Consider the following 72,089-nt stretch of genomic DNA (forward strand, 5'->3'; position numbering starts at 1 on the left):
TCCGGATCGACGACAGAAAAAAAAGGAAAAAAAAAAAAAAAAAAAAGCGCGCGCCCAGCCACCGCGGTCCTCACTGCCCGGCTCTTCCCCAAGCCCTTTCCCGCTCCGAAAGGGGAGCGACAACTTCACGCGGCCCGGCTCGAAGTTTTGCGCGGAAGCCGGGAGCGGCAGAGCGTGAGCCTCGCCGCGGGCAGCCTCGCACTTGCGCGCGGGGCGGGGGCGGGGGACGCCGGCGCCCGCGGCCACTGGAGGCCGCCGGGGGGGCCCCCCCCGGGGCAGGCAGCGGGGGGCGGCGGCGCGCGGGGAAGCGACTCCTTTTTATTCGACCTGGAGCGATTGCCTGTTGTCATCGTTTGCGGTCTCTCGTGGGGACCGCTCGGGGCCCTGGGCGTCCCCAGTGGCGCCGCGGTGATCTCTGCGCCCTCCGCGCCGCCCCCACCCCGCCCCCACTGGCCTGGCGCCGGCCGCTGCCACCTCCCGGCGGAGGGGAGGGACCCGCGGCCGCACTCCCCTCCCCGGACCGGGGAACGGCTCAGTCCCCACCTGCTTCGGCCCGGCAGCCCCCGAGCTGTCCGTAATTCGGTCGCTACCCGATCCCTGGGTGTCGGCCACTGCGGGCTCCCTGCGAGACTCCTTTCCACTTACCCCAAGGGAGGAGAGAGGAGGAACTTCTCCTACTTGCAACAACGTAAAGTAAAATCCACCCCACGTCGGACTGGGGAGCTTTCTCTGAAGGGAGGAAATACCCTTTTCGGTGAAGATGTATGCGAGGCACGAGTAAGCAGTCTGGGGATAGGCTGTGCTCGAGGGGCCTGGGCCCCTTCCAACGCTGGACGCAGGTATAGGCATCCCTCCCAGACGCCCAAAGGTCGGGCTGCGACGACCGACTTCCAAGGCAGCGTCAGAGCTTCCCCAGGCACATTGCTGAAGGGACATTTCATGCGTAAGCCTTCTGCGCATGCAGTATGCACCCACATAGGATCTAATATTCTACATGCACGCACGTGGATATCACAATCAGAGATGTGAGCAAAGTTGGCAATAAACAATACATACATTTTGTATCCATTTAATCACCTCTTCGCAAAACCTATTATCAATGTTAGGAATATCTTTTTTAATTGTCGTTGATTATAAGTGTTTTAATTTATTGAGAATTTACTGAGTGTCAGTCATTACAGTGGTTACTTGCGGTACATGTGAGTTCATGTAATTTTCACAACTCTATGGTGGTTATTTAATCCTGTACAAGAGATAAGGAAACTGAGGCCCAAAGAAACCTAAGGGATGTTCCCCAAGATAAACTCAGTGGTCCCAAAACACAAAGCTTATGTTTCAACAAGCAGCCACTTATACTGCCTTAGATGTGGCCTGAGAGATTACAAGTTAACTAGTAGAAATTACTCCCAAAGAAAATTTAGTTCTAATATATTATCAACTGAATTATATTCTGTACAAAATTTAGAAAAAAATTTCACCCTCTGCTTTACCTTAGTCTTAAGCAATGGAACACCAACACTGTCAAGTTTAAACACAAAAACAAGTATTGAATACTTGTAGCTTCCACTTATTTTTTGATTAGTGGGGCATTATCTACAATTATTAATAGGCAACGGGAAAGGTGAGGTTGTAAATTTAAACTGATAAATGTGCTCATTGTTCTCATCACTCACTGGGTGTTCTTTCCTGCAGATTTATTTTGGAGGGCTTAGGCACTGTCAGGCATGTTTCCTCTTCTGACGCTCAAGGTAGAAAGGGTTCTGGCAGTGGGTTTGGCACAAAGGGGATTTGGACCATGATCTAAAGCCACATTCCGGCCTGAGAGGATGCCAGTTATTATACACTTAAGAGGGAAATATCAATGGGCAGATTTAATTAACTTTGCAGGTCTTATTTTCCCCATTTTACAGGTGAGAAAACTAAGGGCTCAGAATTTTTAGCAACTTGCTAATAAATGGCAGACCTAAGATTCAAACAACTGCTAGCCACTGTCATGCTATTATTATTAGTGGTAGTAGTGAGAAAAATAGTAATTATTTTAGTACAGTTTATATGTTACAGGCAAAGTATGCAATGTAAATGTTTTGTCAATCATTCACTAGGAATGCTCAGTGGCTATAGTAATTATCATGTGAAAATTAAGTACAATGCTGAATGTAATACTCTCCTCATAAGGCCACAGATTTTTTTTTTAATGTATTTATTTATTTATTTATTTAGGGCTGTGTTGGGTCTTCGTTTCTGTGCGAGGGCTTTCTCTAGTTGTGGCAAGCGGGGGCCACTCTTGATTGCATTGCGCGGGCCTCTCACTATCGCGGCCTCTCCCGCTGCGGAGCACAGGCTCCAGACGCGCAGGCTCAGCAGTTGTGGCCCACGGGCCCAGCCCCTCCACGGCATGTGGGATCTTCCCAGACCAGGGCTTGAACCCGTGTCCCCTGCATTAGCAGGCAGACTCCCAACCACTGAGCCACCAGGGAAGCCCCAAGGCCACAGATTTTTAAATTTCGTTTTGGTATGAAACATTATGTGTTAGTTTGACCTCTAATTAAAAGTGAGAAGATGCATACTTTGGATAAAATAAAAATTCATACTTTAGTGCAGCATATTGTTCACAGAGATGTAGTCTTTTAGCATGTTTCTTTACTCCCTTCTAAAATCATATTTTCAGCAATACTGATCTTGCTTTCAAATTACTTTTTTCCCACATAATTTTTTATAATCTACATAAGAATATGTTTACAGAAGTTATCTCCCCCCCAAAAAAAGAGAATCACATCACAATATTAGTTAACTTCTTATTACTACTTTCAAATCCATTTACATAGCCTTAAATAAACATATATTACATAGACGCCACTAGGACTGATATAAAATCTCACATTTTCAGTCCACCTTTGAAATAAGTTGAGCCCAAGAAATTTAAGAATTTTAAGGTTGTATAGGTAAAAATGTTTTGCATATTTAGACAAGGCATTATTTCCAGCATTTCTACTGAATACTGCTTTTATAATTATTGCCATATCACCTTTAATATTCTTGACTCAATATTATTCTTTAAACAAGCTATTTTATTATATAATTTTATATGATAAAGGAAACTTTTTATCATCATCATAAATGGAAAACCAATATAATTTGCCACAAATAGAGCATGACCTTGCAAATAAATCTTTATTATAGAAATAAAAATTATCTTGTACCACCTAAAATTATCTGACACACCAGTTTGAGAAACACTTGCTTAAAGAATTACACTCCTTATGTCCCCTCGGCTTTCCAAAACAAAATTTCCAGCCTTCCATTTCCATTACTGTAGAGAAATGTTGAGTCCAAAATTCTTTTAGGTGTGGCATTTAAAATTATGGTACTAGTCAATTGTTGATTTCCATGCCTAAACTATACTTGAAGTATCTGAAACTGAAGTGTCTTCTTAAAATGAATTTCACTGTTTTGAATTTTATTTTATTTACTTTTTTTACACAGCAGGTTCTTATTAGTTATCTATTGTATCCATATTAGTGTATATATGTCAATCCCAATCTCCCAATTCATCCCACCACCACCACCCATCCCCGCTTACCCCCCTTGGTGTCCATACATTTGTTATCTACATGTGTCTCTATTTCTGCCTTGCAAACTGGTTCATCTGTATCATTTTTCTAAACTTAATTTAATTTTTATTATTTTTCTTACTAGTAAAATTCAAACAATTCATAAGCCCACAATTAAAAAGCAAGTTACTCTCATGGGAGATCAGAGCAGCTACTCATTGCCTTCTGCATTGTTTCTCAACAAGCACTTAGGACTTAGCCACTGAAAAAGAAACAAACTGGTAACAGCAAGAAGTGGCAGCATCTATTGGCGCAGTCTGGTACTGCAACAAAGTTCTACAAGGCAATGAGAAGGAATGGAGAAAGTAGATCAATGAAGAGGAGCTAAAAGAGCCTGAAAGGATATGTAGGGAGGAAAATTCTGAAGTCAGAAATCTGCTGGAAAATTCTGGAAGTGATTCAGAAACACTAGCAGGTCCGATATGACATGAATCAGACCATCAGAATATCCATGAACGTTCAACTTCATCTAAGAAAGGACATTGGTTGCTGGGGGGAGAAAAAAAATGTGACTTTATAGTGAAAATCAGTGGAAATAAAGGACTCATGTATTAGCAATTCCTTTAGCCAACCCCTCCTGCAGTTATCATCTACTATTTGTTTATTTTGAAAGTGTGCATGGCACCTTTTTGGCATTGGTTAGTGTGTAAGTCAAATTAAACAAACAAAACCCTCTAAGAGCTCACAATCCAAAACTTTATTTTTATTTTCATTTTATTTTAAAGTAACCTTAAGGGAAAACCTTTCCATCACTTCAGTAAGAGCAAACTTTAGGCTAAAAAATGTAATAAGCCTATGGCTGAACACGAGTTCATGTGCCCGACGCCAAACTAACCAAAACATCAGAGTTTGGAGTAGAGAAAGGATTATTCCAGGGCCAAGCAAGGAGAAGGCGTGCTTTGGAACTCAGGAAACGTTTTAGGAGACTGAATGAAGCCTGATTCCTACAAACAAGAAGCGGGGGACACGGAAAGGATGCATACCCGGGAGTGCACCACAGGGTCCTGCTCGGTCCTCAATCCTACATTCACCAAAAAAGAAGCCAGAAGACTGGATACTTGTAGAAATAATCCTCAAATAGATCTCTTAAATTACTCGTTTTTGGTACCTTTAAAGTCCAGCTGGAAGTATACACAATTCTTAAAAAATAAAGTCATTTGGTTGTCTCCCAATACATTCTAAGTCCAACCCTTTGAGTTTTTGGAGAGTGGACTTTTAGAGGCCAGTATCAATATGAACTAGGTTTAACACTGTTTTCTCTACTACTCTGCCAATGACAGAACAAATGAAGATAAAATATGATTGCCCAGGAATCTAAAGTGCTGTGCTGTTGGTTTTCTAAAATCTATAAACAAACACACTTTCTGAGTAATTTTTGTGCAAACAGATCAAGCTTAAAAAGGTTTTCTACTGGTTAGTGAAAGTGAAGAAATCAGATCTGCAGGGGACCTGTTGGGTCATTCTCTTCTGCCCAGCTCTCTGCTAAACTTCCTCATTCTTGGCTGAGTCTCTAAAGAAAAGGAAATGCATACTCTCTGGGAGACAGCTTCATTGTATTTACTTTTCAATTCTCTCTTGAAATTTTTTCTCAAGTCAAATCCTTTTAGTGCCATATTAGGCGATCCTACTCTATCTTTCGTGTTTACACCCAACCTTCAGATATTTATAAACAGATATCATGCCCACTTTTAGTCATCTGTTAGCCACGTTAAACAAATGTAAGGCCTTTTAAACTGGTTTCAGTTCAGTCTCTCCAAGCCCTTAATCATTCGTATTGCTTGTCTCTGAACTATTTCCAGTTTCCTAGATGTTCATTTTAGTTAGGGGTACCCCACATTGAATGCATTATTACAGGTGTGGTCTCATTAACATAGTAGAACAAATCCTACATTTTTTTTCTTCTGTGGCACTATGTTATGGCTTCCCTGCAAATTCCCGCCAACTCATGCTACTTTCATATTCTGACAAACTTAGTGTAATTTTTTTCTCTATTTTCACCTCACAGGGTGTTTCTTTTAGCATACTATAACAATCCTGATTTCCCTTCCAGTGCTTCAAAAGCACAGTTTTAAATGATAGCAGTAGTCAAAATATGAACAAGATCACTTTGTTTTCCTTCTGGTTTCATTGGTCTGTAACTATCTACATTTCAAAAGAGGTAATATCCAATTAATCTCTTTTTTATACAACTCTTTATCATATGTATGTATGATATGTATCTGCTTGTGAAAAATGTCCACGGATTATAATTTGAAAGTCCCCAAATACACAATTCAATGAGGAAGTTTACTTTATGGATGGCAAATAAATTGACTTGACAATTCTAAAGTAATGCATATTATAATATCACTGAAAATTATAATGAAAGCTTTGTAATGTCCATTCTTTCCACTATATTTTATAGCACATTTAGAAACTATTTATACAATGTTTTTTAATTTGAGGCATATATTCTCAGTACCAACTCCAACACCCATTAAAATGACTGTTCTGTTCATCTGGTTTCTTTATTCTTCCACCAGCCCTCTCAAAAATAGTGGTCAGGACTAAGTACATCTACTTGCAGACCTAGTAAATCCTAGAAATCTGACTTCCACTTCCATCCCTTTACTAACCTCCTTCTCAGAAGGCTGGGAAGCCTCACCTGCAGGTCCTGTTGGCATCCCAAGCTGAACATACTCCAAGCTGAAGGTGCCAGCCCAGCCTCTCCCAACAGCTTCTCCCACCATCTCCTCTTGAATGAATTTTGTCTTTGACTTTGAATTCATTCTTCACCTCTCTTTCTTACCTTTCATAGGCAATAAGTCAAGAGGACAGGTATATTTTGCATTGGCAGTGTCTCCTCCTCTATCCTTCCCTTTCTTTATCACGGCTACCTCCCCAGGCCCAGTTCCACATTTACCTCTTCTGTCACCATCAGCCTCCCCCTCCTGTAGGCTCTTTTCTGCCAATCCATTAGACAGAGATGAGTTTTTCTTTCTCTAAAGTACGGCTCTTCTCTCAGTTAAAAATCTCCAAGAGGCTCCAAACATCTATGTAATAAAGTACAAACGTCTTAATCCAGCTGTGACAACTGTCCAGAGCAGATGTGGCAGAGCAGAACCTTGCATCTTCCTTTCCTTTCCATGCACAGTACCTTGTATCTAGCACTTGATTGACAGTTACAAAAAAAATAAAATTAGATGCTTAAATGAAGGATGAACAAATACTCCAGTTGATAACCTGATTGCACTAGAGCAGAGGACATCCAGTGTGATGGGGACCCTCCTCCCGTGTGTTTAATTTGTGTGTTTCAATCTAACTCTTGTAGGATCCCCTTTGGGCCATTTGATATACCCTCTAAGCCCAAACCTATTCCCTGTTTTGTATTCTACATTTTACTATTCTACATTAACAGGGATAAAGTGTTCTGTGCGTATCCAGTAGTTCAGGATCTGTGATGAAGCATTCCAGCTTCATGATGGAATTTCCAAATTAGCTTATGGGTTCAAAAAACAGAGATTGGGTCAAGATTTCAAGATGAAATGAGCTAGTGCACATGTGAGACTCTTTAGGGAAGCCTTTGCACTGGTGCTTCTCAATTCTGCCTCGTCTGAATATTTGAGTGCTGAAAACGCTGTAGCCTTCTTCTCAATACCCTTTCAGTAAGAGGCACTGTAAGAATTGACCCTTTGTCCCCATGGGAGCCAGTGAAGAAGCTATTTTAATTTTGAATGAAAATAAAACCCATAAACACTTAATTTTTTTTTTCTCAAACTGGCCTTATTGCCAAAAGAATTCTTCATAACTACCAGGACTAAAGCCACCCAGAACATCAATCCAGAGAAACTCAAGGGCCCTGTGGCATTGCTTAGTGTTCATCCTGGGTTTCAGGATCTCAAATTTCTCAAACGCTCTTCTTTCATTGTCAAATCCTTCTCTCAGTCTTCCTATTCGAGGACCTGTTGTTTGGTGAATGGCCCCACTGACATGCTCCTCGTTGGAACTTTCTTCTCCTTTGGCTTCTGTGGGTCTGCTCTGGCCTCAGTCACCTCCACCCCTCTCATCACTCCTTCTTTATCCTTTCCTTGAATCCCCTCTGGCCACTTAAATGTGAATGTTCCTCGGCACCTGCTCTCAGCCTTCACGTACGCTCACTCAATGTAGGGAGGGACCGAGATGAACCAGGCACAGTCCCTGTCCTGCAGGAAATTTCAGTCTAGAGCAGAAAATAGCACATTTAAAAATAGTTATTACATGAGAGAGAAAATGTCAAGCTCCTTAAAAGAAACATTGACAAACAGGCTATTTTAGTTCAGAGCAGAGAGTTTGTTTCCAGCTAAGGGAACGAGCAAGGTAGTATTTGGACCTGGCCTTAGATCATGCAGACTGTTTATGCCTAGGAATGTGTATAATTCAATACAACTCAAACAGAAGCTGTTGTGTCTCCCGTTCAGCCTCGCCCCCCAAACAAGACACTCCTCTCCCTGTGTACCCTTACCTATTACCAGCACCAGTGCCCTCCCAGCCATCTAGAGGTAGAAATGAGTCCTTTTACTCCTTAGCCCTGTTCATCCACTTATTCAGTCCCATAGCTTCCACTTCTGAGATAAGTTTGGCTTTCTCCCCTCCTCTGTCGTTTTTTTTTAAATTCTAACTTAACCTGAGCCTCATTTACTCTATGCAGACTATCTATATAGCCATGTAATTGGTTTTCCCATTTCTAATGCCTCTCCCCACTTCTCCTATCACATTGTTCACTTTACAACATGGTTTTCTTCACATTACTCCTTTAATTTTTGGAAGGGAAAAAAAATCTTGAAAGAACTTTTAAAAGTGTTCACACTATTTTGCATGACTATGTAACAAAAAATAGGACAAAGATCATCCAAGTATATCCAGGGTTAGAGTTTTAGGAGTCTTGCATTTTTTAAATATATCATTCATTTTTATGTAATTCCTTCCACTGTTTCTCTAACTTGCTTACTCCACCCTTGTCAGAAACCCACCAAAGAACTTCAGATAAAAAAGTTATTTTCGGGCTTCCCTGGTGGCACAGTGGTTGAGAGTCCGCCTGCCGATGCAGGGGACGCGGGTTCGTGCCCCGGTCTGGGAAGATCCCACATGCCGCGGAGCGGCTGGGCCTGTGAGCCATGGCCGCTGAGCCTGCGCGTCCGGAGCCTGTGCTCCGCAACGGGAGAGGCCACAACAGTGAGAGACCCGCGTACCACAAAAATATATATATATTTTTTCTCTTTTCAATAACAGTAAGATAAACATTGTCATAGAATAACTGATTTTTAAGTCTATAAATAGGTTTGATTGTAATCTGGCCTAAATTTCTCATTCTGTAGCTACAAAATGCTAGTTGCAGAGGGTTTAAGAGATTTGCTCATTAATTGTTGGGGAAAGGGAAGTGGGATACAGGTCTCAACTCTTCTCACACTGGTTGAATTTTCTGAGCACATAACATTGTGTGCGTTGTTGTGACTGTGGATAACACATTTTTAACAGGAACTCTAAATATAATTTTTTTAATAAAAATATGCAACTAATTAAGGAGTAACACAAATGCCAAGACTCACCCTGATTATGCCCCCCTTTTATTCTAACTGCTTTTCAGATTTATTCTTTGTAGCACCTTATATTTGCTGGCTAAAACTGCAAACCTATAAAACAATTCTTTAGTATGGGTTTCCTGTTGCATAGAATTCAGAATATTATTACAAAGACAGAATGAATGAGATCCACTTACCATGGTTATCAAATTTCAGGAGTCAAGAGCACATGACCTACCCCCTTTAGTAATACTCCCTATAGAAGCTGGATGTCAATTCAAAGGCAAGTTATAACTGGCAATAAGAATAAACCATAAGTGCCGTGTGTGTATGTAACACTGTTTTTTAATTTAAATTTGATATTACTGTTAGAGTAAAGCAAGTCTTGTATTTACAGTTTTCTTTTTAGTATCAAAACAAAATTCAAAGATATTTATGTTTGAAAAGGTGAGTACTCTATCAATATTATGTTACATTCTCAAAACAATGCTAATGCATTTTGGAACACAACACTGTGATGCTTAACTTCAAAAGACTATCAAACTAAGAATGAAGCATAATGCACGTACAACACACCAGGACTGCTCACGTAAGCTAAGGACACAATCAAGCACGAATTTAGGTACCCATTGCCAACAACTAAAAGTATTTCATTTGTATTTTAATATCAGAGCATTTAAAAATATGTTTGTTGCGGGCCTCCCTGGTGGCGCAGTGGTTGAGAGTCCGCCTGCCGGTGCAGGGGATGCGGGTTCGTGCCCCGGTCTGGGAGGATCCCGTGTGCCGCGGAGCGGCTGGGCCCGTGAGCCATGGCCGCTGGGCCTGCGCATCCGGAGCCTGTGCTCCGCAACGGGAGAGGCCACAACAGTGAGAGGCCCGCATACCGCAAAAAGAAAAAAAAAAAAAAAAAAATTAAAAATATGTTTGTTGGATATTTTGCCATAAAACTTCATACCCAATGACATATAACTTTTAAGTCAATTACTTTTACACTATCATTTAAATTCCTGCTGAGAAAAATCTCAAACTTTAAGCTAATTTGGGGAGTCCACATATTTTTTGTCAATCTTCAGATGAATATGAAAAATTAGCAGCAGTTTTCTATTTCTAAATAGCAAAGATCACAGCTCATCAAGGCTTACACTCATTTCACAAATTAAACCCACAATGGCATTGTTTATGTTTTAGTTCAATATGCAAACAATGCCTCATTGAGGGTTGTATTTCAAAACAAATAAAAACTTGCTTTAGTTCCTTTTTCATTTCATTGTAACTTTGAAGTGTGTACTTATATGAAACAGTCAGCTTCTCATGGCCACCAATGGTCTCTATACCATGAGTAACTAGCTAGATTAACTCCTAGTTTAACTTTACTGCTTGTTATGGAGTCTACAAATTGTGCCTTGGTGCCATTCTTGATCAAACATAAGCAAAAATGTTTTGTCTCTTCATTTTTTTCAATCTGCATTTCACTTAGATTCCTCAAATCATTAAACAAAAAATCTGTTATTTTAATGCCATTAGCATTTCTGTTAAAGTAGTAATGATGAATATTTTTTCACATTAAAACTAATATAGGATTATTCAACTCAGTACTTATGGAATTTTGTACTTTCATAGACTGTACACCAGTTTGAAAATTAGTGTCTGCAGCTTTCTTCTTGTTTTAAAAATTTATATGTAACCTGATATTTGAGATGGCCTAACAAATAAAATTTGACCCCAAAATTCCAATTTTTCTTGACAACCCAGTATTATATATGAGTTCATCTACACTTAAAAGAAAAACCTTTCTTGCAAAGATTTTTCCCTTGTTTAATATTCCTAAATTCTTCTTCATAACTTCATGACTTGATGGACCTCTACAAAAAGGCTTCTAGAATTTTCTTGTGAGGAAACTGAAGAGTTACAATTTTGTTATAAAATGAAGAAATGAATAGGCACAAACCTCGACTGCAATTTGCTTTTTTTTTTATGGAATATAGTCACCAAAACCATAATCTCATTCCAGGTGCAGATGAATCATAATCCTGAGCAAAGGTAGAACCAACATTTCTCTTACATTTCTAGTTAATTTCTAAAGAATGTCAAAAAGGTAACAAAATATTTTGTAATAGTCTCACCAGAACTTGGAACAATTTCTTCAGAAAAAAATCTAATGATAATAGTTATCCCTCAGGCATTGTAACCTATAACTTAGAAGTCATCATCTCAAGGTATAGTTTGTGGTACGTTTTGCTAAAGTCAATTGCATTGCAATCCACATCCTGAAATTTGCCTTTCAAAAGCTGTTCATGCAGCCATCTGTAAAACATGAATGTTTACTTGACATTTTACAAATTGGAATGGCTTAATGTCATCTAAAAGATTAGACAGTTAACTGAACATTTCTCCCTCTACATCATCTTCAAAAATATTAATTGTCTATTCTCTATTTAGTATCCTGGTTGATACTAAAACTCATAAGTGCCTTTTTATCCTATTCTGTTTTCCAGCTGAAAGTCAGCTATTGTCTATGTCAAAACAAGACCTATTATTTAAAATACATTTTTGCCACTATCTTACACCATACACAAAAATTAACTCAAAATGGAATAAAACTTGAATATAAGATTTGAAACCATAAAATTCCTAGAAGAAAACATAGATGGTAACTTCACTGACACTGGTTTTAACAATGTTTTTGTGGCTCTGATGCCAAAGGCAAGGAAAATAAAAGCAAAAATAAATAAATATGACTACATCAAACTGAAAAGCTTCTGTACAGTGAAGGAAACCATCATCATTTGAACCATGCCTTTCAAAACAAAAAGGCAACCTACTGAACAGGAGAAGATATTTGCAAATCATATATCCAATAAGGGGTTAAGATCCAAAATATATAAAGAACTTATACAAGTCAACAACATCAAAAAAAAAACAACCCAATTAAAAAATGGGCAGAGGATCTGAATAGACGTTTTTCCAAATAAGACATACAGATGACCAAAGGCACATGAAATGTTTTCAACATCACTAAATATCATGGAAATGCACATCAAAACCACAGTGAGATACCACCTCACACCTGTTAGAATGGTTGCTATCAAAAAGAACAGAAATAACAAGTCCTGACGAAGATATGGAGAAAAGGGAACACTTGTGAACTCTTGGTGGGAATGTAAATTTGTGTAGTCACTATGGAAAACAGTACGGAGATTCCTCAAAAAGAGAACTACCATATGACCCACCTATTCCACTTCTGGTTGTTTATCCAAAGAACATGAAAACACTAATTTGAAAAGATATATGCACCCCTGTGTTCATTGCAGTATTTTTTACAATAGCCAAGACATAGAAACAACCTAAGCATCCACTGATGGATGAATAATAAAGATGATGTGATATATGTATACATATATATAGATAGATAGATAGATAATGGAATATTACTCAGCCATAAAAAAGAATGAAATTGTGATATTTATGACAACATGGTTGGACTTTGAGGGCATTACACTAAGCAAGATGTCAGACAGAGAAAGACAAATACCATATGATCTTACACACGTGTAGAATCTAAAAATCAAAAACAAAACCAACTAACAAACAAAATAAAACAAAAACAAACTCATAGATACAGAGAACAGATTAGTAGTTATCAGAGGGGAAGGGAGTTGGAGGGTGGGTGAAATGGGTTAAGGGAGTCAACTGTATGGTGATGGATGGTTGATTTGTGGTGGTGACCACTCTGTAGTGTACACAGATGTTGAACTATAATGTTGTACACCTGAAACTTATATAATAAAATTATATATATATATATATATATATATATATATAATTTTTATAAAGGGTTTAATTCCTAAAATAAATAAAAAGCAAAAGCAGTAGCAAAAAAAGAGTATGCTTTTTGCAAAATAGTTTGTATTTCAACATTTATTCAACATTCAAGACATTAATCTCACAGCAATTTTATATGCTATTTATATGTTATTTTTGCTCATGTAATATGGAATTGAGATTTATCAGTCTACTACAGGTTAGAGTGTCCTCTCTGAAAACTTTTGAGAAATTGAGAGTCCTATTGAAAATCTACCAGATATCAGGTGCCTTAATTTGAATTTATAAATCATGCATTGTGTCCAACAGTTGCACAGTTTCCTTTAAGTTCCTTTAAATCTTTCTAATCAATTCTATGTGGTCTTGGTAATTCATTCTTATGGGTAAATATCAAGGGAAAGAAGAGAAAAGGAGTTGGAGGAAAGGCTTCCTTTATACTTTGTAGGAAGTATAAAGGGAAGAATATAGAGTTAGATAAAGGAGTTACATGTTGATTTTAGTTGCAGTCATAAGGATGTCACTTTCCACTCTCATCAAGAACCCTTTGAGTCATCCACAACCCATAGTCTTAAGCACTATCTCAGGATTGGCACATAGTAGATATACAATAAATGTTTGTTACATAAATAAATTAATTCAATTTGAAATTAAGAGCTTGATACTAATGATATTTCCTTATGTTTCCCTAAAACCACCTTTCCTGAGTTTTGGAGCAGTCATGGCTGCAAGAGTTTTGAGACTTCTGCATCACAAAATCAAGAAAATTGCTGTTATACCTCATTCTGAAAGGTAGTGTATCCTGGGGGGTTCTCTCTCTTTCTCTCTCTCTCTCTCTTTGGGATGTGTGTGTGTGTGTGTGTGTGTGTGTGTGTGTGTGTGTTGGGAATGGTTATGTTCTTTAAGGCAAGTTTTAAGTTTAAGTAATATCTCTTAATTGATGTCACATAGATAATGAGAGAAAAGGCCAGAATAATTACAGAATTCATACAGAATAGTCAAAGTTTTAATGATACTTTCAGTTTCTCATTAAAACATCCTATCTTGAATGTCTGATTTGGCAAAGAATGACCTTTTGGCTCTGAAAATTATTTTTCCTGTAATGCTAAATTAGTGTCAAGAAATTAATCCTCCCAGCACACTTATAGAAGCAATAATAGTATGAGTTGGTTAAGAGCTGCTTTGACAGGGTACTGTAAAGCCCCTAAGTCTTTAAAGAGCCCTGGCATTAGGTAACTTTAATTGTTGGTTTCAGATGTCAGTCTCCATCAGGAGCACAGCTGGAGACTGATAGGTGTCGCATGGGAATAAGCATTTTGTATTACTTTGAAGTCAATTGGACTGAACATGAAAATTTTATAGTTAGTGGCAGATTTCTTTTTAAGATATTTAAGTAAAGTATCCCTTAAACCAATTACATTAAAAACTATCCAGAATAAGAAACCTCAAAAGAAAATTCCCCTCAGTGGCAAAGTGTTAATCAAATAAACCAAGAAAACAGTTTTCCCAAACCCATAATTTCCATGCTTGGGGGTGTCCTCATTTGGATGCAGCCCTTTTTAACTCTTTCCATTTCGTTTCTGAGCATCTTCTGTTTTGAGTAGTTATTTTAAAAAGTTGCAGAAAAGATAGCATGCACAGGACAAGGGCAAATGTTATGATGGTCAGGTACGGCAGGGAGCACTTTGGGAATTTCATCTGTGCCCGCCTGTGACTGATCCCTCATGCTTTCTTTGGAAAATGTGAGCCTCTCTGTCCTCGGAGTTGTCTCCTTCATATAGAGAGGCACTTCGGACTGACTCACTTCCCCTATGATGTGTGCAAGCGGACAACAGGAGTATTTTCCCTCAATGATTCGAATGTTTCAATTTTGTTTCCTACTAGGAGGATTATATATATATCAGTTTTTAATTAATTCATGATTTATATACTTTTCATGAATCAAAATGAAAAGTAACCTAATATTAAAGTCCATGGATTCCAAATTAGCAGATGGGCGTCTACACGTGCTAAACCAAGTGCTGTTCTGACATGAAACAATGAGTTGTTATTCGACAAAAAAAAAAAAAAGCAGAAAAAAGAAAACAAAAGAATAAATAATATGTATTATATAAATTGGTTGACTTTAATGTTTTATCCAAATTTATTCCCACCATGCTCTCAAGTTTTCCAGCTCTTGTTTGACTCCGACTTCAGTACCAATAACCGAGTATTAACACCAGACTAATCACTTCACACTTTGTTCCCTCAGTTTTCTGACTCTTGGTATTACCTATCATACCATTAGACAGCTTCTTTTATTCTTTGCTTGAATCACCAGAGAAACTTTTGCTCTGGACACTTCACGTATTGTATTTACTGGTTTACACAAAGAACAGAGTGATTCTGGGGCTGATGACTCTGTTATAGGAATATCTACCACCACAGAACGTTTGGGTTTTCCTCATAGTCCAGTTGTTGAACCAGCTGCAAAGAAATGCATTTTCATTTCTTTAGATTTAAAGACACAGTGATTAAGTATATAAGTGACCACGATGAAGAGTGGTCCCCGCTTGCCACAACTAGAGAAAGCCGTCGCACAGAAACGAAGACCCAACACAGCTATAAATAAATTAATTAATTTTTAAAAAAAAGTATATAAGTGAAAACTCCGTAAGAGTGGAAGCTATCATAAACATTATGTAGTCACGGGGTGGAGAGGGTAAAATGTATTTTAAGGAGTATAACAATCAGTGGGATAGGCAGTTCTTTCTAACAGTTGGTGATAACACTTTACAACATCAGCATCACACTGCGTTTTATGCCCCTAAGTTTTCCCCTTTGACACGCAGACCAGAGATCATAGTGCAGGGAGCACTACATGAGAAACCCAGAGCCTGGGTACTAGGTCCATTTGTGCCAACATATGTTGTCACGACACCTGTGTTCATTTTTCTCACCTGCAGTAAAAGGGGATCCAGTGCTTAGTGATTTATCTCTAAGGCCCACTCTAGCGTTAATATCGATTCTGCCACCTCCCTTTTTTATAGTTGATTGTTTTCCAGCCAATGAATAAGCATTTAATTGTTGCCTAATATGTACCTAGGTTGTCTGAATCTCTTAGTAACTAAATAAATCTGTTTTCCAACTGAGGGCAGGTGTATAAATGGTAAGTAAATTAAACCAATAGCATAAGGGCTGCTCTACCCAAATTTCTGCAGGTTTTCTGTGAAGAGTAACTGAGGGTCAGGGAGCAACTGCATGCATGGGTCTGGCTGCTACGTTAGCATCAGAGGACTTGTGCTAATCCAGGATAATTACTTTCCAGGTCCAGCTTATCATAGGTGTGTGAATATAGCTGTTATTCAGATGGTGTCCCGTAACAGCTTTCAAGTGATGGGAGGAGGGCAAGTTGTGAGGTATATTAGTAGACATATTTACATGTAGTAAAAAAAGTATTGGGAAGGTTCAATTAAACCTACACAAATATACATATACGTAAGTAGATGTGTTTAATCAAGGCTAGAATTGTCCACAAGTCTGTATAGTCATTGAAAGGTTGACTGACTTATCTATTAAGAAAATTAACTTTCTTCCAAGATGTCTCACCCACAGCTCTGTAGAGGATTTACAACATTCCACCATTAAGAAATAATTCTTTTGAGTTAAACCAAGATTGCCTGTTCCCATGGACATTTCTTTGGCTAGGTGGTCCCATAATGTTTTTAAACTACCTTAGTGGGACTTTTCTTTTTCCAATGCCATAGCAAACTGGGTCACACTTAAAGAATGTATCACATAATGAAGATGTCTTGATATGGGCTAGGGAGATACAGTGTTTGAGTGGCCTGGGAAGCATAGGTCTGGGAGAAGAGTTACAGTGGAGATAAATGGGAACCAGAAGGTTTCAGGAGGAGACCTCTTACCCCAGGAAAAGAAAGTGAACAAAAAGGGAAGATAGGGAAATAATAAAAGATATACTTAGTCAACTTCCTGCTCTATGAGAGCCTGTTGCTTGCTTATGTTTACATTTTGGGTATTTTTTTAATTGAAGTACAGTTGACTTACAATATTATATTAGTTTCAGGTGTACAATAGAGTGATTTGATACTTTTATAGATTACGCACCATACAAAGTGATTATAAAATACTAACTATAATCCTTGATCTGTTTCTTACATTCCTATGCCTTATTTATTTTATAACTAGTAGTGGGTATTTTTGATAAAATATTGCTTCTGAGTCTTTTATCTGAGTACTTAAAGCATTTTATTTATATTTATACCACTTGGGAACTTGTGTAAGGCAAAGTTTTCTTGTTAATTCTGTTCACTTACCAATTAGGATAACCATGGGCAAATTGATTGATTTCTCTAAATCTAACATAGCAATAAAAAGTGACTTTTCCTAATTTCGGATTTTAGAAAGCTCACTGGGTAAAGGGCAGGTAGGTAGAGAAGAATCACTACCAAAATAGTAGCAAAGTTAAAAATACTACAGATGATTGTCATGTTAATGATATATGTAGTATTCTTTATGTAGTAAGGTATGTAGTAACATTAGCCAACTTTACCCAATGCATTATGCAGATAATCTCCTTTAATCCTGACAACTCTAAAAGGTAGGTAACATTTTTAGCCCATTTTACAGATAAGAAAATGAAGACTTACGTCAAGTCACTTAGTCAAGCTCACTTTGCTAAGCAGGAAACACAGCAGAGATTCAAATCCAGGTTAATGAGATTCTGGAAATGAATTGTCCAACAATTTTGGGAGCTAGCTCACTATGGTCGTTGGGTATTGGTTGGTTCATAGTGAACATTAGGGAAAAGAAAACAAACAGACAAAAACCAAAACAAAAGGTAATTATTTGCTGCGGCATTTATGGGATAATGCAAAAATACATAGGTTTACGGATGTAGAACCTGAGATTAGATAAAGTCAGGCTGAGCTGAAATTGTCACTAACCAGCATTCCTGCAGCACCCTTGCAAGCAGACTGGTGGGCTCTCCCTCATACAAATTGAATTAGAGGTAATTGCCAAACCTAGGAACTTATAGCAGACCTGTGACTAAGTAAGAACTTTCGGTAAAAAAATGGAAAAGCATAGCGGACAGAATTAGTAATTTGGCATTATTGTTATTCTCTGCATTGCTGCTTGAATTCTTTTACAAGGAGCACTGATGGAAACATTCCTCAAGCTGGCTCAAATGCTGTGGGCTAATTAATTCCGGGTGCATTTCAGTGAAGCTGTGCTTTATGGCTATGGTGACCACACATGTAGGATCACATTACCTTAGTGGCATCACGTCTGAGGGACACAACAGCTAAGGCTAGAATGTTTATTCCATCCCACTCCAACTTGTTCTAGTGTTCTGAAATTTTTCCCCCAATGGGGTTTTGATATTTGATATCAACTCAGCAGAATCTTGATCTCAAACTGGATTTTTCTCAGCCCCAATTTAAGATGAAAAAATAACATGAATATGTAACTTGGATGGTAAATGTCATCCATTTTCTAAGGTAGGCTATTAGTTCAAATAGTCTATATGACTAAAGATAGGAGCTGTGTTCCTATGTTACCTAGAAGCACACTCAAGGGCCAAGACAAGTGGAAATGATGCTATGTCTAGACATCTTTCCCAGGCCTTCTATACCTTGCTTACCTCCACGTTCCTGTGATTAGAGTACAAATAACATAACTTAAGTAAAGTACAAAATGGACAAAATTTATGCCTTTGGAAGTTAGAATAGAGCAGACTCTTGGGGATGTAACACTTGGTAAAGGGTTTCTGGGCTGTTGGTAATGTTCTATCTCTTGATCTGGGTGCTGATTACATGTGTGATCACCTTCATGTGTTATACACTTATGACTAATGCATTTTATCTGAATTTATGTTACTCTTTCACTAAAATCATTTTTTAAAAAGGAGTGAGGGAAGAATTCTTTCATAATACATTGATCTGAGTATCACATGAGTTGTGTTTATTAAATCACTCAGCAATCTTTTTGAAAAACAGGCAGTAGAGTCTTGACAGGATGGCACTCAGGTCAAGAAAGTTTTGATTTGGATGAGAAGAAGAAGAACATCTGAAAGAGTTCTGAGGACAGGGCAGCTCACATTAGGCCCAGATGGAGGGCTATTGTGGGTACTGTTGGATCTAAGAGGCAGCTTGTGGATACCTTAAAGGGTCTGGATCAGGAGAGGTGCAAGCGTGCAATGGAAGAGAGAAAAAGATGCTGGGATAGAACATGGAAAGCTGAAGGGTAGGACCTAAAAACAAACTTCTCTTACTTCATAATTTGCCCAGGGCCAGACCTAGTTGAAAATAATGTTGATGTTATTCCAAGTGACATAGAGTTTAATTAAACTTTCCCTAATAATTAGAACAGTATACCTTTTTCCTTGCAAGCCTTGGTGTATTTTTTTCTTAGTTCTTCATTAGCAATTCACTAGGAGAGGAGCTGAAAATGGGGGAAAGAAGCTGGATTAAGTCCATACAGAATAGTCATTCTGCAGAAATTCCAGGTAGTGAAGGTTTACCAACAAGACTATGTGACTTCATACTATGTGATTTTATACATGATTTTGCAACTCAAGGTAATTCCAATACTAAATACAAGGGCTTCAATTAATAATGTTATTCAGAAGATAATTTTATTTAAGGAAAATAATTCTCTACATGTATTCATTCACTTATTTCATAAATACTTGATGAATTACTGTCATCTGCTGCTATTCAGTATTTCCTTTTAAGCCTATAAGAATATGAACTATAGAAACAGTCCCAAGCATGAGTGCCTCAAAGAATTTGAAATTATGACTAAAATACAAATTATACATTTTTGAATAAAAGAGATGGCATGCACCCAAATTAGAATGTTCTTTATAAATCCTTCTGATGAGTTAAATAATATGGCAGAGACTTGAGGAATAAATAAAATAGTATAAAATATCCTTCACTTTAAATTCTATATGTTTCTAATACCAGTTAAAAATGTTTACGTTTCCCTGTATGTTTAACAGTATTACCATATGGGTGTTGCACTCTTGAAATGTTTATTTTTATCTATGTTTTTGAAGGGGCACTCTTTCTATAGAGAGAAGCTGCAGTAGAGTAGTCACTTGTTTTCACTCATTTTTCTGGGACCTGTTACCCTCTTGGGTTGCAACCAAAACCACAGTTTCCATAGCAGTTTTCAATCCAGTGGATTCCTTTCTTTCTTTCAATCAAGGATAGCAAAGATGGTCTCAAACCAAGATCTGCAGAGTCAAGTTAAAGAGATTTTCAACTTCTTTCCTCTCTGATTGACCAATTCCTCTTAGCACTGATGACTTTGCTTTTCTCTTTCAACAAAAAGGCTGCTTAATCTCCATAGGGTTTCAATTCTATGATTCCTTTCTCCTTCCTACAGCCAACTTCCCCATTTTTTAAAAGAAGATACCTGGCTCCTCATAGTTTGAAATAGAAAATTATATTCTGAAATCAATAGGCTCTTTTGAACTTGGGAAGTAATCAATTGAAATTCGTTTGAGAATTTCATATTTCTTGGGAAAGTGTTGGCTCTCCTTCCCTAGGGCAGTGTGGCCCTGAGTCCTAGAGCATTCGTCTGGGACTCCCTCCACACATAGGAAACACTATAGGTGTCTGCAATTGCAATTAACAGAGCCCTGGGACAGAATTCTAAATGAGATATAAAATTATGCTTTGAAAGTTGTGTGGTCTTTTTTGGTTCTGTTTTTCATTGGCCATCAAGTCATTTTCCTTTTGAACTTGTCATAATCCTCCTCCTTAGGTAAACCTCATCTTCTCCATCACAAATCACAGAAGGCTTACAGATAATGAATAATTTCAGTGTTAACTGAATACTGTAATTCTCTCTAATGACACCTTGTGTGATATGTCACACGAATACTATGGGGGAATAATGCTGTTTAAATCTAGACTCATAAAGAATACTTAATTTCATTCATGTCTATAGCCAGTGGTTTGAGAATTTATTTAATCTTCATGTTTTCTTTCTCAATAAAATTAAAATAATTCTTCATTATGTCATTTGGGCAGTGATTTACATTTTTAGAGTAATATAAAAATTATTGAATATTAATATTTTCCATGAATTTTCTGTTTTCCTGATATTTAATAAAAACGAAGTTGTGTTTTCATAAAAGAAAATTACAGCGTTATTAAGGCCCTTAAAATTCTCCTAATTTACAGATGGAGAAAACATATTTTGAGGAAATCTGCCACTTTCCAGTCACCAGGAACTCAGATACCTAATAATCATTGTTTCCCCAAAGGAGTTATTCTTCACATCTTCTAGAATGAGGGACAATTCAAGGCTTCTAAAATGGAACAGATGGAGCACAGGAACTTTAAACATGCAAAAGGTTAGACTGGATCAAAGTTATTATAAATTACAACTTCTTTTTATTAAAGAACAAAATGAAAACCAAAAAATATATTAAAGACTGTACTTATGAATTCAAATACAATAGAATACAACAAAGTAATTTATCATTCAAGAAATATTTTTAATAACTCAGGCTCTGAATTCAGTCTACCAGGAAAAAAAATCTGAGCCTCATGGGGAGAACTGTTAATATCCCTAAAGCTCAGTTATCTCATCTGAAAAATGGGGTCAGGATAGTACCTACCTCATGAATTAAATAAAATAATGGGAGTTTTTTTTTTTTTTTTTTTTTTTTGGTCATACTGTGTGGCTTGTGAGATCTTAGTTCCCTGACCAAGAATTGAACCTGAGCCGACAATGGCAGTGAAAGCTCCAAGTCCTAACAACTGGACACCCAGGGAATTCCAAATAATGGGAAATAACAAGTTAATGTCTGTAAATTATTTAGCACAGTGTTTGGAACACTGTTGACTCTCAGTAAATTTTAGCTATTTTTATATTATCATTATTACCATTTTACATAGAGGATTCTTGTTATTCACAGTAGTAATGTTCAAAAAACTCCCTTCAAAAACTAGATTAGCAAATATTGAATCATTGTCCCGAGGATAAATTTAGTGTTAGGCTCTTGAAAGCATCTAGTCACAATATTTTCATCTAGTGAACAATATATAACCTTGTTTTATGTGTGTTTCTGTTTAAAGATGCTTTACTAATATACACTGTTGGTTCATTAACATTGAACTTGGCCAACAGCACTATAACTCATGCCTAAATAAAGCTTATCTATCATACACATCTTCTCCATAAAGCACATCACAGCCTTCTTGCACATAGGAATATTAGACAGTACTTGAAGGCCATTCTAAATAGCAAAGTCACCAAGAAAAAGCAAAAACTGTGAAAAGTGTCACATAAAAAGGACAAGCCCTGTGAGGTTTTACAAATAAAACCTACAAATTGGTTTTAGGGTTACAAATAAATGTTAGCCAGTCGGTGAACATGCAAATAAAGAATCTGCAAATCAGAAGGATCAACTGTATTGAGATTTTGAAAAACTGAAATCAGTTGAGTTTGCCTACATAAGAGTGTTCAAGAGAGAAGCAGCAGGAAAAGAAGCTGGAGGTTTACACTCATGCTAGGAAAGGTAGGATCTGGTAAGCCCTGTTAAGAAGTTAGTCCTTTTTCTAATAATAATGAGGCACCATCACCACACAGTTTTAAATGGAAGACTGTCATAGTTAGATTAGTGTTTTATAAAGACCACTGTCACCTCGAATAGAAGTGACTCTTAAAACAGCACCTTGTACATTGTGTATGCTCAATGTTTACTGAATAAATTCTGTATTTACTGAATGATTGAGCGCAGTGTAGAGATTAGTTTTGTTGGGGTCAGAGACAGGGCTGGAGGAAGGGAGACTTTAAGATGTTACTGCTATTCAGTGTTGTACTGGATGTTCTTGCCAGGGCAATTAGGCAAGAAATGAAATAAAACCTACAAACAATGAATGCTGGGGAGGGTGTGGAGAAAAGGGAACACTCTTGCAGTCTTGGTTGGAATGTAAATTGATACAGCCACTATGGAGAGTAGTATGGAGGTTCCTTAAAAAACTACAAATAGAACTACCATATGACCCAGCAATCCCACTACTGGGCATATACCCTGAGAAAACCATGATTCAAAAAGAGTCATGTACTACAATGTTCATTGCAGCCCTATTTACAATAGCCAGGCCATGGAAGCAACCTAAGTGCCATCGACAGATGAATGGATAAAGAAGATGTGGCACATATATACAATGGAATATTACTCAGCCATAAAAAGAAACGAAATTGAGTTATTTGTAGTGAGGTGGATGGATCTAGAGACTGTCATACCAAATGAAGTAAGTCAGAAAGAAAAAAAAAACAAATACCGTATGCTAACACACATATATGGAATCTAAAAAAAAAAAAAAAAAAAAAGGTTCTGAAGAACCTAGGGGCAGGACAGGAATAAAGATGCAGACGTAGAGAATGGATTTAAGGACACGGGGAGGAGGAAGGGTAAGCTGGAATGAAGTGAGAGAGTGGCATGGACATGTATACACTACCAAATGTAAAATAGATAGCTAGTGGGAAGCAGCTGCATAGAACAGGGAGATCAGCTCGGTGTTGTGTGACCACCTAGAGGGGTGGGATAGGGAGAGTGAGAGGGAGACGCAAGAGGGAGGAGATATGGGGATATATGTATATGTATACTGATTCACTTTGTTATAAAGCAGAAACTAACACACCATTGTAAAGCAAGTGTACTCCAATAAAGATATTTAAAAAAGAAAAAAAAAGGTATTTAGATTGGAAAAGAGGAAGTAAAACTATCTTTATTTGAAGATGACATGATCTTACATATAGAAATTCCTAAAGAGTCTACTAAAAATGATTAGAACCAATAATCAATTTCAGAAAGGTTTCAGGATACAAGATCAATACATAAAATCCAATTATATTTCTATACTGTAGGAATGAGCAAATCAAAAATGAAATTAAGAAAATAATTCTATTTACAATAGAATAAAATACATAAGTATAAATTTAGCAAAAGAACACAAAACTTCTAACTCTGAGAAATAGAAAGTATTGTGGAAAGTAATTAAAGACTTAAATAAATGGAAAGACATCCACATTCATAGATTAAAAGGTTTAGTAGTGTTAAGATTACAATAGTCCCCAAATTGATCTACAGATTCAATATAATCCCTATGAAAATTACAGCTGTTTTTGCTGTTGTTGTAGTTCTGCAGACACTGACAAACTGACGTTAAAATTTATATGTAAGGCGACTGAACCAAAACAGCCAAAACAATGTTAAAACAGAATAAAGCTGGAAGACTCACACTTCCTCATCTGAAAACTTACTATGATGCTACAGTAATTGTGACAGGGTGGCGTTAGCATAAATACAGATTTCAAGACTAATAAAATAGAATTGAGAGTCCAGAAATAGACCCTCTAAATGATAAGTTGATTTTCAATCAACCTAAATTTTCAGTTTAGGTTGATTTTCAATTTCAAAAGGGGAAGAATAGCCTTTTCAACAAATGGAGCTGGGATAACTAGAAACCTCATACAAAAGAATGAAGTTGTACCCCTAACTCACAACATATACAAAAATTAACTGAAAATTGATGAAAGGTCCAAATGTAAGAGCTAAAACTATAAAACTCTTACAAGAAAACAAAGGTACAAATCTCTGTGGACACGAATTTGTCAGTTGTTTCTTACATATGATACCGAAACCCCAAGCAACAGCAGTGGGACAACAAAAGGTAAATTGGAAATCATCAAAATTAAAAACTTTTGAACTTCAGAAGACACCACCAAGAAAGTGAAAAAACTACACACAGAATGGGAGAAAATTTGCAAATCATATATCTAATAAGGGACTTGTATCGAGAACATGTAAATACAGCTCAGTAATTTTTTAAAAAGCCAATTAAAAATAGACAAAGAATATGAATAGACTGTTATCCAAAGAAGATACACAAATAGCCAATAAGCACAGGAAAAGATACTCAACATCATTAGCCATCAGAAAAATGCAAATCAAAGCCACAGTGAGATACCACTTCACACCTACTAGGATGGCTGTAATCAAAAAGGCAGAAAATAACAAGCATTGGCCAGGAGGTGGAGAAATTGGAACCCTTACACTGTGGTGGGCATGGGAAATGGTGTAGCTTCATTGGAAAACAACCTGGTAGTTTCTCAAAAAGTTAAACATAACATTATTATTTGACCAAGCAATGCAACTCCTAGATTGATACCCAAGAGAAATGAAAACATGTGTCTACACAAAACTTTTACATGAATGTTGATAGCAGCATTATTCACAATAGTAAAAAAGTGGAAACATCCCAAATGACCATCACCCGATGAATAGATAAATAATGTGATATATCCACACAATGGAATACTAGCAATATAAGGTAATGAAGTATCCATAAATGCTGCGACACAGATGAACCTTGACAACATTACACTAAATAGAAGCAGCCAGTCACAAGAACGGCATATTGTATTGTTCCATTTATATGAAATGTCTTGAATAGACAAATCTGTAGAGACAAAAAAGGATTATATTATTGGTTTCCAGGGGCTAAGGGGACAAAATGATGGGCAGTGACTGCTAACGTTTATGGGGTTTCTTTTTTTGGTGCTGAAAAATGCTTTAGAATTAGACAGTGGTAATGGTTGCATAACTTTATGAATATACTAAAATCCACGGAATTATACAGTTTAAAAGAGTGGATTTTATGACGTGTGACATATCTAAAAAAACTTTTTAAAAGAATTCTATAAGATTTCTTATTCTGATCACAATACAGTAATTGCTAAGAGAATTATTGTCCCACTGTTAATCACTATAAAAATGGATAAAATTTGTGATAGAGACTTCTGAAGCATTGGGCAACAAGTGGTAAAGAACTGTCATTTTTGAGCGAATGGAAAAGTATGAGATGAGATTCATCTCTTCTCGAGCATATGAAGATGGAGTTGTAATGGAACATAGTAATTCTGTGTAGCAGAGGAGGCAGTTATCTGACTTCTGAGGTGTAGAAGGAGGTGAAATTTGAGAGGCAGGTTCCCAATACTGAGGGAGCTACTCAGATGGGTGGGGATAAGTGTGCATGGGGCTTCTATTGCTTCCTTGGCCATGGTTCGGACTCTGCATGCAGAGGGTAAGACTTCACGAGGACCAACAGAGAATAGCTCCTATGAGGCAGAGCAGTGAAGAAGGTTTCAGAGTTTGTTCTGTGTTAGGAGGGTGGAAAGGAGGAGGACGAGAAGGTGGAAAAATGAGATGAAGAACAGAAGACACAATTTGGATATATTGCCTAGCAACAATGACCATAACCATGGCAAGCTTTAATTTTTCAAGTGATCAAACAAAACCAAAAATGTGATGTATTAAATAATCATTAATGATCATTAAGATCATTAATAATCATTAATAATTATAATCATTGACAATGACAATCTATAAAAAATTAAGAAAAATCAAAATGGAGAGACTCATTAATTGTGAAGAGCATCACTATAGAATGAGACTAATGAGAAAGGTAAAGTTTAAGCATTTGGTGGAATTTATTTAGTTTCACTGCTTTTTTTAATCTCTTTTTTTAACATCTTTATTGGAGTATAATTGCTTTACAATGTTATGTTAGTTTCTGCTGTGTAACAAAGTGAATCAGTTATATGTATACATATATCCTCATATCTCCTCCCTCTTGCATCTCCCTCCCACCCTCCCTATCCCACCCCTCTAGGTGGTCACAAAACCCGGAGCTGATCTCCCTGTGCGATGCAGCTGCTTCCCACTAGCTATCTATTTTACATTTGGTAGTTTATATATGTCAGTGCTACTCTCTCACTTCATCCCAGCTTACCCTTCCCCCTCTCTTCACTGCTTGTTTTTTTTGTGGGGTGATGTGTTGAGAGAGGAAGAGTTATAGGGAGTTACAGGGAGAAGGAAGAGGAATTCTAAGATAATGTATACCTAATAAGTTATTCTTTAGAACAGAATTCTTCCAGAAATATGTTTTCCAACAAGATCAATTTCATTAGCCCATTCATGTAGATGGAATCCTTGGTTTAGAGTCAAACTAGGGTAAGTTATACTAAAAGCACTACTCAATTTTAAAATAGGGGATTTATGTCCATGAAGGTGTGAATCACTCTTTTCCAGTTAATATCTCACACTCCTGCCCTTTCTATTTCAGTAAAGAATACATCTGTCAATTGCAAACATTTATTCACCTATTGGCTGAACAAAAAAGCCAACTGAAAATGAGCTTAGGAAAAACATGAGCCTGGTCTTATCACATTAACAAGTGATTTAAAAAATTGTTTTAACCTCATAGTACGTGGTTAGTCATCGCCATGTGCACCACTAACTCAAACTAGATACTTGTTCTTTTGCCAAATAATGTCACTTTAAATGTGTGCAAATATCAATATCACAGTGAAATTTAGGACCTAAATTCTGACAAGGTGTGACCACATGCATGGTAATGAAATTTCATCTGTTCCCTTAAAATTTCTCCTCTAAAGATGCTTTATTTTAGGAGAAATGGAACCCATTTAAGTTTGAAATATCCATTCAAGACAGCTATGAAAAAATAAACTCTACCAAAAAAAAATGCTAGCTCTAAGTATATATGGATTTGTTATTCACCGTAATTTCACTGGCAATGTTTTCTAAGGGACTAAAATTTTTAATGCATTATGTATGAGAAAGCAAAGTTTCACTGTGTTGTATATTAAGTTAAACCCTTTAAAATAAATACTAGACAGTGAAATTCATCACAGTATGCCTCCATTTAACATTTTCCTGCAGCTAGCGTTCATTTTTTAAAGAGCTGGCTAAGGACCCAAAGAGGATCATGTAACACTGAAAAAACCCCAGATCCCTGGAAAACATTATAGAGACATTCCAGTGTACTTAATTTTAAAAACGTATATTTGTCAAATTGTTAGCCATCTATTAGACTGTGCACTCTGTGAATATACCACCATTTTAAAGTGTTGATAATACATCTTATTGGCCTTCCCACTAGTCAAGAGTTCCCAGTAAAATATTTTCCTACCACATAAGCCACTAGTCATCAACCATGTCAAACAACATTTTCAATTTGGATAATGAAATTCTAAGTTGACTGTACTCAATAAATAACCAAAAAATATATAATGTTAACCATATAATATTTTAGGTATATTTAAATCAAGCTATATAACATACAAGAATTTAAGGCAAAACATTTATATTGATTTCTCATATGTAAGTCTAGTACCTACTATGTTTTACAAATATATACTTTTTAACCCAGCCTTATCCAGAATGGATTTTAATTGCACTCATGTATTTAAAGACTAGGAATAGAAATCAGCCTTAAAATTATCAAATAAATTAACTTACGCTCTACTTATGCTCTGTTCTCTTTGATAGATAAAGTATACATAATATAAAATTTACCATTTTAATCATTTTAAGTGTATACCTTTCAGTGACATTAAGTACATTTACACTGTTGTGCAACCATCACCACCGTCCATCTCCAAAACCATTTTTATCTTCCTAAACTGAAACTCTGGACCCATTAAAAAATGGCTGCTCATTATCCACTCCTGCCGGTACCAGAAAGTACATTCTACTTTCTGTCTCAATAAATTTGACTAATCTAGATACCTCATATAAGTGGAATCACACAAAATTTGTCCTTTTGTAGCTGGTTTATTTCACTGAGCATGATATCTTCAGGGTTCATTCATGTTGTAGCTTGTGCCAGAATTTTCTTCCTTTTTAAAGAGGAATAATGTCCCACTGTATGCATATACACATTTGCTTATTCATTTATCCATCAATGGACACTTGAGTGGCCTCTACCTTTTGGCTATTGTAAATAACGCTGCTATGAACATGGGTGTACAAATATCTATTAAAGCTCCTGCTTTCAATTCTTTTGGATATATACTTGGAACTGAAATTTCTGGGTTCTTTACAATATATTTTTAATAAGTTCTCAAATCTACCCATGGGCTTATTTCATATTTTAAAGATGGTTGTTGCTGTTTTGAGGGATGCAGTATCACCATATCCTCCCCCTAGAGTCTTCAGGGTCAACACATTTCCTTTTCATGTCTCCTTGCCCTGGAAGAGTTGATAAGATTTCTTACAAAACAATGAAAAGAAATTTCTTAAGATAGTTGACAATTCTTGACCTATTTATAAATTCTGAACATTCATTTTGCTTAAGGTGACTTAAGATTTTGTTTTTGAAGAATTAAAGCTGGAAGAAATTTGAAAAAAATCCAAAACGTGTTCACTCCTAGCTTTGGTGTAAAGTCTCATCCTGATTCAATGGAACTCTCTTCTACTGCAGATCTCTGAAGACCAAATTTTAAAGCCTTCCTCATCAGTCTCTTCTGTTCAAGTTGTTCTCAAGAGTAGATTCTACATACCTAAATGGCATCTAAATTTGCTGTCACTCTTCCTACTCTGCTCCTTCCCCAGCCCCTTTATTCACTCCTTTCTATCCTGAACTCCACATCCCTCCCAAAATACACACACTGATACTTGGAAATTTGGCATCATGTTGTCTCTTGTTGGAAGTCCTTCCTGAGCTGCCAGGATAATTACAATTTCTTTGTCTGAAAAATGAAGGGAAATATTTCCTTCTTCCATTGGTTCATTATGAGAACTCAATATAAAAACATATGCTTATGCGCCACTGAAGGCACATGGTAAGTTCTCTATAAATACTGGTTGTTGTTACCAATGAAAACAAACTAATAGGGGATGAAAAACAGTTGCTTTAAATCTTTATATTAAAGTTCCCTATGTGTAAAATAAATTATTATTTTACCATTTAGGCAAACCTTATTTTCAATTTTCTTTTCTAATAAATTTACTTTCTTAGTTTTTACTCATCCTAAGCTCTCTTCCTTAAATCGTCACAGAATTATCCTCATCTACTTCAGCCGTACAGCCTTAAGGTCAGATATGATTTCCAAGTCTGAAAATGAAAAATGTTAAATATAATTAATTGGAAATGGGAAAGGAGAGATGTTAATTTGTATTAATTAATTCTTTTCCATTTTTATGGTGCTTGTTGTCTGGTAACCTGGTGATACTGTCCTTCTTAGCCTTTTTTGAGGGCACAGACCCCCTTGCAAATATGATGAAGTTTGGATTGTCTCTCACCTCCCAAAAAATGCACACTCACAGTTTTACATTAAAATTTGGGAGATGTATGGATTCCCTTGAATGTTCCAGGAGAGTCCATAGATCCCAGATTAACACTGAGTACTGTGTAATATGAACATAGTAAATCTCGGATTGTTCTATTTTCCTCTGAAATACACTTCAGGTTTTTGGCCCCAGTATTTTATCTCATTCTACTACTACCTGTATTCACTTCCTTACTGTTTTCCAATGGTTAGACCAAAGCTGATTTAACCAAATGCTCTAGACACTGCAGAGAAATGGAGGGAACAGGTAAGGGATTATATGCCTGTGTATAGGACAAGTCATTATCTCTCTTTCCTCACGCTTGTACAACCAGCGTTGGGAAACTCCTCATTAGGCACAAAGAGAGTACATTAAAAAAAATGTTAAATTCCTTAGTGTATCTGAAAATTCTAAAACATAGGAAAATTAAAGTTTCCAAATTCACATAATAGCTTAGAAAATTAACTTCAATCCAGTTTCCTTCTCAAAAAAAAGTTTAAACTGCAGAAAACTTTGAGCTAACCTTTTGTGAGGTATTAAAATACATATATTGGGTAACAATCTAATTAAGGTAGGCAAATTTGATTTATCCAAGGACTTTTACACCAGTGAATGAGAAACCTTTCTAGTCTGTATTATTCATATATATACATACATATATATGTTTGTAGGTAATCTGCTTCATTTGAAATAAAAAACTAATACCATTGAGAAGAGAGGAAACATACAAGATACTTCCCCCACAAGATGAGCAAGGCAATTTAATTCAGAATCAAATACATTGGTTACAAAAAAGCCCTAACAATTTCATCCTAAGGTGCTTTAATTTTAACCTTGTTCTATATTAATTGCAACTTTAACTTTGATTTTACCATAATTGACCTTATATCATTACATTTGATTGGCTGTGCCTTATTCTCTGATACTCAGGAAGTCCTCAATGAAGTGCTTGCAAATGGTCAAGCATCCGTATTTTTCTACTTGTGTAGATTCAGTAGTTGCAAGTCTGCTGTGCTGTGTATCAGTAACAGCCAGTCAGATGCACCAATACCCCTGAGTAATAGACATTTAGAGTTGTTGGGGACTCAAGGTATCACTGAGTAGGATCTTGACAATAAGAATGAGAATGTAAGGAGATTGCTTCCAGTCAAGTTGTGGAATAACTGATGAACAGAGGGGAAGAAAGAAAGAGAGTAACTGAACTGCAAATGGTGAGAGATCATCTAATTTCACCAGCTTATTCTATAAATGAAAACATGAAGTAACTGATTACTCTTAGATTAGGACTGGGGACATGGTTTACAGGGAAAATTAGTCATTTGAGACTCAAGAAACCTGAATTCCAGACTTAATGCCATTAATATTGGGCAAGATAGTTTTTCTGTGTCTCAGTTGCCACAAATGTTAAATGAGAGGATTGGGTTAGAATTCCATGATGCTAATCTTTAATGAGGCTGTTTTAATTCCCAGGCTAATACTATTTCTTCTGAACATTGAATTCCAAATATGAGCATAGTAAATGGTGGTCTTTACCATCAGGTTAACCTCAGGACATCCTGGTTACAGTAATAATTATAATTAGTACTCAATTCATGTTAACTATCATGGGACAGGTAATGTGATGTGTCCTTTAAAATATAATAGATAAGTTATACTTTTTAAAGTTATTAAGCAAATTCAATTTTTTCATTTTTAACAATAGACACAATTATTTATTTTTAGAAATATATTAAGCACTTACTGAGTATCACCCACATTTCCTGGTCCTGAAGTACAGCAGTAAACAATATAAAAGAGGACCCTCTCCTCAAGGATAGACAATTGAGAATGTTTAAATAAAAAAATAAAGATAATCTCAGAGTGTGATAATTTCTTTTAAAGAAATAAACGGTGATTTTTATAGAGAATATTGGCTGATGTGACTGTGGGTTGCGAAGATGTTGCTGCAGATTGGACGGTCACTTACAAAAGGGAGAAACCTGGGCTAAAGCATGCATCATGAGAACAAATCAGTTATGCTGAGAGGCACAGAGATGGGAAGATGCAAAAGTCATACAGAAGGAATGAGCTTGCCCTTCAAGGAACAGAAGGAAGGTCAGTGTGTCTAGATATGGGACAGGCAAGGGTCAGCTTGGAGAACAAGTTAAGAGTTTCCACTGAAATATTATACATCTATAGCAAGTAAGAGCTTTTAAACATTGATATAAATGTATTCAAGTGGAATTTTTGCTTAAAATCCAAACTGACTCTAGATACTCCTGCTTTCTACAGGGTGTGAGTGTGGGCTGAGTGGCGTGCACTTGTGTTGTGAGTGTGTGTGTGTGTGTGTGTGTGTGTTGGGGGAATGAATATTTCTTAAGGGTGGAGTAAAAGTTTTCTGTACTCCTCACTTCCCCTTGTAGAGATTGGTGAAGGATAGAGAAAGGGTAATACCTAGAGTCGATGTTTAGAAGAAGACTTAGTGAGTCTTTACATGTGCCCTGGAAACTCAGAGCTGAGTTGGAGGGTGGTTAGAGAAAAGAGGAATTATCCTACCAAGGAGAAGAGGGTGTTCAGTCCATGTGATATATGACTTGGGTCAACATACTTTTAAGTAGAGAAATCACCAATATGAAGAATTGTGTGTGTTAACTGCCTTAGTCTTGCCAAGCTTTCAGTAAAGTCAGCTACACTGAAAGATAACTTTTTGTGAGCAGATTTGCATTTTTTTTTAAGGAATGAAGGAAAAGGACTGAGTTCCATGTTTGAATTGATGCAGAGCAGAAAGGATGGAACTTATATGGAGTGAGACTCAAAATCCTGTGAAATCTGGAACTTGAGGCCAGAAGAGACCATGAAAATATATGTCCCCCAGGAATGCACAGAAATCTTAGGAAGACAATTGGGGTGGGCTGGAGCTGGCATGTAAGTTATAATTACTTATTTGTGCATTCATTTTCAGTATCACATCACTGTGAGAAAAAAATAATTGGAGGAGGGAGAGAGAGACTGACTTCTTTCTTAGAAACTATAAGTATTCACGATGCCAAAACATCCAATTAGTGAGAAAAAAGAAGTCAAGTTAGTGTTTAATAAGAAGTCAAAATAGTTGGCTGATTGGAAAAGTTTTTCACTTTCCAACCCCTTGCTATGGCATAACATAGACACAGTTCAAAAATAAACATTTAAGAGTAGACCTACATTTACTTTATTACAAATTCTGAGAAATGCATAAGCATGTTCTTAGTTTTATCAGCAAGAATCCATGTGAATGGCTTGTCCCATTTGCTCTGGGATTCTGGATTCTTAAGTGGGCCAAAGTTTTGAAGTGTTGAAAGATATTATAAAGGACTTACAAGTATTCAGCTGGTCAGACTGCTCAATTAACTGAACATTTATAAACCTCAAAATTTTGACAGAGCATGATTCATGTAGGAATGACCCTTAGACAACAGAAGGCTTTATTGTAGGTAAGCTTGAGAGAAAGCATACAAGGCAATGTGATTTGAAGGAAATACAAATGGAACGTAGAGAGAAAGTAAAATTGAATTTAGAAGCATGGACTGCACTCTTAAAAAGGAAATTGTTGAAAAATTTAGCTGATATATTTTTAATAATAGGATGTTTAAAAAACATGTTTACTTAAGAATATTCAAGACATTCATTTATGGGACATACATACCATAAAAATACAACATAACAAATATCTAGTTAAAATCTAGGCAACACACACTAACTAATATTACAAATCTAAATTAAGTATTTGTAAAACAAAGTAACAGTGTTGGGGGAGTAAGAAGTAAAATGTCAGCTAAAAATCCTAAATCCATAGCATTTTAGCTTCTTTTTTCCATATAACCTATGGGCTGCTTATATTCTGAAGAATATTTTGAAGAAGTATTAATTCAAAGGTATAACTTAGAATAATATTTTTACCACTAAAATATATCAAATTTTAATTAAGAGGGTTTTATTAGCTTTCTAAAGGAGAAACAAAAGATGACGCCTTCATCTAAATAAAAATATTACTTTCGGGTGTGTGCAGTTTTTTTAAAAACTTGAAGTTAATACTACATAGAAATTCACTTTGGAGAAAGAAACATTAGATTCTAAAGTATGCTTAATACAAGTCGATAGAACAAATGCAAAGTTTTCTTCTCATTTAGAGCCTATTATGTACATATTATACTGGTGCAACTTTTTTTTTCTTTTCTTTTCTTTCCTTTTCTGTCTTTCCTTTTCTTCCTTTCTCCCTTCCTTCCTCTCTTCCTCCCCCTCCCTTCCTTTCTCTCTCTCTCCCTCCCTCTCTCTTTCTTCCTGGAAGGACAAATCTGCTCATATTACCAGGAAAAAAAAAATCATGGAACAAGAGGCAAGTAAACAATTTCTCCCAGAGGAAAAAGAAAACAGCAACAACAATTTTTTTAAAAAAACTTATGTTATAATTATTTCTCTCCAAGGAGGATCAGCACATGCACACACACGATACCAAGGATCATGTCAGCCTCACGACATCCTGCGTGGTATAAAGAACAGGTACTGGTACCCTTACACCTTGAAATGTTTCCAGGAGAGTGGCTATCCCATGCCTGAGAGGAGGGCTGCCAGGGAGTAACTTTCCTCTTCTCCCAATCCCGCAGCCCTGAGAAAGTGAACCTGAACCACCAGGCATGCGGGGGTCAGCTCTCAGTGTGTCCAGTGCCCAGTGTGAGACGTGGCACTTGACCCGCCATTGGGGCACCCAGCTCCTTTGGGACTTTGATCAGGGAGGGGAGTAGGGTGCTCCCTGGCACACCTGCATCCTCCTGGCCGCTTAGACGAGCTTCCCATCTGTGGTTCAGGAGCCCCAGGAGTAGTATAGGTGGGTGATTAGATTTTCCACACTTACTGCTCCCATTTTATAGGTGGACAACCAGAATGAGGACACAGCACAAGGACCTCTGACTATACAAAGTTAGCAACAGGTGAAAACAGGACACAGTCCTTTAAATTCAGAACTCATTATTTCCTCACAACTGCTGCTTACTTGTTAAAGGCATAGTAAAGTAGTATTCCTGCTTATCAACTTTTCTAAAATAAATATGAAAAAATTAGCAATGAAAAACCAGTAAGGAAACAAAAAGGAAGTAGTTTAGACTTTTTTCCCCTCTTTACTTATTTAGTCATTTCCCCCTGAACACTATTAAGCAAGAAGCAATTTTTTATAGACTAGAATACTAATTCTTGATGAACTGTTTATACAAACTATGAATGTACACTTTAATATTCTTGTGCCTATTTGGTCCTCATTACAACTCTGTAATGAGATTGTTATTATTAATTATCCTCATTTTATAGATAACATGAAGTTCAAAGAAAATAATTGATCAAAAATCAAACTGCTGAACAGACTACAGTTAATATTTAAATACAGAACTTCTGGCTCTAAATTACATTGCATTTCCTTTAGTCATGCACCTATAACTCTAAGAAGCTATATAAGTGTTTTTCTAAAACATAATTCACTGTAAAACCTGTTATTGACTAAATAGGGACACATACTAAACATACAATTCTTGAGTAATTTTCAGATACCTTATAAAAATGTATCAGTGCACTGAAGACCATTGTTTACACATACAAAATACTATTTTTCAATGTTCGTAATTTGAGTGACCCAATAAATCAGAAAAAGATCATACTTCAAGATTTTAGACATTCACTATTAATTTCTTAACCCTTTTCTTTATACATTTTTTTTCTTTTTATTGTTTGAAGAATGAGAACACCTGTCAAGAAATTTATCCATTATAAGAAACACTGAATCAAAAGAAGAAAAGAAATCAGGAGCAAAAGAGAAAGAGAAATCTAACAATAGTACTAGGTTGTGTTTTTTTTTTAATCATGTTGATTTAGTAGCGGAAAATAATGAAATACTGTGCTCTATGGGTGCAAATATCATTCGTATGATATATGTCACTTTTAAATATTATTTGTACAAGAATGAGCTAAAATTGGCATTGGCTAAAAATGTTTAGATTAAAAACAAAAACAAACGCAACATACATTATTACTGATTGAAGATATAATTAAAGTGCAGAACACAGTTAATTGGCAAACACGAAATATTTCACAAATTACTTACAAGGACAAGTTAAGCCCTGTGGAGGCTTCTGCTGTCTGCTTCTCTGTGAGATATTCGTTGGCACTGTATAGATTTTTTGGCCCTTCTGCTAAATGCTCCATGACTTTCTTAGTAAGACTGAATGTAAGTTATTCTTATCAAATATCAGAACTGTCATAATTATCATTTTTAGGATCATTCAAATTAATTACAACTTCAAGCAGTGACACAGACTAAAATAGCAAGAGCTGCTGGTGATCTAAAACTGCTCACAGTGTGTCCCAGCCAGTACCTGGCCAGGAGCACATGTCACTTAAAAAAAGCACATAACCCTTTAGACCCAACAGTCAATTAAGGCCTTAGTAGAAATGTCAACCATAAGAATGAAAAGGCCTTTCAATTATTTACATACAATTTTCCTCTAATTAGTGGGACTTGATTTTAATTTTTTCCCCTTCTTTTCTCAAACAGGACCATATGGGATCAAGTTTAGAGGGCATCTGCTTTGTTAAAGAAAGAGAGAAAATGAGAAAATCAGAGCAAGTGAGAAAGAGAAAGAGAGACACAGACAGGAAGTTTTTCTTGTCAGTCATACCCTAGGATTCTTACAGAGATGGGGTGAGTAAATGCCTGTCAGCTTAGCAGTCTTTAAAAGTTTGTAAAGAACTTTGCTAGGGGCTGTGTTGATGGTGTAAAACAATAAGACACTTTCAGGAGGGTCTGGCAAACAAAGTATAAGCATAATCAGAGTCTGGTGTTGCAAGCTACTGATGCCTGGGTGGAATAAGAAGTGAGGTCCTCTATCTACCTTTATTTGATTGTTGTGTTGCTTGCCAGCTAACTATAATAGGAATTTTAAAAATGTTGATTTAAGTATACCATAGTCAAAAGAATATCTTTAACTTACATTGTAAAGCAATTTCAAAAGGATTTTGAAATATTTGAATAGAATTGACTGTGGAAAAAGATAAGTACTATCTAATCTCTAATATCAGTCTGTAGTTGGAGTATCTTTGGGACATGGTTTGGGAAAACTTTCATAAGAATGAATGCATTTCATTTTTTATTCCATTAAAAATGACAATAATAATAAAATTTCATTTTGCTGAAATTCTAGTTTTACTTCTAGATTTGAGAATATCAGCCTCTCGAGGAAAGCACATTAAGTGTCTTTCTAACTGCATTAACTCCCTAATATAACTTATAAAAGTGTTTTAGGTCATTAAGTTATGAAAAGAGGCTTGGACTCATTTATACATTTAAAAGTTTAATTAAAAACTACATTAACTTTTAGAGCTTGATTTACTTGTATTTATTTATTTAAAAATGTTAACTTGGAGGGACCCGGAGGAAGATGGTGGAAGAGTAAGACGCGGAGATCACCTTCCTCCCCACAGATACATCAGAAATTCATCTACACGTGGAACAACTCCTACAGAACACCTACTGAACGCTGACAGAAGACCTCAGACCCCACAAAAGGCAAGAAACTCCCCACATACCTGGGTAGGACAAAAGAAAAAAGAATAAACAGAGACAAAAGGATAGGGACGGGACCTGCACGAGTGGGAGGGAGCCGTGAAGGAGGAAAGGTTTCCACACACTACAAGCCCCTTCGCGGGCGGAGACTGCAGGTGGCGGAGGGGGAAAGCTTCGGAGTAGCGGAGGAGAGCACAGCAACAGGGGTGTGGAGGGCAAAGCGGAGAGATTCCCGCCCAGAGGATCGGTGTCCTCAGGCACACACCAGCCCGAGAGGCTTGTCTGCTCGGCGCCAGGGCGGGCGGGGCTGGGAGCTGAGGCTCGGGTATCGGCTTTCAGTCGGAGCGCAGGGAGAGGACTGGGGCTGGCAGCAGGAAGAGAGCCTGAAGGGGTTAGTGCACCACGGCTAGCCCGGAGGGAGTCCGGGGAAAAAGTCTGGAGCTGCCGAAGAGGCAAGAGACTTTTTCTTCCCTTTTGTTTCCTGGTGCGCGAGGAGAGGGCATTAAGAGAGCTGCTTAAAGAAGCACCAGAAATGGGCGCGAGCCGCGGCTAAAGGCGCGGACCCCGGAGACGGGCGTGGGACGCTGGGGCTGCTGCTGCCGCCGCCACAAGGCCTGTGTGCGAGCGCAGGTCACTGTCCACCCGCCTTCCGGGGAGCCTGTGCAGCCCGCCACTGCCGGGGTCCCGGGACCCAGGGACGGCTTTCCTGGGAAAGTGCATGGAGCGCCTCGGGCTGGTGCAACGTCACGCCGGCCTCTGCCGCCGCAGGCCCGCCCCACACTGCGCACCCCTCCCTCCCCTCTGCCTGAGTGAGCCAGAGCCCCCGAATCAGCGGCTCCTTTAAACCCGTCCTGTCTGAGCGAAGAACGGACGCCCTCCGGCGACCTACGCGCAGAGGCGGGGCCGGTCCAAGGCTGAGACCCGGGAGATGTGAGAGCAGAGAAGAGACAGGGAAATCACTCTGTGCAGCCTCGGAGGCAGCGGATTAAAGCTCCATGGTCCACTTGATGTGCTCTGTGTCTGTGGAGTGCATGAATGGACAGCGAATCATCCCAAATTGAGGAGGTGGACTTTGAGGACAAGATTTAAGACTTTTCCCCCTTTTCCTCTTTTTACAACGAATTATCCCAAATTAAGGAGGTGGACTTTGAAAGCAAGATTTCAGACTTTTCCCCCTTTTCCTCTTTTTACAATGAATTATCCCAAATTGAGGAGTTGGACTTTGAGAGCAAGATTTTCGATTTTCCCCCTGCTCTCTTTTTGAGAATGTGTATGTGTATGCTTCTGTGTGAGATTTTCTCTGTATAGCTTTGCTTCCAGCATATGTCCCAGGGTTCTATCTGTCCGTTTTTTTTTCAATAATTACTTTTTAATTTTAATAACGCTACTATATTTTATACTTTATTCTATTTTACTTTACCTGCTCTTTCTTTTTTTTCCTACCTTCCCCTCCTCCCTCCTTCCCTCCGCCCCTCCTTTCCTTCTTTCGCTCTTTCTTTCCTTCCTCCCTCTCTCCCTCCCTTCTTCCTTTCACTCTTTCTTTTTATTTCCTTCCTCCCTCCCTCCCTCCTGTCTTTCTTTCTTTCTTTCTTTCTTTCCTTCCTCCTTCCTCCCTCCCTTCTTCCATTCACTCTTTCTTTTTCTTTCCTTCCTCCCTCCCTCGCTCCTTTCTTTCTTTCTTTCTTTCTTTCTTTCTGTCCTTCCTCCTTTCTTCCTTCCTTCCTTTCTTTCCTTCTTCCTTTCTTTCTCTCTCTCTTTCTTTCTTCTACTAACTCTTTCTTTCTACTTTTTCTCCCTTTTATTCTGAGCCGGGTAGATGAAAGGCTATTCGTGCTGCAGCCAGGAGTCAGTGCTGTGCCTCTGAAGTGGGAGAGCCAACTTCAGGACACGGGTCCACAAGAGACCTCCCAGCTCCACATAATATCAAGCGGCGAAAATCTCCCAGAGATCTCCATCTCAACACCAGCACCCAGCTTCACTCAACGACCAGCAAGCTACAGTGCTGGTCACCCTATGCCAAGCAACTAGCAAGACAAGAACACAACCCCACCCATTAGCAGAGAGGCGGCCGAAAAACATAATAAGGCCACAGGCACCCCAAAACACACCACCAGACGTGGACCTGTCCACCAGAAAGACAAGATCGAGCCTCAACCACCAGAACACAGGCACTAGTCCCCCCCACCAGGAAGCCTACAAAACCTACTGAAACAACCTTAGCCACTGGGGACAGACACCAAAAACAATGGGAACTACGAATCTGCAGCCTGCAAAAAGGAGACCCCAAACACAGTAAGATAAGCAAAATGAGAAGACAGAAAAACACACAGCAGGTGAAGGAGCAAGATAAAAACCTACCAGACATAACAAATGAGGAAGTAATAGGCAGTCTACCTGAAAAGAATTCAGAATAATGTTAGTAAAGATGATCCAAGATTCTATTTCCAAGATCCAAAATCTTGGAAATAGAAGAGACAAAGTGCAAGAAACAGTTAACAAGGACCTAGAAGAACTAAAGATGAATCAAGCATCGATTAAAAACACAGTAAATGAAATGAAAAATACTCTAGATGGGATCAATAGCAGAATAACTGAAGCAGAAGAACAGATAAATGAGGTGGAAGATAAAATAGTGGAAATAACTGATGCAGAGCAAAATAAAGAAAAAAGAATGAAAAGAACAGAGGACAGTCTCAGAGACCTCTGGGACAACATTAAATGCACCAACATTTGAATTATAGGGGTTCCAGAAGAAGAAGAGAAAAAGAAAGGGACTGAGAAAATATTTGAAGACATTATAGTTGCAAACTTCCCTAATATGGGAAAGGAAATAGTTAATCAAGTCCAGGAGGCACAGAGAGTCCCATACAGAATAAATCCAAGGAGAAATACACCAAGACACATATTAATCAAACTGTCAAAAATTAAACACAAATAAATCATATTAAAAGCAGCAAGGGAAGAAAAACAAATAACACACAAGGGAATCCGCATCAGGTTAACAGCTGAACTCTCAGCAGAAACTCTACAAGCCAGAAGGGAGTGGCAGGACATAATTAAAGTGATGAAGGAGAGAAACCTGCAACCAAGATTACTCTACCCAGCAAGGATCTCATTCAGATTTGATGGAGAAATTAAAACGTTTACAGACAAGCAAAAGCTGAGAGAGTTCAACACCACCAAACCAGCTTTACAACAAATGCTAAAGGAACTTCTCTAGGCAAGAAACACAACAGAAGGAATATACCTACAATAATGAACCCAAAGCAATTAAGGAAATGGGAATAGGAACATACATATCAATAATTACCTTAAATGTAAATGGACTAAATGCTCCCACCAAAAGACACAGATTGGCTGAATGGATACAAAAACAAGACCCATATATATGCTGTCTACAAGAGACCAACTTCAGACCTAGAGACACATACAGATTGAAAGTAAGGGGATGGAAAAAGATATTTCATGCAAATGGAAATCAAAAGAAAGCTGGAGTAGCAATTCTTATATCAGACAAAATAAACTTTAAAATAAAGACTATTAGGAGAAACAAAGAAGGGCACTACATAATGATAAAGGGATCGATCCAAGAAGAAGATATAACAATTGTAAATATTTATGCACCCAACATAGGAGCACCTCAATACATAAGGCAACTGCTAACAGCCATAAAAGGGGAAATCGACAGTAACACACTCATAGTAGGGGACTTTAACACACCACTTTCACCAATGGACAGATCATCAAAACTGAAAATAAGTAAGGAAACACAAGCTTTAAATGATACATTAAAAAAAGATGGACTTAATTGATATTTATAGGACATTCCATCCAAAAACAACAGAATACACATTTTTCTCAAGTGCTCATGGAACATTCTCCAGGATAGATCATATCTTGGGTCACAAATCAAGCCTTGGTAAATTTAAGAAAATTGAAATTGTATCAAGTATCTTTTCCAACCACAGTGCTATGAGACTAGACATCAATTACAGGAAAAGATCTCTAAAAATTACAAACACATGGAGGTTAAACACTACACTACTCAATAATGAAGTGATCACTGAAGAAATCAAAGAGGAAATAAAAAAATACCTAGAAACAAATGACAATGGAGACACGACGACCCAAAACCTATGGGCCGCAGCAAAAGCAGTTCTAAGGGGGAAGTTTATAGCAATACAATCCCACCTTAAGAAACAGGAAACATCTCGGATAAACAACATGACCCTGCACCTAAAGCAATTAGAGAAAGGAGAACAAAAAACCGCCAAAGTTAGCAGAAGGAAAGAAATCATAAAGATCAGATCAGAAATAAGTAAAAAAGAAATGAAGGAAATGATAGGAAAGATCAATAAAACTAAAAGCTGGTTCTTTGAGAAGATAAACAAAATTGACAAACCATTAGCCAGACTCATCAAGAAAAAAAGGGAGAAGACTCAAATCAATAGAATTAGAAATGAAAAAGGAGAAGTAACAACTGACACTGCAGAAATACAAAAGATCACGAGAGATTACTGCAAGAAACTCTATGCCAATAAAATGGACAACCTGGAAGAAATGGACAAATTCTTAGAAATGCACAACCTGCCAAGACTGCATCAGGAAGAAATAGAAAATACGAATAGACCAATCACAAGCACTGAAATTGAAACTGTGATTAAAAATCTTCCATCAAACAAAAGCCCAGGACCAGATGGCTTCACAGGCGAATTCTATCAAACATTTAGAGAAGAGCTAACACCCATCCTTCTCAAACTCTTCCAAACAATTTCAGAGGAAGGAACACTCCCAAACTCATTCTACGAGGCCACCATCACCTTGATACCAAAACCAGGCAAGGATATCACAAAGAAAGAAAACTACAGGCCAATATCATTGATGAACATAGATGCAAAAATCCTCAACAAAATACTAACGAACAGAATCCAACAGCACATTAAAAGGATCATACACCATGATCAAGTGGGGTTTATTCCAGGAATGCAAGGATTCTTCAATATACGCAAATCAATCAATGTGATACACCATATTAACAAATTGAAGGAGAAAAACCATATGATCATCTCAATAGATGCAGAGAAAGCTTTTGACAAAATTCAACACCCATTTTTGATAAAAACCCTGCAGAAAGTAGGCATAGAGGGAACTTTCCTCAACATAATAAAGGCCATATATGACAAACCCACAGCCAACAGTGTCCTCAATGGTGAAAAACTGAAAGCATTTCCACTAAGATCATGAACAAGACAAGGCTGCCCACTCTCACCACTCTTATTCAACCTAGTTTTGGAAGTTTTAGCCACAGCAATCAGAGAAGAAAAGGAAATAAAAGGAATCCAAATTGGAAAAGAAGAAGTAAAGCTGTCACTGTTTGCAGATGATATGATACTATACATAGAGAATCCTAAAGATGCTACCAGAAAACTACTAGAGCTAATCAATGAATTTGGTAAAGTAGCAGGATACAAAATTAATGCACAGGAATCTCTGGCATTCCTGTACACTAATGATGAAAAATCTGAAAATGAAATCAAGGAAACACTCCCATTTACCATTGCAACAAAAAGAATAAAATATCTAGGAATAAACTTACCTAAAGAGACAAAAGACCTGTATGCAGAAAATTATAAGACACTGATGAAAGAAATTAATGATGATACAAATAGATGCAGAGATATACCATGCTCCTGGATTGGAAGAATCAACATTGTGAAAATGACTCTACTACCCAAAGCAATCTACAGATTCAATGCAATCCCTATCAAACTACCACTGGCATTTTTCACAGAACTAGAACAAAAAAATTCAAAATTTGTTTTTAAATACAAAAGACCCCGAATAGCCAAAGCAATCTTGAGAAAGAAAAACGGAGCTGGAGGAATCAGGCTCCCTGACTTCAGACTATACTACAAAGCTACAGTAATCAAGACAGTGTGGTACTGGCACAAAAACAGAAATATAGATCAATGGAACAGGACAGAAAGCCCAGAGGTAAACCCACGCACATATGGTCAACTTATCTTTGATAAAGGCGGCAGGAATGTACAGTGGAGAAAGGACAGCCTCTTCAATAAGTGGTGCTGGGAAAACTGGACAGGGACATGTAAAAGTATGAGATTAGATCATTCCCTAACACCATACACAAAAATAAGCTCAAAATGGATTAAAGACCTAAATGTAAGTCCAGAAACTATCAAACGCTTAGAGGAAAACATAGGCAGAACACTCTATGACATAAATCACAGCAAGATCCTTTTGGACCCACCTCCTAGAGAAATGGAAATAAAAACAAAGATAAACAAATGGGACCTAATGAAACTTCAAAGCTTTTGCACAGCAAAGGAAACCATAAACAAGACCAAAAGACAACCCTCAGAATGGGAGAAAATATTTGCAAATGAAGCAACTGACAAAGGATTAATCTCCAAAATTTATAAACAGCTCATGCAGCTCAATAGCAAAAAACAAACAACCCAATCCAAAAATGGGCAGAAGACTTAAATAGGCATTTCTCCAAAGAAGATATACAGACTGCCAACAAACACATGAAAGAATGCTCAACATCATTAATCATTAGAGAAATGCAAATCAAAACTACAATGAGATATCATCTCACACCAGTCAGAATGGCCATCATCAAGAAATCTAGAAACAATAAATGCTGGAGAGGGTGTGGAGAAAAGGGAACACTCTTGCACTGCTGGTGGGAATGTGAATTGGTACAGCCACTATGGAGAACAGTATGGAGGTTCCTTAAAAAACTACAAATAGAACTACCATATGACCCAGCAATCCCACTACTAGGCATATACCCTGAGAAAACCATAATTCAAAAAGAGACATGTACCAAAATGTTCATTGAAGCTCTATTCACAATAGCCCGGAGCTGGAAACAACCTAAGTGTCCATCATCGGATGAATGGGTAAAGAAGATGTGGCACATATATACAATGGAATATTACTCAGCCATAAAATGAAACGAAACTGAGCTATTTGTAGTGAGGTGGATAGACCTAGAGTCTGTCATACAGAGTGAGGTAAGTCAGAAAGAGAAAGACAAATACCGTATGCTAACACATATATATGGAATTTAAGGAAAAAAATGTCATGAAGAACCTAGGGGTAAAACGGGAATAAAGACACAGACCTACTAGAGAATGGACTTGAGGATATGGGGAGGGGGAAGGGTAAGCTGTGACAAAGCGAAAGAGAGGCATGGACATATATACACTACCAAACGTAAGGTAGATAGATAGTGGGAAGCAGCCGCAGAGCACAGGGAGATCAGCTCGGTGCTTTGTGACCACCTGGAGGGGTGGGATGGGGAGGGTGGGAGGGAGGGAGATGCATGAGGGAAGGGATGTGGGAACAGATGTATATGTATGACTGATTCACTTTGTTATAAAGCAGAAACTAATTAAAAAAAATAAAAAAATAAAAATGTTAACTTGGAATCTGCACATGGGGATTTCCAAATAAGGTAGCAAGCATATGATATTTCTTCAGCAGTTTTTACACCACACTAACAATAAGAAAGAGTTGTCACTCTAAAAGAAAACATTAAGAATTCTAAAGAAAACACTAAGCATTCACAGTTTTGTTTCCATTTATCCTCTCATTATTATATAAAACAAGCTATCTAAACTTTCTTAAAATCCAAATGTGTGATAACAAGAGCCCAACAGTGCCTTCAGTCTTCCACATGTGGCTCTAATTCAAATAAGAAGCAACTTCACAAGCCAAATACAGGTAACTATCCCAAGAAATCCCCCTGAATTTCCTGTATCATGATATGAAGATAGACCCAGACCAAATCAGAAAGCCCAAACCCAAGACCAAAATACCCAGGTAAAGTCAGAACTTACATGGAACAGCTTCTGCTAAGATTCTTTCTGTTTTCATGGGATAGAACAAAGAATTCCATTAATTCAGTTGTCTGGGCGGGAAAGCAGACTCTCAAGAACCAAGTATGTTCATAGTTTGTAAGGAATGGTAATGACTTTCTCTTCCTACTTTCTCATATCCTTAGGTTGAGCTAATATGAAGAAGTGTAAAAATACTGTAGAAGAAACAACTCAATCTGAAAGTGGGCAGAGAGGGTCTTTAACTTGAGAATTTATATCCCAGGAGATTCACAGTGTTTTTCAATACAATAGGCTCCAGTGCCACCCCCAACCTTATGTAACCTCACAAGGGGCCACAGCTTCCAATAGACTGTGAAGAACAGGTCTACCAGTTCAGACAGCCTCTTCTCTCAAGTTCCAAGAAGAGTTGTGCACATGCTTTCTGTTTCCTTTCTTCCATCAGCCACTTCTAGGTGAAAGAGATTTTTCCCCAGTCCTAAAGCTGTCAACTAAATGATTCTCAACTCCTCTATTCCTACCATATAAGTGAAATCAAGTGGTCACAGTGTTATTCAACACTAGAGTCTTGGGCAACTGTCATTTTACAAGGGTTATAGAATGGTTTCCTTTTAACTAGCCTCTATGATTTATTACATATTCCTCCAATTTAAGTCCATGCTATATACCAGAAAGACTTTGCTAAAATGAAACATTTCCTATTTTTAATTTCCTTTTTCTATTTTAAATCTTCTTGGTTCTTCGTTACCTATATCAGTGATTCCAAATACAGTATACACTCCAAAAAATCATAAAATACCCTTTTCCTCAACATACTATACTTGCTTTTTCTAAAACACCTCCTGAAGAAAGTCTACTAGAGTGGGGATCTTTCTCCCAAACCACTTCAACCCATTTTTGCAAGAAAAGATGGAGCTGAAAATTTGCCAACCTATATGAGAAGAGCTAGATTTGGAGGAGAAGGACAAAAGGGATAAAAGAAAGGAAGAACCATGGAAATGGAGAAGAAGGGAGAAGGAAAGATTTCTCTTCCAATTCCAAGGAGATGGTCTTGCAGATGCCCAATACCCATGAGTGAAAGGGATAAGGCAGAATGGTCCTTTACAGGGCTGGCTTCCTGGGCATGTAGTCTGTGCAGCTGCACAGGGCCCCATACTCAGAAGAGCCTCATACTTGGTTTAATATTCTGCTGTCACCATCTTGAAATTCTTCATTATTTTATTTTTGAACTTGTGTTTTACAAGTGAAATCTAATGAGACAATTGAGCACTCGAGAGCAGAGAGATGCTCAGTATGTGTGTCCACTGTTCCTTGCCACCCTGAGAGCACAGAATTTGTGTGGACTCACAATGTGTGGGAGTTCATTGAGACTCAAGTGAGTACAAGCTAACCGTGTTATGTCTAGACCTTAGTGGGTAGGGGTGCTGACAGCCCCAAGAAGCCATGCTTTCCCTTAGAACAAGAACATGCTTTTAACGCAGAAAGAAAGCAATGTTGTTCTAAGAAACTCAATGACCAGAGAACCCTCTCATATCTTTTCTTATTAATGTTACTTTCCTGAATAAGCCAACCACTTTTGCTAGAAATGATGACATAGAAGCAAAGGGAAAAATGGGGCAACCCATAGGTCTTTTTCCTTTTAGTCTTTCCTTAAGCCAAAGGTCAAGACCATTGGTAAGCCTAAATGTCCATTGACAGATGACTGGACAAAGAAGATGCGGTGTATATATACAATGGAATATTACTCAGCCATAAAAAAGAATGAAATAATCCCATTCATAGCAACATGAATGAACCTAGAGATTACACTAAGTGAACTAAGTCAAACAGAGAAAGATAAATATCATATGATATCACTTACTGTGGAATCTAAAAAAATATGGATACAAATGAACTTATTTACAAAACAGAAATAGACTCACAGTCATAGAAAACAAGCTTATGGTTACCAAAGTGGAAAGCGGGGGGAGGGATACATCTGGAATTTCAGATTAACAGACACAGCCTACTATATGTCAAATAGATAAACAACAAGGATGTACTGTATAGCACAGGGAACCATATTCAATATTTTGTAATAACCTATAATGGAAAAGGATATGAAAAAGAATATATATATATATATATATATATATATATATATATATATATATATATAACTGAGTCACTTTGCTGTACACCTGAAATATTATAAATCAACTATACGTCAATAAAAAAATAAAAATTAAAAGAAAGAATGTGTGCATCTTTGGACAAATAAAATAAAAACAGTTGTGTTTTGTGTAGTGCTTTCACATGCATTCTTACCAAAAATGCATGTATGAGCTATGAAATATGAATTGTGTAATTTTGGTGATTACATGTACGAGTCAAATGCTCTTGTATTTGTGTCTAAAAATGGCACTATGGGCTTCCCTGGTGGCGCAGTGGTTGAGAGTCCGCATGCCGATGCAGGGGACACAGGTTCGTGCGCCAGTCCGGGAAGATCCCACATGCCGCAGAGCGGCTGGGCCCGTGAGCCATGGCCGCTGACCCTGTGCGTCCGGAGCCTGTGCTCCACAACGGGAGAGGCCACAACAGTGAGAGGCCCGCACACTGCAAAATAAATAAATAAATAAATAAATAAATAAATTATAATTTTAAAAATGGCACTGTACCATACAAAGATGAATGGCAAACGTCATATTAATAATTAAAATTATTAATTTTTCTTTACTTAAAACATTACTTAAAGCAAATTTTAAAAAACACCATAGCAAGTTGAAGAAACAAAAAAGGCTTTCTGTTTTAAGACACACATATTTAGCACATTTTCTTGCTTTTTGAACAAGCACCCACCCCATTTTCATTTTGCACTGGGCCCGACAAATTCTGTATCTGGCCCTGCCACTTTGTTGCCTCCAGTTCCCATTTTGGATTCCATAGTTGCAATGAGTTTATTACTCAGACTTTAAGTAAAGGCTACTTGATAGATCCTTCTTTACCTTGTGGCTTGAACAATTAGTTCTAGGACAAGTTGAGGTACGAACTACATACTCCCTTTCTTCCACAACTGTGATATAGTCAGAATCATGGCTGGTGGGGAGCCAAAAGAGTGGTTCAACCCCTGAGAAAAATTCTCCTAAGTTGTCATCTTTTCAACAATTTTTAAAGGTAATATATTCTCATAACAGCTGTTAGGACCCTGGGGAAAATTCGCCTGAGGACCCCCTGTGAAACACTCAATTGAAATATCAAAGTTCAGAATATGAGGTATACAGAAGCCGGGCTGGGCTTCCTTTCTGTATAGGCAGTTTCTTGAGTACAGAGATGCCAGCACTCACCTCAGTGGCCAGCACAGAGTAGACTCACTGAAGCCCACTTGAGAAAGAAATGTTGAGGCTTCCTTCCCTCGGTCCCATAATTTGCAGCAGATGTAACTGAAAATCCTGCCCTCCTTACTTAGCTATCTTTTACTTTTTTTCCTGATAGCAAAAATAGAGGAAAAGTAGGTAAAACAACAGAGTTATGCAGGTATAATAACAAGAGGGAAAAAACTATTCTCTCCTTTTAAATTTGGGGCCTTTTGCCTCACTAAGAACCAGGAGTGATTGGCAGGCAGGGGTTTGAGCAGAATTGCTCTGCCAGCTTAAAGAGAAGGGAGAGGAAGGGAAAGGAGAGGAGAGGAGAGGGAAGGAGAGAGGAAGAGAGGAGAGGGGAAGGAGACTGACCTGCAGCCATAGGGAAGGGGAAAGGTGTCACCTTCCCAGCAGTTCAATAGACAGAGACATTGCAGAAATGTCTAAAGGAGATATTTCAAACGGTGGTTGCTGGTTTTATGATGAAATTCTCTCTTAGCTTCACCTGAGCATGAGATCTACTTTCTTGCTAAATTTTTGATGGAAGTGGACTTGCATATGTGAGGAAGGCTGGGGTAAAGACTGCAATTGGGGGAGGGGGCTTTGGATGGAAACTCCTAGAAGAGAATTAGGGAACAGCTGACACCAGTTTGAGTTATACAGATTTTAAAAGATTGTCTTTAGCATTTAAGAGGTTAGGAAAATTAGCTAATTTTCCATTTGATATTCTCTGTCTTCCTGATAACTTTTGGCTCTTCAACTTGACTTCTTTCTGGGCACAGAATCCATTTCCCTCATTCCTTGGTCCCTCTCCAAAGGAAAGAACTAACTCTAGTGTCTCCAGTTTTACCATCTAGCATTTTGTCCAGCAAGTGGACTCCTTGGAAAGATGATAAAAGAGAAATGTCAGTGGGGATATGTGGCCAAGGCAGAGAACATTTTTGTTATAAGGGGAAAGCCTGTTTCCCAGGCTACCCTCGATGACCTATTTGCTCAGCTCTAAGTATAGAACCCCAGGGCTTTCCTCACACCTGACCCTGACACTGCCAGCTCTGGGAGACTAAGCCTCTACTCTAACCTAACCTAAACTCTACGTGTAATAAACAGTATGCCTCAGCCATTCTTTCAACATATTAGCATTTTTCTTAAAACATGATGCTAATGCTATATTGTTAGTGTAAAATATTTGCTGCTCCCTGTAAGTTACTAGGTTTAAACTTCAATTTCCATTATGATTCATAAGTGGGGGAAAATATTTTCTGGGGCTGCCTCTGTGTTTTGGACCGTGGCATAGAGTATCTCAGCTCTGAGAAACTTATTTTCTGGACTGAGCAGCCAGAAGTGGTCACTTGCCTCGTGGAGATGAATCACTTTTGGCTCCAAATGGAAAGCATAGCTAATCACTCACAATCCTAGTCTTATGTTGATTCATGGTACAGTGGCCTTCAAGCCCCAGAGACCTCACCTGTCCCTGTGGCCTGAAGAAACCATTTGTGGTTTTGATCACGTGTGGTCTCCTCTGCGTCCAGTTTCCCCTTTCAGGTCAATCCATCACATATGGACACAGTCGGCTTTCTACAACACAAATTATATAGTGTTATTCCCTGCTTAGAAACCTTCCAAGACTCCCTAATGCTTTCAGAAGAATCCAAACACCTTAGCATAGTATTCAAGGCCCTTCACTATCAGAACTCAACCTTCCTATCTGGTACTTTCTCTCCCTGTGCCTCCCCTCACCTATCCATCCCTGACCCTCCTTTAAATATATTTTTTAATACTCCAGGAATTCTAGTTAGCAGTTACTCATAGGATCAGGAATATTCATTCACTCATTAAAATTTAGCATTGGCCATGAAACCTTACTTCTTTATTCTTGTATTGAGGTAAGGTGAAGAAATTGGTTGAATGCTACCCATTCAGCCAAATGTTGTTTATATACAATTATTATGGGAGTCATTTGGGACATTTGATTAAAATGCTGATTTTTTAGCACTACCTCAGACCTGAATCAGAATCTTTGGAAATGGAATAAGACAATCTGAAGGTTTAGTAAGTTACCCACATCTATTTGGTATGCCCTAGAGTTTGAGTACTCCATGCATTTGACATTAAAAGCAATAGCATTTGCCTTATTAATCATACTATCTGTTTTATCTCAATGATTTCTATGCCACTTAAATATTATTATCCTGCCAATGCCTACCATATACCATATCCTGCGTAGGACATACATTGCCTAGAATAGCCAGAGTTCTCCAGGTCTTATTATTGACTGAACAGGAAAGAAAGGTTGAAACATATGTATACATATTCCAAAAATTAAAGGAAATGTGCCAGAATGCTGAGGTTTTGTTGGGATTCTATGACTAGAACTGGAAATGTTTGATCTTGGAAGGCTTCAGGGAGATAGATTGTTTTGAGGAGAAGAAAATCAATTCCAACTTTGGAAAATGAACAAAAACAAAACGTGGAAGATTCAAGAACTCTGATCAAGTTAAGAGTCTATCTTAGTGTGTGATGGGAAAAGAGAGAAGTTAGACATGGGGAAGAAAGTGAGACTTAGTAGGCAGAAAGATAGAAGCAAATAATTAGGAGATTATGATAGGGAATTTATTCAACAATTATTTATTAGATCTATATGAGCATTGATATAGTTCCAAGAAATGTGAAGTCATTCAGTGACAATAACTGATGTTCAGTCAACAATTATTTACATATTCACTCAGCTGACTCTCAATATCCCTCCCACCCTTCCTCTTCTGAGTAGAGGAATTTTCCTTCATTCAAGGGGTGGGCCAGTCTGGCCAAAGTTAACCCATTCTCTCTTGTCAATTGTTGCTTCTGATCCAATTCTAAACAATGAGATAAGAGGAAATGTTTGCTGGAGGTTAATAAAGGTACAGGACACCAATTTCTCTTTCCTGTTGGACAGGAAGAAAGAAGCATATGACCTCAATTTCTGACATGAGGGGAGCTAGTTTTGGATGAAACCAACACTGTTGTTGAAGGTAAAGAGAGATGGAAAGAACATGCTGGATTAACCATCCCAGAAGCCAGCACTACCTTTTGTTGTTTTCTTATATGAATTAATCCATTTCTTTACTGTTTAAGCTTGAATATCTTTCCCCAGTATTATTGAGAAATGATTGATATACATCATCATAGAAGTTTAAGACATACAGCATTATGGTTTGATTTACATATATTGTGTTGAATAGCTTTACTGACAACCAAATACATCTTAACAGACATACATCCATAGCAATTTTTATATCTCTCATTTGATCCTCAACAACCTCATTCAGGAGAATAGTCCCTGCTAATAAAAATGGAAAAGAAAAAAATTAAAAATGAAGAAAATGCCAGAAAGTTTTTACCAAAATGCAATCATGAGTCTTGGGATTTAGAAATATACAGTATGGAAGCAAGCTAACAGTCACTGAACATCTCCTGTATGCCCATTACTCCAAGAACTTCACTGCTTATATAATTTTAATTTTTATAATTCTGTGAGTTTGATATTATCACCCTTGTTTTACAGGTGAGTAAACTGAAGTTCAGAGAGTTTAAGGAATTCATCCGAAGTCACAATGTGCTTTAAACATGGATTTATACTTGGATTTTTGGTCACACATACTATGCTCTTTCCACTTCACCACAAACTACAACTTGTGTGAAGCAGTAGTTTGCTTATGAGTGAGACCTCACTCATAAGCATTTCTTATGAGTGAGGTCTCAAAAAGGAATGATCATTATGGCTTGGTAATGTGAAAACCTAAATAAGAGAAGATTAGAAGAAGATGCTGAGTCTTTGTGACTGCAGTGATAGGGTGGTAATGGTGAAAGCCATGAAACATTGAGGAATAAAGCACTGAGAAAGGGTAACTAAATTGATATTAGCAAGAATCTCAAAGGCAGAGTTAAGGTGAATATTTGGTAGTTATTAGCATATTGTACAGGAATCACAAATTAATTACTGGGGAAGCTCAGTGAAGGATATGAGAAAAGGAGGAAACAGCAAAACAGGGAATAGGAGACTGGTTCAAGATGGCACAGTAGAATGACGTGCGCTCACTCCCTCTTGAGAGACTACGGGAATCACAACTAACTGCTGAACAGTCATTGACAGGAAGACACTGGAACTCATCAAAAAAGAATGGCCCACATCAAAAGACAAAGGAGAAGCCACAATGAGATGGTAGGAGGGGCGCAATCACAGTAAAATCAAATCCCATAACTGGTGGGTGGGTGACTCACAGACTGGTGAACATTTATACCACAGAAGTCCACCCACTGGAGTGAAGGTTCTGAGCCCCACGTCAGGCTTCCCAACCTGAGGGTCTGGCAATGGGAGGAGGAATTCTTAGAGAATGAGACTTTGAAGGCTAGCAGGATTTCATTGCAGGACTTCAACAGGAGTGGGGGAAACAGAGACTCCACTCTTAGAAGGCCCACAGAAAGTAGTGTGCCTGTTGGGACCTAGGGGAGGGAGCAGTGACCCCATGGGAGACTGAACTAGACATACTTGCTACTGTTGGAGGGTCTCCTGAATAGGCACAGGGTGACTGTGGCTCACCATGAGGACAAGGACACTGGCAGCAGAAGCTCTGAGAAGTACTCCTTGGTGTGAGCCCTCCCAGAGTCAGCCATTAGCTCCAACAAACAGCTGGGGTGGCTCCAGTGTTGGGTCACCTCAGGCCAAAAAACCAACAGGGATGGAACCCAGCCACACCCATCAGCAGACAAGTGGATTAAAGTTTTACTGAGCTCTGTCCACCAGAGCAAAAACCAGCTCTAACCACCACCAGTCCCTCCCATCAGGAAATTTGCACAAGCCTCTTAGATAGCCTCATCCACTAGAGGGCAGACAGCAGAAGCAAGAAGAACTACAATCCTGCAGCCTGGGGAACAAAAACCACATTCACAGAAAGACAGGCAAGATGAAAAGGCAGAGGGCTATGTACTAGATGAAGGAACAAGATAAAACCCCAGAAAAAAATAATTAAATGAAGTGGAGATAGGCAACCTTCCAGAAAAAGAATTCAGAATAATGATAGTGAAGATGATCCAGGACCTAGGGGAAAAAATGGAGGCAAAGATCAAGAAGATGCAAGAAATGTTTAACAAAGAGCCAGAATAATTAGAGAACAAACACCTAGAAGAATTAAAGAACAAACAAACAGAGATGAACAATACAATAACTGAAATGAAAAATACACTAGAAGAATCAATAGCAGAATAACTGAGGCAGAAGAACGGATAAGTGACCTGGAAGACAGAATGGTGGAATTCACTGCTGTAGAACATAATAAAGAAAAAAGAATGAAAAGAAATGAAGAAAGGCTGAGACCTCTGGGACAACATTAAACACAACAACATTAGCATTATAGAGGTCTCAGAAGGAAAAGAGAGAGAGAAAGGACCCAAGAAAATATTTGAAGAGATTATAGTTGAAAACTTCCCTAACATGGGAAAGGAAATACCCACCCAAGTCTAGGAAACGCAGAGAGCCCCAGGCAGGATAAACCCAAGGAGAAACACACTGAGACACATAGTAATCAAACTGACAAAAATTAAAGACAAAGAAAAATTATTGAAAGCAACAAGGGAAAAACAACAAATAACATACAAAGGAACTCCCATAAGGTTAACAGCTGATTTCTCAGCAGAAACTCTAAAAGCCAGAAGGGAGTGGAATGATATATTTAAAGTGACAAAAAGGAAGAACCTACAACCAAGATTACTCTACATGGCAAGGATCTCATTCAGATTCAACAGAAAAATCAAAAGCTTTACAGACAAGCAAACGCTAAGAGAATTCAGCACCACCAAACCATCTCTATAACAAATACTTAAGGAACTTCTCTAAGTGGGAAACACAAGAGAAGAAAAGGACCTACAAAAACAAACCCATAACAATTAAGAAAATGGTAACAGGAACATACATACCGATAATTACCTTAAATGTGAATGGATTAAATGCTCCAACCAAAAGACACAGGCTCACTGAATTGATATAAAAACAAGACCCATATATATGCCATCTACAAGAGACCTGCTTCATACATAGGGAGACATACAGACTGAAAGTGAGGGGATGGAAAAAGATATTCCATGCAAATGGAAATCAAAAGAAAGCTGGAGTAGCAATACTCATACCAGATGAAATAGACTTTAAAATAAAGAATGTTACAAGACACAAGGAAGGACACTACATAATGATCAAGAGATCAATCCAAGAAGAAGATACAACAATTATAAATGTATACATAGGAGCACCTCAATACATAAGGCAACTGCTAACATCTATAAAAGAGGAAATCAAAAGCAACACAATAATAGTGGGGGATTTTAACGCCTCACTTAAACCAATGGACAGATCATCCAAACAGAAAATTAATAAGGAAACACAAGCTTTAAATGACACAATAGACCAGATAGATTTAATTGATATTTATAGGACATTCTATCCAAAAACAGCAGATTACACTTTCTTCTCAAATGCACATGAAACATCCTCCAGGATAGATCACATCTTGGGTAACAAACCAAGTCTTAGTAAATTTAAGAAATTTAAAATCATATCAAGCATCTTTTCTGACCACAATGCTATGAGATTAGAAATCAATAACAGGGAAAAAATGTAAAAAACACAAACACATGGAGGCTAAACAATACATTACTAAATGACCAAGAGATCACTGAAGAAATCAAAGATGAAATAAAAAATTACGTAGAGACAAATTACAATGAAAACACAATGATCCAAAACCTATGGGATGCAGCAAAAGCAGTTCTAAGAGGGAAGTTTATAGCAATACAAGCCTACCTCAAGAAACAAGAAAAATCTAAAATAAACAATCTAACCTTACACCTAAAGGAACTAGAGAAAGAACAAACAAAACCCAAAGTTAGTAGATGGAAAGAAATCATAAGGATCAGAACAGAAATAAATGAAATAGAAACAAAGAAAATGATAGCAAAGATCAATAAAAGTAAAAACTGGTTCTTTGAGAAGATTAAAAAAAAAAAAAAACTGGTAAAGCATTAGCCAGACTCATGAAGAAAAAGAGGGAGAGGACTCAAATCAATAAAATTAGAAATGAAAAAGGAGAAGTTACAACAAACACCGCAGAAATACACAGCATCCGAAAAGACTACTACAAGCAAGTCTATGTCAATAAAATGGTCAACCTGGAAGAAATGGACAAATTCTTAGAAAGGTATAACCTTCCAAGACTGAACCAGGAAGAAATAAAACATATAAACAGACCAATCACAAGTAATGAGATTGAAATTGTGATTAAAAATCTTCCAACAAACAAAAGTCCAGGACCAGATGGCTTCACAGGGGAATTCTGTCAAACATGTAGAGAAGAGCTAACACTCATCCTTCTCAAACTCTTCCAAAGAATTTCAGAGGAAGGAACACTCTCAAACTCATTCTAGGAGGCCACCATCACCCTGATACCAAAACCAGACAAAGTTACTACATAAAAAGAAAGAGCCCAATATCACTGATGAATATAGATGCAAAAATCCTCAACAAAATCCTAGCAAACAGAACCCAGCAACACATTAAAAGGATCATACACCATGATCAATTGGGATTTATCCCAGGGATGCAAGGATTCTTCAATATACGCAAATCAACCAATGTGATGCACCATGTTAACAAACTGAAGAATAAAAACCATATGATCATCTCCATCGATGCAGAAAAAGCTTTTGACACAATTCAGCACTAATTTATGATAAAAACTTTCCAGAAAGTGGGCATGGAGGGAACCTATTTCAACATAAAAAAGGCCATATATGACAAACCCACAGCAAATATCATTCTCAATGGTGAAAAACTGAAAGCATTTCCTCTGAGATCAGGAACAAGACAAGGATGTCCACACTCACCACTATTATTCATCATAGTTTTGGAAGTTTTAGCCACAGCAATCAGAGAAGAAAAAGAAATAAAAGGAATACAAATTGGAAAAGAAGAAGTAAAATTGTCATTGTTTGTAGATGACATGATACTATACATAGAGAATCCTAAAGATGCCACCAGAAAACTACTAGAGCTAATCAATGAATTTGGTAAAGTTGCAGGATAGAAAATTAATACACAAAAATCTCTCACATTCCTATACACTAACAATGAAAAATCAGAAAGAGAAATTAAGGAAACACTCGCATTTACCATTGCAACAAAAAGAATAAAATATCTAGGAATAAACCTACCTAGGGAGACAAAAGACCTCTTTGCAGAAAACTATAAGACAATGATGAAAGAAATTAAAGATGATACAAACAGATGGAGAGATATACCATGTTCTTGGATTGGAAGAATCAGTATTGTGAAAATGACTCTACTACCCAAAGCAATCTACAGATTCAATGCAGTCCTTATCAAATTACTAATGGCATTTTTTACAGAACTAGAACAAAATATCTTAACATTTGTATGGAGTCTAAAAAGACCCCGAATAGCCAAAGCAGTCTTGAGGGAAAAAAACGGAGCTGGAGGAATCAGGCTCCCTGACTTCAGACTATACTACAAAGCTACAGCAATCAAGACAATATGATACTGGCACAAAAACAGAAATATAGATCAATGGATCAGGATAGAAAGCCCAGAGATAAACCCATGCACCTCTGGTCAACTAATCTATGACAAAGGAGGCAAGGATATACAATGGAGAAAAGACAGTTTCTTCAATAAGTGGTGCTGAGAAAACCAGACAGCTACATGTAAGAGAATGAAATTAGAACACTCCCTAACACCATACACAAAAATAAACTCAAAATGGATTACAGACCTAAATGTAAGGCCAGACACTATAAAACTCTTAGAGGAAAACATAGGAAGAACACTCTTTGACATAAATCACAGCAAAATCTTTTTTGATCCACCTCCTAGAGTAATGGAAAAAAAACAAAAATAAACAAATGGGACCTAATGAAACTTAAAAACTTTTGCAAAGCAAAGGAAACTACAAACAAGATGAAAAGACAACCCTCAGAATGGGAGAAAATATTTGCAAATGTATCAACAGACAAAGGATTCATCTCCAAAATATATAAACAGCTCATGCAGCTCAATATTAAAAAAACAAACATCCCAATCCAAAAATGGGCAGAAGACCTAAACAGACATTTCTCCAAAGAAGACATACAGATGGCCAAGAAGCACATGAAAAGCTGCTCAACATCACTAATTATTAGAGAAATGCAAATCAAAACTACAATGAGGTATCACCTCACACCAGTTAGAATGGGCATCATCAGAAAATCTACAAACAGCAAATGCTGGAGAGGGTGTGGAGAAAAGGGAACCCTCCTGCACTGTTGGTGCAAATGTAAATTGATACAGCCACTATGGAGAATAGTATGAATGTTCCTTAGAAAACTAAAAATAGAATTACCATATGACCCAGCAATGCCACTACTGGGCATATACCCAGAGAAAACCATAATTCAAAAAGACACATGCACCCCAATGTTCACTGCAGCACTATTTACAATAGCCAGGTGATAGAACCTAAATGCCCATTGACAGAGGAATGGATAAAGAAGATGTGGCACATATATACAATGGAATATTACTCAGCCATAAAAGGGAATGAAATTGAGTTATTTGTTGTGAGGTGGATGGATCTAGAGATTGTCATACAGAGTGAAGTAAATCAGAAAGAGAAAACAAATATAGTATATTAACACATATATGTGGAACCTAAAAAAATGGTACAGATGAACCAGTTTGCAGGGCAGAAATAGAGACACAGATGTAGAGAACAAATGTATGGATAGCAAGGGGAGAAAGTGGCTGGGGGGGCACACGGGTGTGATGTTGTGATGAACTGGGAGATTGGGATTGACATATATACACTAATATGTATAAAATGGATAACAAATAAGAACCTGCTGTATAAAAAAATAAATTAAATTAAATTAAAAAATTTAAAAAAGCAAACAGGGAATAAAAAGTAGGATAAATATGGGCTCAACTATAAGCAAAATCATATGCCAGATTCCTGGAAGAAGAGTTTGAGAAGAATATGAAGAAAGCCTGTCAAAATGAAAAATAGGATAATTCATCATTACACTTTTGGAGTCTCATATTCAAGATCAGAATTATAAAGTAATTGAACCAAGTTTATCTGCCTGTTCTTTTGAGTAAAGACATTCCTCAGAAAATACCCCAAATTTGAGAGGTTTTTAGAAATTAGACCTTCAATTCTCTTGCATTCCCAATGCAATAAATTTCCTGTTGCTTGGAGGGGAAGGGAAAGTGGAAAGGAACTTATTTGGTAACTGTTATGGGGAAGACTCCACTAAGAACTTCACATGTAATTCTTGATCCATCATGTTGCATGAATCTCAGAATAAAGCTTCATCATAAAAGCTGCAGAGAAATGATGGTCATTTAATCCTCATAATAACCATGTGGGGTTATTGTGTTAGGTTCTGTTTTACATTTGAAGAAGGGAGGCTCAGAAGGATTAAGTCAGTGGCCATAGGTTATGCCACTTACATGGGTAGAATCAGGATTAGAAAATTGGTTTGCATGACTCTAAAGCTCCATATTTATCCACTTCTTGTAGATTTTTCACCAATACTTTATTTCAAATAGACTTTCCATAAGAAAAAATTATAAAGTAAAAGATTCAAAGGTGATAAATAATACCAGATATTTATTCAAAAAAAGTAGCTTTTTTTTAGCTCAGTCACTATACTCTTTACAGTTCTTTCTAGTCAATGTTCACATACACACCATCATAGATACTTTGCTTGCTTTTGTAGAGTAGCCCAGATTGCATTTACCCTTCTACTTTAAACAACTACACAGAGGGCTTCCCTGGTGGTGCAGTGGTTGAGGGTCCATCTGCCGATGCAGGGGACACGGGTTTGTGCCCCGGCCCGGGAGGATCCCACATGCCGCAGAGTGGCTAGGCCCATGAGCCATGGCCGCTGAACCTGTGTGTCTGGAGCCTGTGCTCCGCAACAGGAGAGGCCACAGCAGTGAGAGGCCCGTGTACTGAAAAAAAAAAAAAAAAAAAAAATTGACAGCTAAACAAAATCTCTAAAACAATGTTTTCAGGCACCTAACATAGGCAGCACAGATCAGTAATTCCTGAGACAAGGGAAACAATGCTATGAGCTCCAGTTATCTGCTAGAAGAGTAGTGCCAGGCCACGGTGCAGGAAGGGTGAAACCAAACAGCTTAGTGGGCTTGCTGAATTGAGGAGACAGAGGTAGAAGTTTGGGGAGGCCACAATGGCTAGAATTTCAATGGCAGAATAAAAGGATCTGGACAGAAGGAGAACTTTAGAGACCTACAGAGGAGCTCCCTTAAACCTCTGGCTGAACAGCATGGATACATGAGAAGAAAATACCTGAATCCAGAGAAAGAACCACTGGGAAAAAAATACCTGGGGAAATTTCCCCAAGGCTCATACAGGACTAGATATGGTGGTTGTGTTCTCAACAAGAACACAAGAATTTAAAGACCTAGTACCACGGAGTATAGAATCCTTAAAAGGTATTGTAACTGTAGTGAAGATAAATTAGCCATAGACTAAAGGCTGTACTGGATCCACCCTAATGGAGCTTAAAATTGGATCTTAAAACTGATTTATAAAAGAGATGTATCTGTTTTCTAGAACAACTAAAATTATTTAAAGAATTTCTAAAAAATCTAGTACCCGAAATATAAAATTATCAATGTCTGACATCCAGTCAAAATGTAGCAGGCAAGCAAAGAAGCAGAATCATACAACCCATAATTAGGAGAAAAATTGACCAATAGAAGCAGACCAAGCAATGAGAAAGATGATAGAATTAGTGCATAAGGACATTAAAACTGTTGTAAAATTAAAGGAATAGAGTATCAATGAATGAGGGACAATGTCACATGGAATAACATACGTATAATTTGAGTCCAACTACTATAAAGCAGAGCTAAATCCATTTTATAAGTCACTAATTATGTTCAGTATAGTTTCAATTTAAAGTTCAGTGAATATACAAATACTGATCACTAACCATTGTCAAATATAATAATTCATGTAATAAATGAAGAGTAAAATTCCTGCTGTCCCTGCTCTCAAGGATTTCACAGTCTCTTCAGGTGCAGAAGGCAAGTAGAAGCTCTGCTATTTGTCTGGTACAAGGCAGAATATATGAGGCACTACAAAGAAAATAAAATTTAGAGCTAGTCTCAGAGAAATATTTTGTAGAGGGAGGGATACTTCAGCTGGATATTTGAGAGGGAGTAGAAATCTGAGGCATAATTATGGGGTACAGAAAATTCTAGATATAACAAAGGATTCAGAAAAATGCAAGGGTCCAGAAAATGAGGAGTATGTTTTAAGAGTAGTAAGTGCTGTAGGGCTTTACATCAATTAGGAAAGAAGGCATATCCATTCAAAATTTCAGAAAGAGAGCTAATGTAGGTGAAATCCTGTTACCTCTCTATTAATGCCTACTACCCTTACCAATTATTTTAGGAAATTCAGGAAAAAAATTAGACATGTAGTCTTTATATTGTACTGGTGGATGTTATTAGTTTGGTAGGGCTATCATGACAAAGTATCACACACTGGCTGGCTTAAATAACACACATATACTACCTCACTATTCTGGAGGCTAGATGTGCAAGATCTAGATGTTAGCAGGGTTGGTTTCTTCTGAAAGCTGTGAGGCAGACCATGTTCTACACCTCTCTCCCTAGCTTCTGATGTTTTGCTGGCAATCTTTGGCTTTCCTTGGCTTGTAGATACAGCGCCCCAACTCTGCCTTCACCTTCACATGGCATACTCTCTGAATGTGTCTATGTGTCCAAATTTTCCCTTTTTATAAGGACACAGTCATATTGGATTAAGATCCCAACCTACTCCATTCTGACCTCATCCTGACTTTGCTAATATTGTTTACAATAACCCTATTTCCAAATATGGAATAGTAAATACCACATTCTGAGGTACTGGGGGTTAGGTGTGCAACATGTGAGGTTTGGAGGGGTACAATTCAACCCTTAGCAGTAGGGAAATGTTGGCAGCTGTGTAGTAGGAGAGGGTCTTCATCAGAGTTGTCCTTTAGCAAGAGTCATTTGGCAGCTGTGTGTGACTCAGCCTCTGAAAGGCTCTGATCACATCCTTTCCCCTTTGCCCTGTATCCAAACACACACACACACACACACACACACACACATGCATGCACACACACACACACAGTAACCGAGATGTTCCCTAGATCCGCCATACTTTTCCCCCCACATCTCTGCCCTTGCCTATGTTGTTCCCACTCCTGAGATTCCTCTATCCTACTTATGACTAATTCCTCCTCTTCCTTCAATTCTTATCTTCTCAAGTGTTTTAATCATGTTGATAATATATAGGATAATATTTAGCCCATTTTAGGTAGTCTTCCCTAAACATGCTACATCCCTTCTAAGTGGTGGAGTTCACAATCCCACTGTCATGATCCACTTTTTAAAAAAATTTAACATTCATATGTTATCACATGTATTATACTTCCTTCTAATTTGTGTATTGATACATAGTTTTTTCTCCATGAAATTGTGACACACTTCAGGTTGGATCCAGTGTCTAATTTATCCCCTATCTTTTGCAACTAGCTCTGTGTGTACTATAAAATAAAGGTTAAAGATAAGAATGTAGGTAATTTCTCCCCATTACTTAGGTTTATTCTTTAAAAAATGAGTGTGTATTACAAAAAGTAACATCTACATTGTGCTTGCTATATGCCTGGCACTGTTCTAAGTGCTTAGTATATATTAACTCATTTAATCTTCACAGAAACCCAGTGAGTTGAGTACTACTATTATCCTATTTTATAGATGGCGAATCAGGCACAGAGAGGTTCAGTAACTTGTCTGATATTACATAGCAACAGAGGGGCAGATGCTACAATCCAGCCCTGAACCACTCTGCCAAACTGCCTCTGAAAAACATTTGCTCTCTCAACCAGAATCCTTTATTTTGGAAAGTTTTCCAGCCCTGCCATGATTCCTAACCAGCTACATGATTTGGAACAAAGTTATTCAGTTTCTCGATACTTTAATTTTATCAATTCTGAAACAGGAATAATGATAGTACCATCCTCATAGAATTAATACATGTAAAGCACTTAAAGTGGTTTCCAACACTAAGACCACCACACACACACACACACAAACACACACACATACACAAACACACACACACACACATTGAATAACTGAGAATTTATTGTATACTATGTAGCTAATTGAAGCCATACTGTCTCCTACTGATGATTAATAGTGTCTGGATTCTGAAGAAGGATGGTATTGGCAGATTTTTTTGCCTTTTTATGAAAGATGGGACTGGGCTGTCACTTTCTCTGAAAATGAGAAAGAGGAGGTCAGAGGTGTTTGTGATAGCAACACAAAGGACCTTTACATGGCTTTAGAAAAGTTTGCAGTGTTAGGCGTCTGAGAACCTGGGCTTCCATTGGCTTACAGCACTCATCTTGATCTCTCTTCCCTCCTTGTAAAGGGGCAATGGAAAGGCACCAGGGAAGAAGGAAGAACACTTTAGAAAATCTTTCAGAAAACACAACCTTGAAAGGAAATTAAAAAGTCAGAATTCTGCACAATAAGAAAATTCTGTTCATTGAGCCTGTTGAACAGTTATCAACAATTCTTTAGGAGACTCTAGCAGTTTACATGTGGAGCCAGTTGCTTTCTAATTGCTACAGCAGGCTACCACTGGGAAGAACAAAGGAAATATTTAGCACATCGTAAATTCTTCTGCAGCCCTGTGGAGTGGCTGGAGTTCAGATTACACGTTTATAACTAGCATTTGAGAGCAATTTCTACTTCACTTTGTGAAAGTTTTGGGGAAGCTGTTCAGCACTGTTCCTCCTGTGATTCTGAAGAAGGCCAGACCAAGTGTTTAAATTCAACAGTCCAGATCATCTGTTGGGGTCCAGTGAAGCTTGGAAAGATGTAATAGTGAAAAAACTCTTCCCTTCTAGAATTTGCTTTTTAATGGGAAGTAGATTTCTCAGTGGGTGGAAAAGTGTACCTCAGTTACACTCGTGGGGTGCCCTGACAGCTCTGTATACTGGACAGTGGTCTTCACATAGGCCAAGACTGAGACAGTCTGAAAAATAGGCAGGACCTAAAAATAGATTCAATTCTCACTGCCAAGGAGAGCAAGCAAGAGAAAGGCAGTAAACATGTTTCATGTCACCAAAGATGGATTGAAGAAGCTGCACCACATAACTAGGAAAGAAACCACCACAGTCCAGTATGAGCAACAAGAAACCACTGGGATATGAAAAGTCAGAGGTCAGCTAAGATGGCTCTCGAAGTTATTATATTTATGGTACAACTGATCAATGTGTAGATCTGAAGTCCCTTTGCCTTTGGAGAATATGGTTCGATTCTCTATAAATTTTAATGGGTGGGCTTCCCTGGTGGCACAGTGGTTGAGAATCTGCCTGCCAATGCAGCGGACACAGGTTCGAGCCCTGGTCTGGGAAGATCCCACATGTCACGGAGCAACTAGGCCCGTGAGCCACAACTACTGAGCCTGCGCGTCTGGACCCTGTGCTCCACAACAAGAGAGGCCACGACAGTGAGAGGCCCGCACACCACTCTGAAGAGTGGCCCCTGCTTGCCACAACTAGAGAAAGCCCTTACTCAGAAACGAAGACCCAACACAGCCAAAAATAAAAAATTAATTAATTAAAAGAAGGCTCAACATTAAACAAAAATTAATGGACATATTTTCTTAGCAAATAAAAGCATAGCTTGGAATGATTGGCTGATAGTTTATTATTTATGAGTCGTCTCTGGCTTTAGGTCATTGTGCCAGGCATAGCCATAAGGACTACCTTGTAATTCTTCATTCACCCAGATGATTGACAAAATATGGGAGGCCATTTCTCCCCATGATAGTAAACGAATGTCTACCCCAGCACATGGCAGATAAGGCTGAGCTTCATCTTTCCAATGAATGAAAAATGAATCCTTTTCTGGGTTGGTGGTGGCTACATTTCCCATCCTCCCCACAAAAGAACTGGTAATCTTACTAACTTGCCCAAACTTTTAATTGAATATTGGCTAATACTGGGGGAAATTTCCCAAATAAGATAAAAAATAAAATAATCTAGATGAGCTTCCTACTTACTGAGACTAATTCCAAGGTAAAATCTCTATAGATTTAAACTACAGAAGAAATCTTGTTTAATTCTTTCAGGAGGAACATAAACTGTAAACTCAGCATCATCTCTCTGGCCAAATTTAGGACTGTAGCATTTTTTGTTTGTTTGTTTTAAACATTAGTGAGAAGGGGATATGGTGTTAGTCTCCACTTTAGGTTTTGGTTTTGCTATATAAATAGATAAACTGATTCAACTGAATAAAGCCTCCATTTAGTTGTTACATTTTTAATTTAATGTTTACAGTTTCTCTTCCAACATCTTTCAAAATTTTATGCAATTATTGTCTATTTGGCATGAAATTTTTTCTATTATTTCATATATATATATATATGTATCCTGTACCTCCGTAAGAATCAACCTTTTTTGGTTACTCAGCAATATTCTGAACGTAATCCGGTTATATAGTAAGGTTTCTTTCTTTTTTTTTTTAACCTGCATGATAAAAAAAAGTGCTAAAGGCAAATGAAAAATTATTTTAAACCATTTAAATAACTGAATTGTCTTTGGCATCAATCTAATGTCCACAAGAACTACAGGAATTTATAGCATGCGCCATATGTTGCTTGAAAACCAAAACGAGACTATCCTTACCTGTGTAAAGAAATGTATACTTCAGGGCTTCCCTGGTGGCGCAGTGGTTGAGATTCCGCTTGCCGATGAAAGGCACATAGGTTTGTGCCCCGGTCAGGGAAGATCCCACATGCCGCGGAGCGGCTGGGCCCGTGAGCCATGGCCACTGAGCCTGCGCGTCCGGAGCCTGTGCTCCGCAACGGAAGAGGCCACAGGTGTGAGAGGCCCGCGTACCGCTAAAAAAAAAAAAAAAAAAAAAGAAATGTACACTTCAGGGCTTCCCTGGTGGCGCAGTAGTTGAGAGTCTGCCTGCCGATGCAGTGGACGCGGGTTTGTGCCCCGGTCCGGGAAGATCCCACACGCCGCGGAGCAGCTGAGCCCGTGAGCCATGGCCGCTGGGCCTGCGCCTCTGGAGCCTGTGCTCCACAATGGGAGAGGCCACAACAGTGAGAGGCCCGCGTACCGCAAAAAAAAAAAAAAAAAAAAAAGTTTATTTCAAAATATTTTCAGTACTTGAAAAAATGTCTAGAAAAAGGGTGAAATGTATAAAATGAGGAATATTAGCTAAAATCTTGTTAAGTAATATAATATTTGTGAATGTATGCTGTCAGTTGATTTTCACAACAAATTAAAATCTTCACACAGTCAAAAGATGTTTAAGCGCCACCCAATGACTCGCTTATTTCAAGCAACATTTGATACAAACAAAATCCAATGCAACCAGTCCCTTGGATTTCAGTCTGATAGGATTTATTCTGCTATTCATAGATATAAATATTGGTCTAGCATAACCTATGTCTTTGGAAATTTTATTGAATAATTAAGTGCTATGTTTCACCACAGGTTCTTACCAACATTTTAGAAACTACACAAATTCAAGTATTTAAAAAACAAGTATAAGAAAAGAACAACCCTAATAAACATAATTCTAAGAGGGAATCTTTTATTGTTCTGAAGCTTATTAAAGTTGAAGGTCTCATGTTTTAAGAAGAAAAAAAGGAATTCTTTCTCTGACGTGGAATAAATGGACTATCTCACCCATGAATAATGATTAACGTCCTTTCACTCAGAGAAAAGACTTGTAGGGGTTCACACCTGCAGCATTCATGAATTACAGGCCCCGTTCCCTTGAAAGAAACTTAATAATCACTATTCACAGGTGAAGTGTGCTTCAGTTGGATATAAAAAGTTGAGAGAAAACGAGTCAGCTTTGTTTCCAGTGCTGTGATTTTCCCAGCATTCCATCCCCTCCAGCCACTGCAAAAATACTCGAGCAGCTTTAGAGTTATCCAAAGGTGGTGTTGTAAATACCTTTTCTTCTCAGCTTAGTTCTGTGTTTATCAGAGATTCAGAGGTGGTTTTAAAGGTCAGAAAAACAAGCTGCCTGAAAACTTGGATTCAAACCCAAGTAATAAGGTCGGCATTTTTACAACTGTGCTCTTCCTGCTGCCATCCAGGTCTAAACTGACCTTGTTTCCCCATTCTGAGACCCAACCTGACAAATCTGGACATATAAATACATATACAAATGTAAACATACATACCCATTTCACTAAAAGGATAAATACAAAGTATAAGTGTATAGATAAGCTTGAGTATAAATTTAAATATAAATATAAACAAATGTAAATAAAAACATACACATAAATATGTCTTCCCAATTTGGTAGGAAGGTTTTTGATTATTTTCATTGCTGTTTTAATTCAAGGAAGATGTTTATGGCATCTTCTTTCTACTTAAAGGCCACATGGCCCATATGCCATCTATGGTTTGTCCACATGTTTTCTTGGTTCACAGGGGGTTTTAAAAAATATTAAGCCATAATTTAAAAACTAAGATATTTTACCTTAAAAGAAATCTAAATTTCTTAATTGCTTGAAAAATCTTCAGCTCTGAGGACACTGCACTTACATTTCCTCATAGTAAGAACTGCCAGGGGCTGAGTTCTGGGTCTCTTGCAGGATGGCCTGGTATGGCCTTGTACATGACTCAGTTACTGTTTCCTGCATGAACCTCCAGTGTATGAGCCTAGAATAACCACGTTGTCATTCCTTCATAGCCCTCATCTCTCTCCATATGGTTACGTGCTTAGTAGTCAAACCAACCATAACTGGTTTTCATTCTGCCCCTGCAAGCGCTGCTTAGACCTTTAGATGGAAAGTGGAGCTTAGCCGTGTATTCTCTGTCCTTGACTTTTAGACAAGCATTTTATGAAACACCAGGCTTAGGAAGATAATACGGCAATTCTACCTTCAATATTAGATACAATTTAGTTGAAAACAAAGCGATACACATTAAACATAAATAAAACTCATGGGTGCAATGATACAGATAGGAGAATGAGAGCTTGCAGACGAGGGTTACCTGACTTCAGCAGGATGTGGGTGGTGTGGCAGGGAATATGTTCAAATATGGGCAGAGACATCTTCTCACCTGGGCCTTGGAGATTACAGAGGAATTAGGAGCAGCCAAGTGTGGGTGGGGGACAGGATGGAGTGAGCCAAGGGTTGAGTCTTAGTCTTATTCTTGTTTTGTTTTGGCTTTATGTATGATAACCTACTCTTTGACTTCCATTCAGTTAATGCTCTTATTAAAGAAAACAAAAAGAACTCAATATACAGGTTTAGCTATATTTAAATTACATAGCAGCTATTTCACAGAAATTTCTTTCTCCAGCTCTGAATTCAGCATTATACACACATAACACTGAGAAGCTTTAATGAACATAGCTCAACCACAAACTTGACCACTATAAACCATATATGTTCCAAACATATATCCATCTCTGCTTCAAAAATAATTTTCAGATTTGCCTCTATGAACAAATTTGGGGATATTTGATAACACATATGAGAATAAAAGCATACTGACTGTTTAGTAAAATGGGAACCTACCCCACAAACACACAACACAAATACACACAACACACACACACACACAAAGAAACCTTATGGGTTTCTTTGCCACTGTTATTAGCCACTGTTGAGATTCAGCAAAATGGACCTTAGACACTAAAAAGAAGGGGGACATTTTTTTTCAAGTGTTTAGAAATTAAGTTTTAATTTTTTAAGTCACATCCAACATTTTGGTTTGAAGAGCCAAATGGCTCATTAGCATTTCAAATCTTAAAATTCTAATTAATTATATTTATGATTACAAAAAAGAACAATGTGTGAAAAACAAGTCATAAAATATTCTGATTTAACTACAGGACTCAGGATTGTTTCACAAATAATTCATTTGTAAAATGCAACTTTGGTTTCTGATTTAAAACAAAAAAAAAAATAAATTATAAAAAAGTGGAGCTCTTGTGGGGTTGGCATTAGTATGTATAAAAGGACAGTACTACTTTTCTCCCATAACAGAAATGTAGTTTGTAAAGAATGAAGCATGCTAATGTTTGAGTATCAGGATTTGTTTTTAGGTAAAGCTATCCTTTATTTGAAAAGAATCAACAGCAAGTTATGAAGTAAAATAAAGTATTTAAGTCTCTTCCTACATATGCTCTTTTTCAGTGAAATAATGTCAGTCATCAGAAGGCATTTAAAGTGCAATCCATACCATAATAGTTAACCAGATAAGTTCAAGTTGGCAGTTCTTGCAGTGTGTTCAGCTTCCAACTGTATTACCAGTTCTAGTTTCTTTGTTAGTTGAAGTAGTAGGCCTGCCGGGTTTTTTCTTTCAAAAGCTTATAAAGTTCATAGTTAAGAGGCAGGTCTATGAAAACTTAAAAACAAAGGAGAAGATGAATTCAAAAGCAGCTGCTTATGCAGTTTGATTGTAGTATTTCACTGCAAGTCATGATGTCTTCACAGCAGCTTCATACTTAAAGGATTCTGAAAGTTGATTGATTGTTCCCAAACTGCTACATAGTTTTATTTGATTAACCACGTATATTTTTGCCAATATGTCTGGCTACCTATTTAAAGTTAGTTCATTGCTGGCAGTATTACAAAAACAGATTTTAAGGATTGGAATCAGATTTGGCAGTAAAGGATTCGGTTCCAAACTCATAGGTGATCTTAAAATTTCATTTGACATAAAAAGCAAAAAAACGCAGTCAAAAACAAAAGACTGTACTTTTGTTGAAAAAAGCTTTTTGGCTGCCAAACATGTTTATTTTTCGTATATATTTGCTCTATCACTGGTTCCTTTGAAGACAAATCTTCAAGTGATATTATTTTTTAAAAAATATATGCACACATACATTTAATCAAGATCTCTTTTAGATATGAAGTTAAATCTTACTTCTTTAAAGTAAAAAAAGGACATATTTTCAAAAGTTCATTGCAATAAAAGAATCTTTTGTCCTTCCTCTTGGCATTTTAAGGTTTTAACGAGTTGTTTATATATCTCAATGGCTTGAAAAGACAGATGTATTTTATGTAATCTTCCATGTAAGCTTTTTTCATTTCCCTTATAAATTACTTTTCCATATTTTAAAATGTAGTTATGTTTTCAGGGGAAAATGGCCAAAAAAATATGAGCCATTATTTGCTGGCCACCACGAACCTTTAGATAAATAGGTATAAATCACAGTAAGCAAAAAAAATTCCATCCTAAAAATAAACCACAACTTTATTGCAGAAATATCTATTAAAAGTGTGTGTCTCATTTTCATTTTACCTGAAAATTAATGTATGAGTTTCATTTGAAAACTGTTTGCAATCCATGTTTCATATTCTAATTAACATAAAAGAGGTCTGTTTCAATTAAAGAAAGCAAACTTCTTAAAGATTCAACGATAAACTGCTTTTATATCCTGTGAATTAGGGTAGTAAATTACATGTAACACACTGAGGAAGAAAGTAAAGAATAAAGTTGCCAACCCCTGAAATATATAATTGATTAATAATAATTTAAGTACACATGTCAGGTTGTGTGTGTAGTAAGTTCAACCCACAGAAGCACAGACCTAACAAAATGGTTTCTTGCTTTTTAATCTCCATAAGACTTCCCTGCTGCTTTTAACTCTTATAGGTTTGAATACAAATCAAATGTAGACCTTAATTTATCTGGAGCTGGAGTCCAGAAGACAAACAGAAAACAAAACAACTTCTGAAATGGCTTAAACAGATAAACAAATGTGCTCTTTGATGGATGATTAAAAAGCTCTCAAAATTAAAGAGGACACTGCTGAGTAGATGGCTCACCTTAATATTGCTATAGTGGTTAATGCAAGTCCTCTGGTTTATAAATACCTGATTGTAATTAAATAATCCACTCCAATTTTGCAGTTAAGATCCAGTAATTTCTGTTATTTGTGGGATACATTTTAAAAAAGCTATGTGAGAGCTCCCCCTATTGACTCACAATAATGCACAATGTGCCCTGAAATACACTTCCAAATATCCATAATCAATAGAACATTTCAGAAGCTTAAGGGGTATTAAAAATAATCTAATTTCAATTTATAATTGTATACCTGTAGAAACTGAGGCCTAATGACATTTACTGTCATGGAACAAATTTAGTGGCAGTGTTGGGATTAGAACCCAGGGCCTTTGTCTCTGAGTCCTGTTTCCTCTGCACTATAGCATGACGTCCAGCAGGTTATATAATTCAGAAGTGGGAAAGATACAGTAAGATCCTACTGATCTAACTCCAACTTCCTCTGGCCAAGGAGACCCAGAGAGGCTAAGGGACCTGTATAGATCACACAGCTTTTTACTAACAGTCAAGAATGACTGGGTTAAAAGTGAAATCCCAGTTATATGTTCTACCTCACTACTATCTCTACTCAGACTCTGTGTTCTGTTTTGTTTGGGACCCCAAATCTTTACATCCTTTCACCATTTAAAAATATGTTTTTCAAAAGTATAAGAATTTGAAATTCTGGAAGACATGTAGACATTCATAGTCGCTAAATTAAGTATTCCTCACTGTTTGATGAAACATATTTTCTGTAAGTTAAGTACAGTATGTATATTAATAGGATTTTATATTTTCTCACGTCTCCCACTTTTAGAATACTTATAGGGTTATGCATGCAATTGTGCAAAATGGTAAGCTGCTCTTAAAATAAATCACAAAAGCATAAAGTATATTTACTTAATTTGTTTTTTGGTAAAAATATTGGTAACTAATTGGCCAACATTGATATTACTGCTGTCATTTCTGTAATTCATCATGAGATATTGTTGATTCCATTTATGAAATGAGTAGAGTTTCCCCCTCCCACCCATACCTGAAGATATAGAGATAGATTTATAAATTAAACTAGTCTAACTCCTAGAGGACAAGCATGGCTTTCATACATTTATTTCTTTTTCAAGCAACATGGTTGCAAGAACACAGGGCTTTGAATGAAAGCTCTTGATTTGTCATTGTTTGTTACGCAGCTTCGATTGACATCTGCTCAGAGGTGCCACTACTGATCTGTTCACTCCAGTTGCAGTGTTTTTCAGAATCCCAC

The sequence above is a fragment of the Mesoplodon densirostris genome, chromosome 12 (genome assembly GCF_025265405.1).
Source record: "Mesoplodon densirostris isolate mMesDen1 chromosome 12, mMesDen1 primary haplotype, whole genome shotgun sequence".
Classification (NCBI taxonomy): Eukaryota; Metazoa; Chordata; class Mammalia; order Artiodactyla; family Ziphiidae; genus Mesoplodon; species Mesoplodon densirostris.